The following is a 72,089-nucleotide window of genomic DNA, read 5'->3' on the forward strand; positions in this document are numbered from 1 at the left end:
AACTTTTAACTGAAAATTTTTTTTTATCAATGTGCACACAGTTAAGCGATCACAGGAAGAAAGCCAAAATAGCCTTAAGAGTCTCTGTTCATTGGCTGTTGTTTAATGTTGCTGTTGCTATTTTGTCTTCTCATTTACCCATTATCAATCTATATTGTTTCTCTTAAATATTTGTATAAACAATATACCATACGTAGAACATTCAACAATTTAGAGATCCCAGATCATTGGAGAATACTTTTCAAATGTTTAAAAGATCATTATGCCTATGTCTCATTCTTTATGAGAATTTTTTCATACGAGAAGAATACTTGAAATAACAACACAGGCTTCTTTGTATTTCTCAATTGTTCTAGATAGCAAATACATTTCAACATGGTTCTGTGGCTATTCTATGATGATTCTACACAATTTTAAACTACACTGGAATAAAATATTTGACATTATTATTTTGTTGATAACAAATCAGCCATCACAAGCTTATTTTCAAATGAAGTAAAATGTTTTGCATTACAATAAAACAAACATTCCTACTAATTAATGTAATGTCCTGAGTATGGCATATTTTTAAATACTAAATATGCTACTTAAAATTTCCTCACTCTGGAAGCCATTATGATATTCTTTTTCATTAAAGTCATTCATTAAAAAAAAAATAGAATTAAAAAAATATTTTTTTTGACAAAGCAACATACAAACACAAGCGTTCTTAACATACAAACATTCCATACATGGTGTACAATCAATGGCCCACAATAGCATCACAAAGTTGCATATTAATCACCAAAATCTCTTTTTAGAACATTTGCATCACTACAGAAAATTGAAATAAAAAAGAAAAAGAAAACCTCATGCATGCCATACCTCTTACCCCTCCCTCTTATTAACCACTAGTATTTCCATCTACCCAATATATTTTAACCTTTGTTCCCCTTATCATTTGTTTTTTTTAACCCATATTTTCTACTCATCTGTCCATACCCTAGATAAAGGGAACATCAGACACAAGGTTTTCACAATCACATAAAGTGGTTCATTTTTAACTATAACCATAAAAAATCATAACAGAATATTTGGAGTATAAACAAATTACAGAATGGCTAATATGTCCATCCAGATGATTAATGTAAATGATGTTTTTATGGAAAATAGGACCAAATACACAGTATTTCATAAATTGTTTCTCTTTAATTTAATAATACATTACATATGTATATATATATATATATATATATATATATATTTTTTTTTTTTTTTTTTTTTTTTTTTTTGCTTGGGCAGACACTGGGAATTAAACCTGGGTCTCTGGCATTCAGGCAAAAACTCTGCCTTCTGAGCCACCGTGACCTCACCCTTATGAACTTTTAACTTATATTTTTAAACATATAGGTTATTTTTGGAAACTGCACAAATTATGCTTATTTAGGAAATTCTATAAATTATAGGCCTAGTCTATTTAAGATTTTGTCACTTTCAATAAATGATGATGTTTTAAACACTTTCACAGAAACAAATTTAAGCAGATAAGAACCTTTTTTCTTGTCACATAGTCCTAGCACTTTAATAACTGGGTAAAAAAAATACGGGTGAACAGTTTTCAGAAATATAGAAAAATGTCCCTGTAGAAAAATTAAATCAATTTACACTTTTACTAACAAGCAGTAAATGAGTGCTCATTTTGTTTCCCTTTCATCAAAGCTTGTCTTTATGATATTTTATTTTAATTTGCTAGTACATTGCATTATTTTAATATGCATGCCTTTAGTAATAAGAAAGGCTGGATATTTCTTAGAAGCAAATAGGGTATATTTTTCCCTTGAGTGCAATGAATGCTCAGCTACTTTAGTTAAAGCATAAATTATGCATACAATAACAAAAAGTTGTTATTAATTTCATGTGCAAAATCATCATTAAAATAGTTTATATTGTTAAATGGTGGAGGAGTAAATTACAGTTAAATGTACAGAAAGTGATTATATAACTTAAATAACTAGTTCATTTAAAGAAGAACATTATAGACTTTTTGAGCTAAAAAATTAATAAAATTTAAATAGAAACAAAAGATAGAGATTAGATTAAACAATAAATACAATACGTTTCAGATTTATATATTAGCATTCAAAATCATAATTCATTTCTTAGACAATTCCATTTAAGTTTGATTTTTTCTAAGAAAATCTCATTTCAGAACTCTTTGTAGATTGAAAAGTTAAAAGATAATGTTGCCATGCAATGGAATATTATTCAGCAATTAAAAGAGATGAAAACTATGCTGTGTTGGCTTGAAACTGTTATATACCCTAGAAAGATCATGTTCCTAAATCCAGTCTTGCACGGGCAGCTATGCTTTTTTTTTTTTTAATTAAAGAAAAAAAAGAAATTAACACAACATTTAGAAATCATTCCATTCTACATATGCAATCAGCAATTCTTAACATCATCACATAGATGCATGATCATCATTTCTTAGTACATTTGCGCCGATTTAGGAAAAGAACTAGCAAAACAACAGAAAAAGATATAGAATGTTAATATAGAGAAAAAAATAAAAATAATAATAATAGTAAAAAAAAGACACAAACAAACAAACATACAAACAACAAAAAAAACCTATAGCTCAGATGCAGCTTTATTCAGTGTTTTAACATGATTACTTTACAGTTAGGTATTATTGTGCTGTCCATTTTTGAGTTTTTGTATCTAATCCTGTTGCACAGTCTGTATCCCTTCAGCTCCAATTACCCATTATCTTACCCTGTTTCTAATTCCTGCTGGTCTCTGTTACCAATGACATATTCCAAGTTTATTCTCGAATGTCTGTTCACATCAGTGGGACCATACAGTATTTGTCCTTTAGTTTTTGTCTAGACTCACTCAGCATAATGTTCTACAGGTCCATCCATGTTATTACAGGCTTCATAAGTTTATTCTGTCTTAAAGCTGCATAATATTCCGTCATATGTATATACCACAGTTTGTTTAGCCACTCGTCTGTTGATGGACATTTTGGCTGTTTCCATCTCTTTGCAATTGTAAATAGCGCTGCTATAAACATTGGTGTGCAAATGTCCGTTTGTGTCTTTGCCCTTAAGTCCTTTGAGTAGATTCCCAGCAATGGTATTGCTGGGTTGTATGGCAATTCTATATTCAGTTTTTTGAGGAACCGCCAAACTGCCTTCCACAGTGGTTGCACCATTTGACATTCCCACCAACAGTGGATAAATGTGCCTCTTTCCCCGCATCCTCTCCAGCACTTGTCATTTTCTGTTTTGTTGATAATGGCCTTTCTGGTGGGTGTGAGATGATATCTCATTGTGGTTTTGATTTGCATTTCTCTAATGGCCAGGGACATTGAGCATCTCTTCATGTGCCTTTTGGCCATTTGCATTTCCTCTTCTGAGAGGTGTCTGTTCAAGTCTTTTTCCTATTTTGCAATTGGGTTGGCTGTCTTTTTGTTGTTGAGTTGAACAATCTCTTTATAAATTCTGGATACTAGACCTTTATCTGATATGTCAATTCCAAATATTGTCCCCCATTGTGTAGGCTGTCTTTCTACTTTCTTGATGAAGTTCTTTGATGCACAAAAGTGTTTAATTTTGAGGAGCTCCCATTTATTTATTTCTTTCTTCAGTCCTCTTGCTTTAGGTTTAAGGTCCATAAAACCACCTCTAATTGTAAGTTTCATAAGATATCTCCCTACATTTTCCTCTGTTTTATGGTCTTAGACCTAATGTTTAAATCTTTGATCCATTTTGAGTTAACTTTTGTATAGGGTGTGAGATACGGGTTCTCTTTCATTCTTTTGCATATGGGTATCCAGTTCTCTAGGCACCATTTATTGAAGAGACTGTTCTGTCCCAGGTGAGTTGGCTTGATTGCCTTATCAAAGATCAAATGCCCATAAATGAGAGGGTCTATATCTGAGCACTCTATTCAATTTCATTGGTCGATATATCTATCTTTATGCCAATACCATGCTGTTTTGACCACTGTGGCTTCATAATATGCCTTAAAGTCTGGCAGCATGAAACCTCCAGCTTCGTTTTTTTTCTTCAAGATACTTTTAGCAATTCGGGGCACCCGGTCCTTCCAGATAAATTTGCTTATTGGTTTTTCTATTTCTGAAAAATAAGTTGTTGGGATTTTGCTTGGTATTGCATTGAATCTGTAGATCAATTTAGGTAGGATTGACATCTTAACTATATTTAGTCTTCCAATCCATGAACACGGTATGCCCTTCCATCTATTTAGGTCTTCTGTGATTTCTTTTAACAGTTTTTTGTAGTTTTCTTTGTATAGGTTTTTTGTCTCTTTAGTTAAATTTATTCCTAAGTATTTTATTCTTTTAGTTGCAATTGTAAATGAGATTCGTTTCTTGATTTCCCCCTCAGCTTGTTCATTACTAGTGTATAGAAATGCTACAGATTTTTGAATGCTGATCTTGTGCTACTTTCCTGTACTCATTTATTAGCTTTAGTAGTTTTGTTGTGGATTTTTCTGGATTTTCGACGTATAGTATCATATCGTCTGCAAACAGTTATAGTTTTACTTCTTCCTTTCTAATTTTGATGCCTTGTATTTCTTTTTCTTGTCTAATTGCTCTGGTTAGAACCTCCAACACGATGTTGAATAATAGTGGTGATAATGGATATTCTTGTCTTGTTCCTGATCTTAGGGGGAAAGTTTTCAATTTTTCCCCATTGAAGATGATATTAGCTGTGGGTTTTTCATATATTCCCTCTATCATTTTAAGGTCGTTCCCTTGTATTCCTATCTTTTGAAGTGTTTTCAACAGGAAAGGATGCTGAATCTTGTCAAATGCTTTCTCTGAATCAATTGAGATGATATGGGATTTTTCTGCTTTGATTTGTTGATATGCTGCATTACATTAATTGATTTTCTTATGTTGAACCATCCTTGCATACCTGGGATGAATCCTACTTGGTCATGAGTCATAATTCTTTTAATGTGCTGTTGGATTTGATTTACTAGAATTTTCTTGAGGATTTTTACATCTATATTCATTAGAGAGATTGGCCTATAGTTTTCTTTTTTTGTAATATCTTTGCTTGGTTTTGGTATGAGGGTGATGTTGGCTTCATAGAATGAATTAAGTAGCTTTCCCTCCACTTTGATTTTTTTGAAGAGTTTGAGGAGAGTTGGTACTAATTCTTTCTGGTATGTTTGAGAAAATTCACATGTGAAGCCGTCTGGTCCTGGACTTTTCTTTTTAGGAAGCTTTTGAATGACTGATTCAGTTTCTTTACTTGTGATTGGTTTGTTGAGGTCATCTATTTCTTCTTGAGTCAAAGCTGGTTGTTCAAGCTTTTCTAGGAACTTGTACACTTCATCTAAATTGTTGTATTTATTAGTGTAAAGTTGTTCATAGTATCCTGTTATTACCTCCTTTATTTCTGTGAGGTCAGTGGTTATGTCTCCTCTTCCATTTCTGATCTTATTTATTTGCATCCTCTCTCTTCTTCTTTTTGTCAATCATGCTTAGGTCCCATCAATCTTATTGATTTTCTCATAGATCCAACTTCTGGTCTTATTGATTTTCTCTATTGTTTTCTTGTTTTCAATTTCATTTATTTCTGCTCTAATCTTTGTTATTTCTTTCCTTTTGCTTGCTTTGGGGTTAGTTTTCTTTTCTTTCTTCAGTTCTTTCAAGTGGACCATTAATTCCTGAATTTTTGCCTTTTCTTCTTTTCTGATATAGGCATTTAGGGTAATAAATTTCCCTCTTAGCACTGCCTTTGCTGCGTCCCATAGGTTTTGATATGTTGTGTTTTCATTTTCATTCACCTCGAGGTATTTACTAATTTCTGTTGCAATTTCTTCTTTGAACCACTTGTTGTTTCAGAGTGTGTTGTTGAGCCTCCACATATTTGTGAATTTTCTGGCACTCTGTCTATTATTGATTTCCAACTTCATTCCTTTATGATAAGAGAAAGTGTTGCGTATGATTTCAATCTTTTTAAATTTGTTAAAACTTGCTTTGTGACCCAGCATACGGTCTATCTTTGAGAACGATCCATGAGCACTTGAGAAAAAGGTGTATCCTGCTGTTGTGGGATGTAATGTCCTATAAATGTCTGTTAAGTCTAGCTCATTTAGAGTAATATTCAGATTCTTTATTTCTTTATTGACCCTCTGTCTAGATGTTCTGTCCATTGATGAGAGTGGTGAATTGAAGCCTCTAACTATTATGATATATGTGTCTATTTCCTTTTTCAGTGTTTGCAGTGTATTCCTCACGTATTTTGGGGCATTCTGGTTCGGTGCATAAATATTTATGATTGTTATGTCTTCTTGTTTAATTGTTCCTTTTATTAGTAGATAGTGTCCTTCTTTGTCTCTTTTAACTGTTTTACATTTGAAGTCTAATTTGTTGGATATTAGTATAGCTACTCCTGCTCTTTTCTGGTTGTTATTTGCATGAAATATCTTTTCCCAACCTTTCACTTTCAATCTATTTTTATCTTTGGGTCTAAGATGTGTTTCCTGTAGACAGCATATAGAAGGATCCTGTTTTTTAATCCATTCTGCCAGTCTATGTCTTTAGATTGGGGAATTCAGTCCATTAACATTTAGTGTTATTACTGTTTGGATAATATTTTCCTCTATCATTTTGCCTGTTGTATTATATATATCATACCTGATTTTCCTTCTTTCTACACTCTTCTCCATACCTCTCTCTTCTGTCTTTTCATATCTGACTCTAGTGCTCCCTTTAGTATATCTTGCAGAGCTGGTCTCCTGGTCACAAATTCTCTCAGTGACTTTTTGTCTCAGAATGTTTTAATTTCTCCCTCATTTTTGAAGGACAATTTTGCTGGATATAGAAGTCTTGGCTGGCAATTTTTCTCTTTTAGTAATTTAAATATATCATCCCACTGTCTTCTAGCTTCCATGGTTTTTGCTGAGAAATCTACACAGTCTTATTGGGTTTCCCTTGTATGTGATGGATCGCTTTTCTCTTGCTGCTTTCAAGATCCTCTCTTTCTCTTTGACCTCTGACATTCTAACTAGTAAGTGTCTTGGAGAATGCCTATTTGGGTCTATTCTCTTTGGGGTGTGCTGCACTTCTTGGATCTGTAATTTTAGGTCTTTCATAAGAGTTGGGAAATTTTCAGTGATAATTTCTTCCATTGGTTTTCTCCTTTTCCCTTCTCTTCTCCTTCTGGAATACCCACAACACGTATATTTGTGCGCTTCATATTGTCATTCAGTTCCCTGATCCCCTGTTCAAATTTTTCCATTCTTTTCCCTATATTTTCTGTTTCTTTTTGGAATTCAGATGTTCCATCTTCCAATTCACTAATTCTAGCTTCTGTCTCTTTCAATCTACCATTGTAGGTATCCATTGTTTTTTCCAGCTTTTCTACTTTGTCCTTCACTCCCATAAGTTCTGTGATTTGTTTTTTCTGTTTCTCTATTTCTTCTTTTTTTCAGCCCATGTCTTCTTCATGTCCTCCCTCAGTTTATCGATTTGGTTTTTGAAGAGGTTTTTCATTTCTGTTCGTATATTCAGCATTAGTTGTCTCAGCTCCTGTATCTCATTTGAACTATTGATTTGTTCCTTTGACTGGGCCATATTTTCAATTTTCTGAGCGTCATCCATTATCTTCTGCTGGCATCTGGGCATTTAATCATATTTCCCTGGGTATAAGACCCCGCAGGTTTAAAGATTTTTGTGTGAAATCTCTGAGCTCTGTTTTTCTTATCCTACCCAGTAGGTGGTGCTTGTGGCGTTCATCTGTCTGCGGGTCCCACCAGTAAAAGATGCTGTGGCCCCTTTAACTTTGGAAAACTCTCGCTGTAGTGGGGGGTCGCCAGCTGAAGTGGCTTGGGGGAGTGCCAATCCGAATCTCCCAGCCAACCCGGGGATCTGTGCCCGGGGAGGGTCGCCAGCCTCTGCGGCTTGGGGGAACGCCTGTCCAAATTTCCCAGCCGATCTGGGGTGCCAAGCATGGTGGGGAGGTGCCAGCTGCCGCGGCTTGGGGAAGTGTCTATCCACCGTTCTCAGCCGGACCGGGAAGCCACGTGTTTGGAAGGGACCCCGGTCGGCGTTCTCCATGGCTTGGGGATCTCTGATCCAATTCTCCCAGCTGGTCCGGGGGGCTGCACATGGTGGGGGGGGTGCCAGCTGCTGTGGCTTGAGGGGACCGCCTGTCCAATTCTCCCAGCCGGCCTGGGAAGAAGGGAGGGAGGAACTCTGCCTGCCTGCCACCCCGGCCCAGGGAAGCCCGCGCCCCTTGGAAATCTCACTGGAGCGGGTTCTCCTAGCCAGTCAGCCGTTCCAGAATGGGGTACGCTGTCTTCTTGGTCTCTGTCGTGGCTCCGGAAGCTGTTCTGAATCGCTTCTACTTCTCTAGTAGCTGTTCTGGAGGAGGAACTAAGACCTGCGCATCTTACTAAGCCGCCAGCTTCTCTGGAAGTCCAGCTATGTTTTTTTTAATCTTGACCCAATATGGTACAGTGGGACCTTTTGATTATGTTGTTTCCATGGAGATACAGCATGCCCAATTGTGGGTGTGACATTTTGATTAGACAGAGATGTGACTCCACCCATTCAAGGTGGGTCTAGATTAGTTTACTGGAGTCATTAAAAGAGCCAACACAGAGCTCAGACCCAGACATTTGGAGAAGTAGAAGGAAAACACCAGAAGGACCCACAGGACCTGTGAGAGCTGTTAGAAACAGAAGCCAGGAGAGCAGCCCAGCAGACTTAGCCACAATCCTTCCCAGCTAACAGAGAAATCCAAGCTGCCATTCACCCTTTCTTTGGAGTCAAGATACTTTTCTCTGAATGCCTTAGTTTGGATATTTTTAAGGCTTTAGAACTGTAAGCTTGTAACTTAATAAATCCCCTTTATAAAAGCCATGCTATTTCTGATACATTGCAATTCAGCTGCATAAGCAAACCAAAACATATGCTAAGTGAAAAAGTGTTATGCAAGAACTAGACACTGTATGATTACATGTATGTGAATTGCCTAGTAAATAAAAATATTTAAGGACAGAGAGCAGATCAGTGTTTTCTAGGACTTAGGGTGGAAATGAAGACTGATTGCACAGAGGCACAAGGAAATATTTTTTGGGGATAGGGGCATTGATACAAATGTTCTAAATCTGATAGTGATGATAGTTTCTTGACTTCATAAATTTACTAAAATCATTGGTTTGTTAACTTAGAATGCGTCAATATTATCATATATAAATTATACCTTAGTAAAACTGTTGCATATTATAATGTCAACTGCCATCTCAAAAATTCATCAGGAAACACAACTGTCAAATTATGTGTAATTACAATTGTGATAAACCATCTCTGATTCAGACATGATGGAATAAATAAAAATAGGAAAACAGAAAAAAATCCTGTTGGGGAAAATCTTGGTAAGATGGATACTTGATATCTTTTGTTCTTACCAAATAAAACTTGAGGAAAATGCAGTATTTACAGGTTTTCATTACAAAAAGAGTTCCATACAGTTTAGGGATTTGGAAATTTAAAACATAAATACAACCTAAGAGAAATTTTTGCTAAAGATTGTCATTTTTTGAAGATGAACCGTTTTTCCATTTGTCCAAACTATGTGTCTTGAGTATAAAGTTCCTTCTAGAAAAAATATCATTAATACAGTTTCCTGGATGCTATTTTCCTGTGGACAAATAAGTAATTCTTATTACTAATTGGACCACTTGAAAGTGAGTGTAAATTTAATTATAATTGTGTAATATAATGCTTTCAATCAAGGTTGCAGTCAGAGCTAAATGATTCTTCCTGCACTACAATGTCAAATTTTAGTATTGGATTCATAAAGTTTTAACACTAGTGGTATTTTAGGTAAAATTGTATTTAGACTATGATATCTGCATAAAATAGACATAAAGATTAATGGAACAGGATAGAGATTCTAGAAATAAATCCACTCTATATATTCGTTTGAACTTCAACAAAAGTGCAAAAGTAAATCAATGGGAATGGGTAGCCTTTGAAATAAATTGTACTAGAAAAATTGAACATCCATATGGAGACACGTGAACCCCACACCTTCCCTTATACTATACACAAGAATTATTCTGAAATCAATCAAAGACCTAAACTTGAAATTGAAACTTAAAATTTTGTAAAATAAAGTATAGGAAAATTTTTTGAGGTGTTTGCTTAAACAGTTTTCTAGGGGAGAATACAATCACAAACCAAAACAAAACAAAAGAAATCTATGTTTCATCAAAATTAAAAATTTGAGTATTTTGGAAAACACTGTTAAAAGAATTAAAAGGTAGATTCCAGATAGGCATAAAATTTTTGCACAGCAAATTCTAAAAATGGAATTTTATTTAAAATATAAAAAATGATTTTATGCCTCAATAATAAAATGACAATCAGCACAATTACAAATGGACAAAGATTTGAATAGTCATTTTATAAAAGAGAGGTAGATGGGAAATTAATCAGTGAAATCATTCACAACATCATTAGAGACTACAAAAATACAAAATAAACTAAAACCACAATGACACCATTACTCATTGATTAGAAATATTAAAATTTAAAAAGTCTGACAGTAATAATTGCTGCTGAGGATGTCAAATACTCGGAAATTTCGTATACTGTGGTGGGAAGGGAACATGACTCAGGTCTTTGAAAAGCAGTTTGACAAGTTATTTTTGTAAAGATAAAAGGACAATTATCATATATTTCAGCAACCCCATGCCATTATATGGTATGTGGATATGTAATATAAAATTGCATATAATTGCCTCTTAATGAAGAGGCTATACAGTGAATGATTCTCTTTATATGACATTATAGGAAAGTCACAAAGAAAGGGTATCTGGGGGTAGGAAAAGGAGATTGATCAAATATTGACAAATAACTATTGGATCTGAGAAAATGTTTGCATATTTTGAATAATTTTGTTGTAGTTACATCAGCTCATCAAACTAAGCATCTTATGTATTGGGGAAATTTGCAACAGCTATGTAAAGAGATATGACCTCCACTGTCATTGTGATTTCTAATGAACCGTTCAGTAAAGATACAGATTATTTTCTCTGTGATTTCTAAATGTCTGGCTCTTGACTTCAATTACAATGCAAAACCTCAGAAAATAAGAACTTACTGTAAAACCAAAAATATTCTTTAATAAATTGTATCATAATCAGACTTAATATATCCAGACTTGAGTATATAAAAATGAACATGTAAGTAAATTAAACTCAAGTTATATGAATGCCAACTCGTCCAGGTATACAATCCATTTTTAGGAACTGAAAGATAAAAGATTAGGCAAATAATTTGCAATATATGTTAGTTATTACAACTATTAGTTTTATTATTATTTCATGGACTGCTTCTATACAGTTAGCCCATGTGCTTGTATGTGTCTCACACTGCTACAAATAAAGTGGTTGCACCCTTTTTAGAGATAACTGTTTAAAGTTTGAATTTAAAACCAGTCTTCATCAACTGTTCTTAAAACGTTAAAGTAACTTTAATAACTTTTGTTAAATGACATCCAGCTGTTTACCCTAGGAAGGGAAATGTGCTTACTCATTTGCACACTGCTCCATATCTCAGCCATAAGATATTTCTTCCTTGGGTGACTCTATGGTCTGAAGCATGGTGCAGTCCTTGCACATGAGATAGACTTAACTGAAAACTCAGTCATGTGTATTAACTACTAGGGCTTTTAAATACATCTTTCCTTACTATAATGACCTGAGTTTTATTAACCATTGCATATCCACTCCATTCCAATACTATATGAACAATTTTAGCACTTTATAAATTTAAAAGATCATTGAAATTTGGAAATCTGACTTATTTTCGCACATGTATTGTGTGGTTAAAGATGCTCTAAGAGTAAAATATATGTATTATTTTAATTTTCTAAAATCACTGTATTTCCATTTTATTTGAATCAAGATCCCCAGAGACACTGTCTTTTTATTTATTTCTAAAGAAGCTATTATCAAGAATAATGTTCAAAAACATTATAGAGTACATTAGTAAACAATTCTTTGAAGATATACAACTATGTATACAAATGGATTTAGTACATTCCTTCACATACTTGCTCTTACAATACTTGATATATTATTAAGAGTTGAGATGCATAGCAATCCTTACCTATCAGTCATTCCCTTCTATCGCTCATCTTTCTGTAAACTATTCTCCAAGGATCCCCTGCTTAAGACTTCCAGGAAGCTTTAGCTCACAGGTGCTGCTGATTGTCTGGAGACCAATACAAGGAGAAAAGTCAGGATAGTCCCTCTTTTCTCACTCACATCTCCGGCTTATTTCAGTAATGGCTACTTCTCCAAAATGCCAACTGTTTGCAAGGCAATTGCTCCTTCCATGATCCCTGGTTCCCACAGCCCTTTACCCCACACAATGGCCTCAGCATGTAGGGTCCATTAATGTCTCTTCCTCTGATTCCGAAGGGAGGTAAGTGGCATCTTACTCCTAATAACTCAGCTGCTTCAACACTCTTTATTTGGCTTTGCATGTCTCCCATAAACTGCATATTGTGTTCCCTGTATTAAATTTATTTTCATTAAAATACAGAGAGGCTCCAAGGAGTGGTTTCAGAAAACAGATTCTCAAAGTGGATTGATGGAAACATTGAGACTAACCAGCTTGAGGGTGATCTTCACTGTGATTCCCTGGAATGAAAAATGTGATATTTGAATCTGTTAATACATTGGCAGCATAATTACATGATTTATCATCTACCATTGTAGTTTAACACTATCTGTCAGTTTGGCAAAGCTAGAGTCATATTTATTAGTCAATTCTTTCCTGTCTATTCTTTCATGAATGGAACTTTCTTAGAGCTAAAACAAAGAACTTGGGGAATAATCAAACCACACTGCACAGTTACCGCACCATTTTTACCAGCAGTGAGTAAGTATTCCAATTTCTCCACATCCTCTCCAAACTTGGAGTTTCATTTACTTAATAGAGACCATTTTAGTAGGTGTGAGATGATTACTCATTGGGATTTTCGTTTGTATTTCCCTAATAGCTAATGAGACCAAGAATCTTTTCATGTGTGTTTAAGCTGTCTTTATTTGTTCTCTGGAAAAATGTCTATTCATTTCTTTTGCCCACTTTTTAATTGGTTTGTTTGCTTGTTTGTTGTTGAGTTATAGCCTTTCCTTTTATATTCTGGATAGCAAACCCTTATCAAATATATGATTTCCAAATATTTCTTCCCATTGAGTCCATTGTTTTTTCATCCTTTTACAAAGTCCTTTGAAACAGTGGAGTTTTTTTTATTTTTTATTTTGAACAGTTCTTCATCTAATCTATTTTTTCTTTCATTGTCTGTGCTTTGAGTGTAACGTTAAAGAAACTATTTCCTATCATGAAATATTGAAAATGCTTCCCTAAATTTTCTTCTACCAGTTTCATGGTATTGGTTCTTTTTTATTTTTGTTTGTTTATTTATTTATTTATTTTTGGTACTGATTCTTATATTTAGGTCTTTGATCCATTTTGAGTTAACTTTTGGATATAGTGTGAGATAGGGGTCCTCTTTCATTCTTTGGTTATGGCTATCCAGTTCTCCAAACACCGTTTATTGAAGAGAATGTTTTGTCCCAGTCAACTGAACTTGTGAGCCTTATCAAAAATCAATTGATCATAGATCTGAGGGTATATTTCTGAAATCTCAATTCAATGTCAGTGGTAAATGCATCTATTTTTATGTCAGTACCATGCTGCTTTGACCACTATGGCTTTATATGTTTTAAAGTCAGAAACTGTGGTATTTTCCACTTCATTCTTCTTTTTCAAGATGTTTTGGCTCATTGAGGCCCCTTATTCTTCCAAATAAAAATGATTAGCTTTCCCATTTCTGCAAAGTAGTCTACTGGTATTTTGATTTGTATTGCATTTACTCAGTAGATCGATTTGGGTACACTTGATACAGTAATTACATTTAGCCTTCCAATTAAACATGCCTTTCCATTTATTCAGGACTTCTTTGTTTATTTATCAGTGTTTTATAGTTTTCTATGTATAGGTCCTTTATATCCTTGGTTAGGTTTATTCTTAGGTATTTGCTTTTATTAGGTGCTGCTATAAATAGAATTTTTTTTCTTTATTACTTCCTCGAATAGCTTACTATTCATGTGTATAAACACCAGTGAATTTTACATATTGATCTTCTAGCCTGTCAATTTACTGAACTCATTTATTAGTTCAAGTAGCTTTTCCATCATCTTTTTCTGGGTTTTCTAAGTACAGAATCATGTCATCTGTCAGTAGGGACAATTTTGCTTATTCCTTTTCAATTTGGATGTCTTTCATTTCTCTTTCTTTCTTAATTGCTCTAGCTAGAACTTTATAAAGTAATGTTGAATCACAGTGGTGACAGTGGGCATTCTTATCTTTTTCCCAATCTTAGAGGGAAAGCTCTCACTCTACCACTATTGTGTATAATTTTAATTGTGAGTTTTTCTTATAATCCATTTATCATGTCAATAAAGTTTTCTCTGATTCCTAACTTCTGAAGTGTTTTATAATGAGAGGATGGTGAATTTTCTCATATTCCTTTCCTGCATCAATTCAAGATGATCATTGTTCTAGTTTGCTAGCTGCCATAATGCAAAACACCAGAGATGAATTGGCTTTTAATAAAAGAGAATTTATTTTGTTAGTTCTGCAGAGGAAAGACAGCTAACTTTCATCTGAGGTTCTTTCTTATGTTGGAAGGCACAGGACAATCTCTGTTGGCCTTCTCTCTAGGCCTCTGGGTTCCAACAACTTTCCCTGGGGTGATTTCTTTCTGCATCTCCAAAGGCCTGGGCTGAGCTGTGAGTACTGAGATGAGGTACGCTGAGCTGCTTGGGCTGTGCTATATTGAGCTCTCTCATTTAAGTACCAGCCAATTAAGTCGAGCATCATTCATTGCAGTAGGCATGCCTCTTTGCTGACTGCAGATGTAATCAGCAACAGATAAGGTTCATGTACCATTGGCTCATGTCCACAGCAACAGAACTAGGTGCCTTCACATTGCCAAGTTGGCAACTGAATCTAACTACCACAATCATTATAGTTTTTTTTCCGTTGGATTTGTTAATGTGGTGTATTATATTAATTGATATCCACAGGATGCTAGAGTTGTCTTATGACCCGGTAACCCCATTACTTGTAAGATACCTAGAAAACCTCAAAGCAGAGACAGGAACAGAAATTTGTACACTGTTATACATAGCAGCATCACTCACAAATGCCAAAATATGGAAACAACCAAATTATCCATCAACAGATGAGTGGGTAAACAAAATGTGATATAAACATATGATGGCATATTATTCATCAGTAAGAAGGAATGAATTACTAAAGCATGCAGCAGCATGGATGAACCTTGAGGACATTATGTTAAGTGAAATAAGTCAGACACAAAAGGACAAATATTGTATGATCTCACTGACTGAACTAATTATAATATGTAAACTCAAAAACATAACATATAGAATATTGCTTTCCAGGATATAGATTGATGCTAAAGAACAAGAAGTAGTTGCTTAATATGTGCAGGATGTTTAACTGAGTTGAACTTCAATATTTGGAAATGGACAGGGGTGATGGTAGCCCATTATTTTGAGACTAATTAAAAGTGCTTGATGGTGTGTGAATGTGGCAGAAAGGAAGTTTAGTCATTTATGTCACCAGAAGGAATGATGAAAGTTAAAACCTGGAAATGTATAATACAGTGAAATTTGTGGTGGACAGTGTCAGTGATTAATTGTAAAATTATTTTGAAAAGTTCTTTCATGAATTAGAGCAAATGTATGACACTATTGCAAGGAATCAATTTTAGAGGGGTATATGGGGAAAATATACCTATTGCAACTGTGGACTACAGTTAATGGAGATATTTTAGTCCATTTTCATCAATATTAAATGCACCACACTAATACTATGGTATTAGGGGCTGATGAGTGGTATGGGAGCATTTGTGTTTTCTTTTTTTAAATTTCTTTTCTGGAATAATGAAAATGTTCTAAGTTCAATCATAAGGATGTATGTAAAACTGTGTGATGATACAATGAGCCAGTGATTGTGAATTTTGGATGATTTGTATGGTGCGTGAATACATCTCAATAAAATTGCAGTTAAAAAGGAAATGAGATTTTGAAGCAGTGAGCATATGAAAGTCAAAGTGGACTATATAGTGAAATAAAGACCCAGAGTTACTAGACAGTTCTAGTTTGCCCTTGTCCTTGCTTTCTACACATCCAGGTTTTCTTCCTGAGTGCTCATTGTAATCTTAGGCACACCATCGGACTCAGAGAAACAACCTTCCGTAGATTAATTCATCACCTCCCATCCTTGGTAACTGAATTTTTGTGATTCCAAATTTGCCTGCAAGCTCCAACTCTCCACCTACACAATTGATTCAGATGAGCTGATGAGTAACTTTATCTGATGCTCCAAAACCTCTTTTCAGATAATTGTATAAACTCATTTTATAAACTCTAATTCCTAAAATAAGATCCTTTATAAAATGATTGTGTTTATGTTTCTGTGAATGAACTCTGATAATTTCATTTGTGATTAGAATGAATTGGGAGTTACCTGAAGGAAAAATTAGGAAAATAAGCACTAAAATTAATATGAATGGCAATAATGAAGACTTCCAGGGCTCTGAGTTATACTATTTGTTTCTGCTACCTCTAGAGAGCTTAGAAGAAATAAAATGATCAAGGAAAACGAATGATTACAAAAAATTATAATCTCAAAAGATAAACTATTATTTGAGACAGAATTAAAGAATCAGAATGCATGTTAATCAGGAATTAATTGTGAAGGAATAAGAATTTTGGATTTGAGTTGGGAGTGTGTAACCCTAATCTCTCTGAAACTTTTGTGCTAGCAGAAACATTCCCTCTTCATTTACAACAGGAAATTAACCAACATTTGTTTAAAATATTTTGTAATGAACATATCTGAGAATTTTCTCATGCAATAGGGTCTCTTTTTCTCAAGTCCAATTTCATCTTTTTTCTTTGACCCCAGGACCATAGTTAAAACACACACACACACACACACACACACACGCACACACACACACACGGAGAATGGTGAAGTCTATTTCAAGAGATAGTTGCATGATCTAGTTATATTGCAAAGCCAGGTAACTGCATAATAAATGAGGGAATGGATAGATTCTAAATTTGTCCAATCAAGAATGGAGTATAACAGTAGAATAGGTACATGATTGAAGACACTACAAGGGTTAGCACCTCTGTAAGAAAGTAGAGAAGCCGTTTGCTTTCACTTGACAGACAAAGCAATACCTTCTCAGTCTTCCTCAGTACCACAGAAATTTTCCAGGCTTTTAAAGTAATACAATCAAATGGAAGGATGATTAATGTATGGCAATTTGATATGTGTACAAGTTAGATTCTTTAGAGAAACAGAACCAATAGAAGATAACTGTAAATATGAGACTAAGGAGTCTCACTCAACCTTGGGATTAGAAGAGTCCAAAACCCATAGGGAAGGCTGTGAAGCTGGCAGCACCAATGAAGGGTCTGGATGATCTCCAGAGGAGAGGCTCACTGGCTGAAGAAGCAGTGAAAGAGTCTGTTTTCTCCCTTAAAGAATTTCAACCTATTGGATTATCCCATTGAAAAGAGGCACACAGATGTATTCAGCTACAGAGGCAATTGATTAACTGATGATTAAATAAACCAGACTTTTAGTTTATCAACAAGCCATGAAATAACCTTCCAGCAGTGGACGGGCCAATGCTTGCCTGACCAGACAAGTGGGCATCAGCACTTGGCCCAGTTGACACAAAACCAAACCATCACAGCCAATTTGGCAGCTATACACATCAACTTGAAACATGCTTAATTTCCAAATACCACATGAAACATAGGCCTATATTTCACCTAAGAATACTCAGCTGTACTACGTATAATTGGAAATGTACTACATCACTCCAGATTATGGTGCAATTCCTTAGGTAACATTCACTGTTAAACATCATATCCTATGATTTAATACTATAATATGAGCAATATAACTTATGTTATATGAGAAAAGGGAAATAAGATATTTGCTTATGTATGACTGCAAACATGTAACAAAACAGAGAGGAAATACATATACAATTACAGTCTTCATTTTTGTAAAGGGTCACATGGTCATAGTTTCATATTGATCACTACCTTCTTCTACTGCGCACTCCATGTTCCCTTTACCCTCAACAACTACTTCAGCTGGCCGTAGTTCTTTGTTCATTGCTGAAGTTTTAGGGCTATTGATAGCCCTGCCTGGATTTGGCATTGACTTTAATCACATAACAAGGTAGTTTTCCATTGACTTTAATCACATAACAAGGTAGTTCTAAGAGACACCCTAGGGGATTTCCTGTATTCCAGGGAAACTCTTCTTTACCTCCACTGTGTAGTTGTGGTTCTACTTCCCCTTTATAGTCAGGGTCAATCTCCCAGAGACAACAGCAATCCCCTTTGGTGCCTGTTGATTCATTAGCATGAGAAGCCCAAAGTGGCTAGGTGGTAGTCTTAACTTACAGTTCAGTGAGATCTTTGACTCCTGGTGTGATCACTCTTCCTTTTAGAACTAAGACCTGTGGGCAAGCAGATCTTAAGGTTTCAGAGACAGGAAGCAAAAATTTAACTAGTGAAACACTAAGGGTGATAGTGAATGGTGCCATTCCCATTTCCACCCACTGATTTCTCAATCTGTGAATCCTGGCTATGGGATAAACAGCACTATAGAATGGAAGCTGATTCAGAGAATACACAGCCTCCTGGAAAAATTGCCCTAACCCTGCAAGGTATTTCCACCTAATTGTCACCATATTGAGCCTTCAAAAGGCCATTCCACTGTTTTATCAACTCAGCTGCCTCTGGATGATGGCGAACATGGTAAGATCAGAGAATACCATGAACATGTGCCTATTCCTGCACTTCAGTTACTGTGTAGTGGGTTCCTTGATCTGAAGCAATACTGTGTGGAATACCATGACAGTGGGTAAGGTATTCTATAAGTCCATGGTCAGATGGTAGTTCCTGTGGCAGCATTGCATGCAGGTCAGGCAAATCCATACCAGAGTATGTGTCTATTCCATTTAGAAAAAAAATTCTGCCCGTTCCATAATGGAAGTGGTCCAATGTAATCAACCTGCCACAAGGTAGCAGGTTGATCCTCTTGGGGAATGCTTCCATATTGGTGACTGAGTGTGAGTCACTGCTGCTGGCAGATTGGGCACTCAGTAGTGACCATAGCCTGCTCGGCCTTGGTGAATGGGAGTCTATATTGCTGAGTCCATAGTTCTAGTCTGAAAAAGAGAAAGTAATGTGGCAGAAGTGGAGATCATCATGGGCATTTGGGACACTTCCTCATGTAACATACCTGTGCCTCCAAGCACTATCTTCTGTATGTATTTCCATTTTATGATGGAGTTGCTGTGCATGCCCAGCTTTATGGCTTTGTGGGTCAGACCAAAATCAGCTCATGATAGGCAAGTCAGGTCTCATGGTTACTTGGGTGCCCATTATTCTAGCTTGCAAGCTGCCAGAATGAAATATACCAGAAATAGAATGGCTTTTATAAAGCGGAATTTAATAAGTTGCTAGTTTACTGTTCTAAGACCAAGAAAATGTCCCTGTTAAAGCAAGTCTATAAGAAATGTCCAAATTAAGGCATCCAGGGAAAGATAAGTTGATTCAAGAAGGCCAGTGATGTTCAGAATTTCTCTCTCAACTGGAAAGGCACATGATGAACATGGCAAAATCACCTAACTTCCTTTCTAGGCCTTTTGTTTCATGACGCTTCCCTGGAGGTGTTTTCCTTCTTTAATTCCAAAGTCACTGGCTGGTGAACTCTGCTTTTCATGGCTATATCATTCTCAAGCTTTTTCCAAAGTGCTTCTCCTTTTAAAGGATTCCAGTAAAACCAATTAATGGGTGGAGTCACATTTCCCTTTAATGAAAGATTATACCCACAAGTGGGTAAGTCCCATCTCCATGGAGATAACCTAATCAAGTTTCCTACATACATTGTTGAATAGTAATCAAAAGAAATATTTTCTCTCACAAGATTGATTAGGATTAAAACATGGTTTTTCTAAGGTATGTAAATCCTTTCAAACTATCGCACCCATGGTTAAGCGTTCATTCTCTAGTAAGGCCCAATAGCAGTTTAAAAACTTTCTCAAAAGGAGAGCAGTTATCTGCAGTAAATGGTAAGACTTTGCTCTAAAACCATAAGGTTCTGCATTGTGATTCTTTAATAGGGGCCTGTGAAAGTTTCTGGACAGCATCTCTATTTGCAACTGACACTTCCAGCATTATTGGATCTGCAGGATCATATGTCCCAAGTGACAGAGTAGCTTTCATGGCAGCATGGACATGTTGTAGAGCCTCCTCTTATTCTGGTCCCCACTCAAAACTAGCAGCTTTTCTGGTCACTTGGTAAATGGGCCTGAGTAGCACACCCAAATGAAGAGTAAGTGTGTCCAAAATCTAAAAATGCACACTAGTCATTGTGTTTCTTTTTTAGTTGTAGTAGGGGCATAATGCAATAGATTATCCTTCACCTTAGAAGAGGTACCTCTTTCATTGAAGAGGAAGGCCCTGCATTTTTGTAGGATTTATACCTCATTTCCTGAAATGCAAATGCTTTAACAATAAGTCTAATCTAGTAGCCGTTTCTCGCTCACTAGATCCAATCAACATATTGTTAATATAATGGACCAGTGTGATGTCTTGTGGGAAAGAGAAACAATCAGGTTTCCTGTGGATAAGATTGTGACATAGAACTGAAGAGTTGATATACCACTGAGGCAGGACATTGGAGGCATAGGAATTGCCAGTTGAAAGCAAAATTGTTCTAGTGGTCTTTATTGACAGCTATCGAGAAAAAGCATTTGCCAGATCAATAGCTGAACACCAGGTACCAAGTGATGTGCTGATTTGCTCATGCAATCATACCACTTCTGAAGTAGCAACTTCAATTGGAGTTGCCACCTGGTTAAGTTTATGATAATGCACTGTCATCCTTCAAGATACATCTGTTTTCTGTCAAGGCCAAACAGGAAAGCTGAATAGGGATATGTTTTTAATCACCACCCCAGCATCTTTTAAGTCCTTAAGAGTCACACTAATCTCTACCATCCCTCCAGGAATATGGTATTGATCTGATTCACTACTGTACTAAGCAGGGGCAGTTCTAATGCCTTCCACTTGGCCTTTCCTACAAAATAGCCCTCATTCCACAAGTCAGAGAACCAATGTGGGGATTTTGCCAGTTGCTGAGTATGTCGATTCTAATTATGCATTCTGGAACTGGGGAAATGACCACAGAATGGGTCCAGGGACCAACTGGACCCACTGTGAGATGGATCTGAGGTAAAACTCTATCAATCACCTGACATCCATAAGCCGCCACACTGGCTGGTGGATCAGAGTGAGGTTTTGGGTCTCCTAGAGTTAGTGTTAATTCTGAGCACTGTCTAATAATCCCCCAAATGTCTTATCATTTCCTTTTCCCAAATGCACAGTTACCCTGGTGAAAGGCCATAGGTATCCTTGGGGGAGGCTGGGAGAAGATTAAAGGTGTAAATTTTGGGCAGAGTAGAAAGATCCTTCCCTATGGGTACCCTGCCCTCCCCTCATTTAAGGGGCATGGGTCTGTGAACTGTCTCAAGTCTGGGAATTGACTAAGAAGCCATAACTGTCTCTTCTTGTAATTCAAACTAGATTTCTGTTCACTTTACCTAGAGTTCTTCTGCCTATACAGCTTAAAAAAGAATTTAGTAATCTGTCCATATATTTTACTACTAGGTACACTTTGTAGCCAATGCTGCAAGTCTCTGCGAGTCAGATTACTTTGACTGCTGCGTTGAGTCAGCTGTCCATTATGATCACAATGCCCACATTGTCTATGGTGATTAACTGTCACCACATGGAGTCTGCCAACTTGGGATGCTATCATCCCCATTGTGTTAAAGGATTCCAGCTCAATGATAGCAGTTTCCACAGTGCTATCTGACCTTAAGTGAAGTGTTGCTACAGAGCTCTTCAGGGATGATGGAGCTAATCTCACAATTTTTTTCTCAAGGTTCTGGTGAACGATGTGTCCTCTAGACATTCTTGGGTTATGTGAGCAGGTCTTCAATAACAAATTCACTCTAGCATTCCAATCTCTTAGGCCTCAATCCCCTAATCTACATTATATCAGAGCAGTTCTGGTATTTCTACCTCAGGCGATGTTGTCCACCTTTTGATATATATTTCAGCCAACCAAATAAACAAACTCTTAATTCCCTATCTAATCCCTTGAGCTACAACATTGAATGCAGAATCTCTGATTAGTGGGCCCATATTGATAAATTCAGCTTGATTCAAATTTTTATTCCTTTCACCACACCTTAATATCTATTTCTACACACATTCTCCTGATTTCTGTCTATATGGATTGGAAAATTCATGCAGGTCTTTTGGAGTGTAGCATGCCTCCTCATGGGTCATACTTTGTACCTCATCTATCAGGACTGTTGGGACTTTAGTTTAGTTATAGGTCTTAATGAAATAAGAGGTGGGGAGGGTCATGAAAAGTAATAGAAGTGTCAAACCAATTACCTCAGGGCCTTTCATTGCAGTTTCATCTGTTGAAAAAGGATTAGTCACTCCAGACAGAGGTAAGAGGGCTATTTCCCCAGGGGAGATGGTTACAGGTTTAGAAGGCACTGAAGGTTAATCTTTTTAGGTAGAGATTGGATGACAGACTCCTTTGGGTAGACTGGAGGTCTGGAAGCTGTTCTTTCAAAGCAGGCTGGAGGCAGAGAAACTCTTTCCTCAGGGCAGTCCATTACAAGTCTATCTAGCAATGGCTCAGCGGATTCTAGATATTTCATATCCCAACACCATCATTATCAAGCTAATCTCAATCCCATGTTTCAGGATCCCATTCTTTTCCAATAAAATCCCTTATTGTAACATCAGATGCTCTGCAAAATTGAGATTTTAGTTTATATTGTAAATCTGATACACGCACAATGAGTCTCTGTACCTGATTTTCAGACATCTCAAGTCTGCAACCACAAGAAATAAGATTTTCTTTCAGGGCAAATATGGAAACTTTTACACCATTCATACAGTGCTTAAGATGCAAATTTGAAGCCTTCAGCTAATCACTTTCCCTCTTCACGGCATCTAGCTTATCTAAGAACAGCCAGCCAACATCATTATACCTCTTAATTGCACAAAACTCCATAAAGGTGACAGAAAAACTCACACCCAGAGCCTTGCCTCATGTACATGTACAATAGGCAGAATCTAATGGTGTTATTTTGTGTGTCTCTCATCCCAACTCATCCCATGGACTATCAGTGCCATCTTGATTATTGAAAACAGAAACATTACTGCTTCTAACTCTAATCACAGTAGAAAACCAATTGTAAAAGCCCATTTCTAAGATTTTGTTTCTCAAGAACCACTCTGGGACAAAGCTGTATAAGGCAGTGTTCTCTAGAGAAACAGAACCAACAAGAGATAATTTTAAATATGTGGTTTAAAAGGTGTCTCATGCAACTGTGTGAATGGAATTGCCCAAAATCCATAGGGCACACTGTAAAACTGGCTGCTCTGATGAAGGGTATGGATGAATTTCATAAGAGAGTCTTATTGAGTGAAGAAGAAATGAAAAAAAAAATACTCCCTCCCTTAAATTTCTTCAATTGATTGAATGATCTCTTGAGTGGGAGGTACCCTTACTTGATTTTGCTCACAGATGTTATCAGCCTGAGATGCAATCAACTGTCTGATGATTTAATACCTCAGCCTTCCAGTTTACCAACCAGCCATGAAATATCCTTGCAGCAACAGTCAGGACAGTTCTACCCTGACTAGAAAACTAGACTTCATCATTTGACCAAGTTGACAGCAGAACCTAACAATCACAACATTGTAAGCATATTACTGGAGCTGATTCCACTTTTCTTACAGGAATAACGAAGAGAAAGCCTATCTCAGAAGTATATACTGAAAGAGACATAAATGATATCATATAAATCATTTTTCATCTTTCTCATATAGCAAGTAGGCATAAACAAACACATATCTCCCATGCATATCCTATTTTAGCTTAAATTGTCCCCTAATATACCTTTAAGAATTATGTATAAACAACCCCAAATATGTTTAAAATATTTAAAATAATGCATAATTCCATTTTGTGAAGTACATTAAAGGCCAGGAATTAGAGGATAAAGTAGAATAAATAAAGGTGATCTCTGATTAGGTGAAACATCCCAACAGAACAAATTAAGGAGAAGATATTTCATATAGACCATTACTGCTCATCTGTTGGCACAGATACAAGATGCCAGTAGCTCAGAAGAGGGGTTTCCTGGAATGAATTATAACTGTTAGAGTGGAATATCATTTTTGAGCTTTATTGAAAAAACATATACCAGAATCTACTCAAAAGATGATCAAGCAGCAACCAAGAGGCTTGTATTGGAATACAGATTGTGGGAAAATGGTAGAGTAGGGAGTACTAGGACTCAGTCCTTCCACCAGAACATATATTAAACAGGCATGAACTGTCTGAAGCAACTATTTTTAAAGAACAGAGACCAGAAGACACTATACAGTATCCAGAAAATAGAGGAAGAGTTTGTTAAATTTTGGTAAAAGTTGATAAATTACTTTCTCCAGGTGGTGGTTATTGGCACTTACCTTCTGCACTCTCAGGAAGGCTGCTATGAGGTTCAGCCCCTAGTTAGCTTGCTGTATCAGAAAATAAAAAAATATTTTCCTCACGATGAGGAGTGAGCATGGGCAATCACTGATCACAGTTTTTGATTAGTAACTTCAAATTATTGGTGTTTCTGCTCTGAAGGCAACCATTGTTTCAACACACCCAGGGCAAAAGGCAGTGGTGGACATTGTTTCCACCTTTTTTGAAGAACGGCCTTGGCTAAGGAGACAGAAAAATGCTATACTTCCTTATGACTGTGGAAGACATGTAGTTGATGGGCTGCATTTGCTAGGAAGGCCAAGAAAGCTCAGATTTGGGGAGTGTCAGAGAAACTATTGGCACCCTTCCCCAGGGCACTTTGCAGCTTATCTGCATCCTATTTGTGGGTCCCTTTACTCTGTTTTGTCTAAGAAAGACTGACTTGGTTAGTTCTCTCTGGGTGACTCTTATCTCATAATTTGCCTTGCAGGCAAAAGCAGTGTGAGACAAAAAAAAAAAGCTGTTAAATACTGTAGATACAGACAATGTGGAGCAAAGCCTTGCCATCTTTACATGCCCAGGTGAAGGAAGCCTGTTTCCTGAGAAGCAAAGGGAGCAACCAAACTCCTGTAAATTAGAAAACTGAAACATAGGCAACAAGCAAAAGCCCAGGATAAAACACAGGTGCAGGAAGACAGAGAAAACCCTGAACACTGAATTGACTTTGGGCAGACCTTCATGCTCAGAAGGCTGAAGCTCAAGAAAATCTTTGTCTCATTACATGCTGGATACAAAAGCAGGAAAAAGACATCTCAGAAAATAAATCCCAGAGTTAACATTTTAAAATGTTAAAATGTAGAGGGTACAACAAAAGAGTAAATACAAACAAAGATATAGGAAATGATGACCCATTCAAGGGAAAAGCATAAAAATTCAGCAAAGCCCAGTGAAGACCAGAATGTGGATATACTGTACAAAGCATTCAAAATGTTCAAGGAGATGAAGGAAAATACAGAGAAAGAACTAAAGGATATCAGGAAAAAATGAATGAGGAAAATAAGAATTTTTTAAAGAGATAGAAAAAAAATTTAAAGGAACCAGACAGAACTACTGGGTTTGATGACCATGATAACTGAAATAAAAGAATACCTAGAGGATTTCAGGGCTTAGAGCTTGAAGAAAGAAGAATTATTGAACTCAAAGACCGGACACTTGTAATGAGTCTGACTGAGGAGTATAAAGTAAAAAGAATTATAAAATATGAAAATAGCCTAAGACAATTAAGCTATTCAATGGTTAAGTTCAAGTATCAACTTGGCCAGGTGATGGTGACCAGTTGTTTATTTAAGCAAGCACTGGCCTGATTGTTATTCTGTGGACATTTCACTGACTTAAGAAATCATTGGTAAGTACATCACATCTATTGCTGATTTTATCTTCAATCAACTGAGGAGATTGCCTACAAGATTGAGAGAAATCCTGTTCAATCAGTTGGAGGCTTTAAAAGGAGAAGTGATTATTTCAGCAATCGGAAAGGAAAATTTGCATCTGTACTTCAGCCAGCCATTTTCTCCTGGCGAATTCACCATAAACCTTCATCAGCGTTCCCAGCTTACAACATCACCTATGCAATTTGGACTTGTGCATCTATAGTCATGTGAGGTAACTTTTACAAAAAAAGTCTCATAATATTTATAGATATCTCTTTTCAATTCATTTTGCCTAGAGAACCTAGACCAATAGAGACATCATCAAACATACCAATATACACATTATGGGAGTCTCAGAAAGAGAAGAGTGAAACGACCAAAGAGAATATTCAAAGAAATAGTTACAACTTCGCAAAAATTAGCAAAATCCATGGATGTACAAAATCAAGAAATCCAGAAACCACCAAACAGGATAATCATGAAGAAAAACACACACCATCATTTACCGATTACACTATCAAATGCAAAGGACAAGGAGAGTGTTCTGAAAGCTGCATGAGAAAAGCAACATATTATGCACAGGGTCCCAGTTGGATTGAATGTTGATTTCTCATCAGAAAGCATGGATGCAAAAAGGCAGTGGGTTGACATACTTAAAGTGCTGAAGGAAAATAACTGCTAGCATAGAAGGTTATATCTGATGAAACTTACTTTCAAAAATGAGAGAGAAATAAAGACATTCTCAGGTAAACAAAAGCTAAAGGAGTTCATCACCATTAGACCTGTCTTACAAGCAATGCTAAAAAAAGTTCTTTTGACTAAAAGGAAAGGACCTTAGACCGTTATTCAAAGTGACATAAAGAAATAAAGACCTGTAGTAAAGTGATCAGTTGAGTCATTGTAAATGCCAGTATTTTGTGGTGTATTATAGTATGTAATTCCACTTTTTAGTTATATATGTGCTAAAATGAAAATGCATAAAAAGTAATGATAAATCTATGGTTTTGGACATGCATTGTATAAAGATATAAATGGTAACAAAGTACAAGAAAAGGAGAGAGACAGAGGGGTATAAGAAAAGTGTACTTGCATGCAATTGGAGTTAAATTGGAATCAAACCAAATATGATTGTTTTATATTTAAGATGTTAAATTGTAACCCAATATAAACACAAGAAAAATAGATGAAAAACATATCAAGGTAGAAAATAGAAGGCACTAAATACGATACAGTACACACACACACACACACACACAGAAACAAACAGAAAAAAGATGAAAATAGGCATTAACAAAAGAACTGAAGGTTAAAATTTATGATATAAAAGGCTAAATAGTAAAGTTCCAGAAGAAAGTCCAGCATTTCAGTAACAATTTAAATGTAAATGGATTATACTCTCCAGTCAAAAGGAAGAGATTGGCAGAATGGATAAAACAGTGTGACTCAAGTATCTGCTGTCTGCAAGAGACTCACCTTAAATTCAAAGTTACAAGTAGGTTGAAGGTGAAAGAATGGAAAAAGTATTCCAGGTAATTAGTAACCACGAGAGAGTTAGGGTAACTATTCTAATATCAGATAAAATAAATTTTAGTAAAAAACAATTATAAGGGGCAAAGATGGACATTATACATTTATAAGGTGGCAGTTTAACAAGGAGATGTAACAATTTTAAATATTTACGCACCCTACAACAGAACCCCAAAATATATAAGGCAAAGACTGACAAATTTCTAAGGGGAAACTTATGGGTCTACATTAATACAAAGAGACTTTTTAATGTACCATTTTCAATAATGGGTAGAATATCTAATCAGAAGATCATTAAGTAAATACTATACTTAAATGAAACTCCAAACCAACTAGACCTAACATACATATGAAAAACTTCACTCAACAAAAACAGAATACACATTCTTCTCATGTACATGGGTCATTCTCTAGAATAGCCATGCATTAAGTCACAAAACAATTGTCAATAAATTCTAAAACACTGAAATCATATTACATATAATTTCTGACCATAGCAGAATGAACCCAGAAATCAACAACAGAGGGAGAAATGGAAAATTCACGTATCTTAAACAACCAATGGGCTAAAGAAAAAATCACAAGCAAAATTAAGAAATATCTTGAGGCAAATGAAAATAAAAGTACAACATCCCAAAACTAATGGGATGCAGTAAAGGCAGTGTTGAGAGAGAAATTCAGAGTTCTAGACGCTTGCATTAAAAAAGAAAGACTTCAGATCAGAGAACCAACATCAAAACGTGAAGAACTAGAAGGAGAACAAACTAAAACCAAATTGACAAGAAGGAAGGAAATAAAAAAGATAGTAATGGACATAAAATGAACTAGAAAACAACACAACAATAAAGAGATCAACAAAAACAAAGGTTGTTTCTTTGTAAATTTTAATAAAATTGAAAAATCTGTAATTAAATTGACAAAGAAAAAAGAGAGGATGCAAATAATGAAAATAAAAAGCACTATAAGAGGATACTATGTAAATCTATATGCCAATAAATTGCAAATACATAGCAATTACAACATTCTTTTGCTCTGAAATTGAGCAAAACTGAGTAAAAATTATAAAATCAAATAAACATAAAATTATTGAAAAGGAAAGAGATGTACTAAGTATAAAATTTTTGCTTACCCTAGGATTATTCTAAATGCTCCCTTAGTTACTGAAGTAGGCTAAATGATGGACTCCCAAAAGACATGTTGTTCTGGACCTGGGGATGTGACTTCCTTTAGAAAAAAAAATTCTTGGCAGATACAATTAACAATCTTCAGACGAAAGCATTCTTGGTTAGAGTGGGCTTTAAATCCAGTAATAAATACCTCTGTAAGAAGAGGAAAGGAAGACACAGAGCAAAGAAAGTTCAGGTGAAGAGGGTGGCAGAGATTGGAGCTGTGCTTCCAAAATCCAGGAAATGCCTGGCCCACCAGAACTGTAAGAGACCAAACTACATTCCTCCATGGAGTTTTGGTGGAATACAGCCTGCTGATACTTTGATTTTAGACTTGTGGCCTTGAGACCAAAGAGAAAATGCATTTCTGTAGTTGTAAACCACCAAGTTTGTGGTGGCTCCTAGAGCACTAATATAGATTCTATCTGTTAAAAATGGTAATGGAGAAGAATGATCTAATTTTTCTTTTGAGAGCTCATATTGTTTATGTTGTTTAAGGCAAATCGATCGAACTTTGTAATCAGTCTGTTGAATTTTTTAAGTTATATTATACATACAGCATAATGTCAACAAGATACAGAAAGTTTGAAGAAGAATAATAAATTTAAATCTCTGTACCCAGGCGATAGAATGGTACCAAATCTTTAGAGATCCGTAGAAGGCCAAATAATGTGCCTTTCATCTTTTTCATCTTCTATCATCCAAAATCTGACTGCTACCCTGAATTCTTCTTTTGTTCTTTTTCTTTTTTTCTTTAACATATTAACACATATGTAGTTATTCTTTAAACATTTGTTTGGTTTTACCTGATTTTGAATTTTTATACCATGATGTAAGGCGTTATATTTTTTTCTGTGGTTTGTTCTTTTGCTCAACTGTACATTGAAATTAGCCAAGTTCAGTTGTTAATCATTCATTTTCATGAATCTGTGGTTTTTTATTACATTAATATACCATGGTTTATTTTTTAAATCTACTTTTGATTGCCATTTGTCTACTTTCCAGATTTTAGGTATTACAAGACTGCCACAACCTTTTATTGCATGACTCCAGATGCACATGTGTAAGAGATACTCTAGGGAAGTGGTTCTCAATTGGGGGTCATTTTGCTTCCCCCTACTTCTTACAGGGGATTTTTGGCAATATTGGAAATATGGGGGTTGTCACACTTGGGGGATGGAATTGTTACTGGCATCCAGATCCTGGTCAAAATTTTATGTCTAATTTTTTATTCCCAACCGTAGACAATTACACGGACTTTACCTGGCAGGCCTCATGAGCGAAGGTTGCCATGTCCACACAGACTTGGTGCACAGCCAACACATTGGGGTTTTTGAAGGGAATTGCAGTCAAGGGCACAGGCTCTCCTGGAAGTCATTCTCTTGTGAATATCTGCATTCCTAATCTAGGCACCTCTGCTGAAAACTCTTAAGGTGGGGTTGGAGGACTGGTAGGGGGTGAGACTTCAAAGATACTTTTCACCACTCTGATTCAGCATGCAGTACTTTTCCATTCCTAGATACTCTGACTTCTAGCCTCTAGGTCCTTTATAATTGCAGAAGACCTTTCTTTGGGGATTCCCTAGGCAGTGAGATAATAAAGGGTTAAAGACTTCACTGTTATTTCCAGTTTGGTTTTAACTGTTTTAATTGGTTATCTTAGCACTTTGTGGTTCAACTCATCTGTCAACTCAACTCCCAACTTAGCTCAAGCTCTTGGCTGTAAGTATAGGCATCTAGTGTTACTGTTACAATGCATCCTGCAACGCATAGAGCAACCCTTTTCCCCTTTCCACAAACATGCATACACACATTAAAGAATTATCCAGTTCAATATGTCAATAATGTCACTGTTGAGAAAAAAATATATATATATATATTTTTTTACACTTTAACTTACCACTAGCATTGGTCGAGAGTTCCAATTATTTCATGTCCTCACCAATTTTGGTATTATCAACTTGACAATCTGGTGGTTGTGAAGGTCTATCACATTTTTGCTGAAATTTGGTTTTCCTTGTTGATAAATGATGTGAGACATCCTTTCTCAGGTATAGTGGTCACTTACCTATAGATGTAAAGTTTATAGATGTAAAGTTTTCACATCTATAAACTTTCTCTTCAATTTTCTTTTCCATTTTATACTAAAATTTATTCCTTTTTCTAATTAATTCCTAGAAATATTTACAAATATTGAAGTAAAATTATTTTTCTTCATATTTGCAAGTTCAATTTTTTTTGAGAATCCTGTCTTACCATGTCACCAAGATGTTCTCTTTCTTCTCCTTTCAATAAACAAATAAGTAATTTTGCCTTTTGCACTTAAATGTTTAATCCACTTAAAGCTTTTAATTGGTTTATGACGTATTCTTATATATTTTTCTTAGATACGTGTCTCATGCATAATGGAAAGCTTAAATAGCTTGAGCACATCCAGAAGATAGTTACTCTAATCTGGAGTGAGAAGTGATAATTGTGTTAAAATTATGGTAGCTGTGATTGAGATAGTTAGGTTATAGAACATTTTAGAAGCAGTTCTGTCAGGACTTAACAACTCTTTGAATGTGGGAATTTATTAGAGTGAGTCATTAAAGATCACATCTAGGCTTTTGACTAGAGCCACTTGGATCAACATGGTGTCTCTTAATGAGATGGAAATAGAGAAGAAGGAACAACTTTAGTGGGATCATGAAGGCAAATATTTTTATTGTTTATAAGTATATAGTTTGGATTCTGAAAGAAAAGGTATGGGTAGACATAGAATTTATTAGGTATTCTTCTTGAGAAATCATTGCAATTTAAACCTCCCAATTACTCAGCCAAAGTTAAGGATTTATACCCGTGGTGGTTTGAAGCAGTATGTACCCCCAGAAAAGTGTGTTCTTAAATTTAATGCATTCTTGTGTGTGTAAACCCATTGTAAGTAGGACCTTTTGATGGATTACTACAGTTAAGGTGTGTCCAACCTCAACCAGGGTGGGTCTTAAGCCTATTGCAGGAATCCTTTGTAAGAGAATAAATTCAGAGAGAAAGCTATAAGCAGAAGGAGTCTAGACATACACAGAACCTGGAAGAGAAGGGAGAGAACAGGAGACCCTGCCATGTGACAGAGGAGACAAGGATCACCAGCAGCCAGTCCCAGAATACTAGTCTTCAGGAACAAAGCATCACCTTGATTCCTTGATTTGGACTTTCTATTAGCCTTAAAACCATAAGCTAATAAATTCTCATTGTTGAACATAACCAGTTTTATGGTATTTGCTAAAGCATCTAGAAAACTAAAGCAATACCTAACTTATTTTACTTCTCATATCAGACATTCATGATCCAAAAATATCTTTTAACTCTTTCTTCAAAATATATTGAGAATCTCACTATTTCATAAGTTGATTTTTTTAAGCAGAAGCTAGAGGATTATTAAATATCTTTTATAAAACTGCCATGATATTCCACCTTACTCATAATTATAGCCAAAATGTTAAAAATTTCCTAGAATGTTAGTTCCCTTATGCCTCTTACTATTAGGTCTTTGATGTCATTTATTTTATTAATGCCCCTGCTTTCTAAGTCTAATCTAATCACACCAGCTCCCATGTTGTTCTAACCTTCCATTAGTACTTTGGACATGCCATACCTATATACCACATATATCAAAATGTTTGAACTTTACTATTATTTATTTACATACTGTTATTTGTCTGCTTATTCATATAGAATATATGCTGTATGGAGCCAGAAATTTTTGGGTTTTTTCCTTTCTGTTTGATTCACTGACATATACCAGAGACCTGCAAAGATACCTCATACATTAAAGGAGTTCAATGAATGTTTCTGAGTAAATGAAAACTTTTTGAATATCTGACTTTTCAATTAAACAATGGTATAGAAAAAGAGTTTAGTAAATTGCTTTCTTCAAAAGCGACTTCACTGTTAAACTTAATAAGATTATCTATTTTTTCCTCAAAGATTCCTGATTTTTGTTACAATTATTAATATTCTCTAAATAGCAATGGCTTAAAATAAGGAAGATTAAAGTGTTGCTCGCAGTGTGTGTCCAAATAGGACTAGGATGGTGTGGGGATGGGGGAAGGTATCAGAGTAAATCAATGTTCTTTCTCTTGGATTCTGGCTGTTGGAGCTTCCACCAACTGGAACATGATCAAAGCAGGGAGAAGGAAAGGCAATCTTGTGTAGGTACCTGAAAGAGCTTCAGATTGGAAGTGATATTTTCAAAGGCTAAAAGAATCAAATAAATAGAAGGGAATGGAGAAAAAAAAAAACAATCCTATCATATGACTGTGAAGTGAATGTACATTTGAGGACTTTGGAATGATCATGAAAAATATTTGCTTGGTAGATGCAGTAACAGAAAAGCTTTTTAATGGGCAAGGTTTTGACAGATTGTGTGAGAAGTGTAATTCTTCACAGCATGCAACATTCCAGTGGCTCTAGTGTGAGAGATCATTCTAAAGGGAAAATGAGCAAAGGAAACTCTGCGGAAGACGGGGAAGAGGTAAGGGTGGGATACACATCTGGATGCCATCACAAAATCAATCAACTAATATCAGACAAAATAGACTTTAAATGTAAAGACATTATAAGAGACAAAAAAGGACACTGCATATTAATAAAAGGGACATTTCAACAAGAGGAAATAACAATCATGAATGTGTGTGCTCCTAATCAAGAAGCTCCACAGTACCTGAGGTACACATTGGAAAAACTGAACAGAGATATAAATACATCAACAGTAATAGGGGGAGGTTTCAATACACCATTCTCCATTATAGATAGAACAACCAGAGTATCAAGAAGGAAACTGAGAACCTAAGCAAAAAGATAAATTAATTAGATCTAATAGACATACATAATGTGGGGATCATTAATCCCCACAACACCAGGATATACATTCTTCTCTAGCACACATGAAATGTTCACCAGGATAGATCACACGGTGGGACACAAACTGAGTCTTTATAAATTTAATGAGATTGAAGTTATTCAAAGCTCTCTCTGATCACAATGGAATAAAGCAGGAAAAGAATAATCACCAAAGAAGAGGAGCTTTCACAAATATATGGAGATTAAACAATACACTTCTAAATAATCAGTAGGTCAAGGAAGAAAATGCTAGGGAAAGCAGTAAATATCTGGAGTCAAGTATAATGAGAATATAATATGTGAAAACTTATGTTTTCACAATAAAGGCAGTACTGAGACTGAAATTTATTGCTGTAAATATCTATATTAAAAAAACAAGATCAAGCCAAACTTGAGGACTTAACTGCTCACCTGGAGAATTTAGAGAAAGAAGAGCAGACTAACTCCTATGCAAATAAAAGAAGAAAAATAATAAAGATCAAAGCAAAAATTTAAAAAAAAACTACAGAACATTAAAAACAAAAAAAATTCACAAGACTGAAATTTGTTATTTGATAAAATCAATAAAATTGATGGACCCCCTAACTATAATAACAATGAAAAGAATACAAGGGAAGCAAATCAAGAAAATCAGAAGTGAGAAAAGGACATTACCACAGATCATGAATAAATTTAAAGTATCATAAAATAATTTTATGAACAACTGCATGCCAACAAAATAGGCAATGTAGATGAAATGGACAAATTCCTAGAAACACACAAATTACCTATACTAAGATATAGACGATCTCAAAACCATTACAAGAAAGAGATTCAATTAGTCTTTAAAAATCTCCCCACAAAGAAAAGCCCAGGACCAGGCAGCTACACAGGGGAATTTTATCAGACATTCCCAAAAGAACTAATACAATCCTGCTCAAACTGTTCCTAAACATTGAGGAATAAAGGAACACCACCTAACTCATTTTATGAAGCTAACTTTAATACAAAAGTCAGATAAAGACAATACAGGAAAAGAGCACTACAAACCAATATCCCTAATGAACATAGATGTGAAAATTCTTAATGAAATACTAGCAAACTGAATCCAATAACAATGTTGATATTTGTAATAACTTTCTACCTGATATTTTGAGAACATTCAGTTTTGACAGCTAATCAAATGGTATTTAAGTTGTGTTTAATATTTAGAATGTAAGAAACTCTGCAAAAAAAAAGGCAAAGGATAAAACTTGGGACTAATTAATGGGTCCTGGCTGCTATGAAGAACTAAGCAAAACATGGGACCAATGCACAGGAACCCTCTTTAGCTTATTTGTATAGCAGACTGGAAGAATCCTATTGGTGAAATGTAATTTACTAAAATATTCCATTTGGGTTTTGCTTCCTTATAACACTTCTTGCCATTGTCATTAAACTTAAGCTTAGATAAAAGGAATAAATAGATATTAAAAAATAAAATACCTATTGTGCTTGCATTAAAGTCTTCTACACTAATAGCAGTTGCTAGGTCAAAGAATTTGTCCAATAATTATCATTTCACTATAACAAGACACATGGATTTTACATCAAAATGTTCGGATAATATGGAATTTAAAATGTGAAATGATTAATTGAAATAAATCAAAATCACCAATAACTTAAGTTGTATCTAAACAAAATGTTGCTGCTTCTACAGAATACAAGAAAATAATAAAATATCAAAATCTGAAATAAGTACTTTGAAACATAACACAAAACCTTGAGAAACATTTAGATTTATTGAAAAAAGAGAGCAATTTATATATTTTGTTTAGGTTGTATGTGTGGAGGTAAATATATTATTTGAAATAGGTACTAGAATTTTAAGCTATGCATCTAACCGGTGTGTAAAACTAATGTTCAGTTTGTCCTTGTTGTTAATAATTAAGAGAGTGACCTTTTTACTAAGCACTGGAAAGTTTATTGAGTTTAAACTTTTTTTTGCTAACATTTTTACTGAAGCAAAGCCAAGTCTAGGGATTATTGAAAAAGGATAATATTTGATATGGAAAAGTTTCTGAATTCAAAATCATACTTGATGTTTTTAAAAATAGCTCAATGTGTACATAAGGATAGATAAAACAGAAGTGCCCTTGACAATTTCTCTATTTTCCTTCCTTTTTGCCTATTACTTGTTGGGAAAAAAATTACTATTTCCAATGACTTTACAAACAGCTGGACTGTGAAAGAGATGTTGGGCTCCAGCTGTGCTGAGAAGAAAGGAAATTAAAAGATAGTAAAGGATAATCTACTTATTCCTGTGTCAAATATTTTAAACAATTTTTCTCTTCTGCTGTTATATTCATTGGTGATACTGATGAACTTATTTAGTAATTGGGCATTGGTCAGACAATTCAGATCTAATCAGAGTATAGCATGTGCACACTCAATAAAAGAAGGCATTCATGAACCTTTAATTCACAAATATGAAATGACCAGAAAATTACAAGTTGAAAACTTATCTTGTGATAACTGTCATGAGGAAACCTATCTTGTTATATTGAACACAGAAGCCAATGCAATTCTACTCCCCCAAAATAAAAGATTCATTGTTCATATCTTCTCCTTATAATAATCATCTGTGACAGTCTTTACTTCTTGGACTTTTCTGCTGTATTTGAGACATGACTTCTCACTACATTAAATGATTCCCTTGGCTTAGTTGATGCTACTCTCCCCTGATTTTTATCTCCCTCTGACCTTTTTTTCTGTTATCTTTAACAGGTCTCTCCATTTCTCTCTATACCTAGCATGCTATCCCTGGGTATTCTCTTTAACTCTTTGGATTTCAAATGCCTGTATATATATATGAGAATGATCCCCAACACCTCTCTCCAATCCTAGCTATTATCTTAAGGTTTGGGTTTGTACCCAACATATATATATATATGTGTGTGTATATATTTTTTCTGAGCATTTACACTCTGTTATAACCTTAGGATTCCAAATTTTTTAACTCCCGCGTATATCATGGAACATATTGTTGCTTCCCCTGCCAATTAGAAAATACGGAAGAAGACATACGGTTGATTTCTTCAAAAGTCATAACTAAATAAAATTAAATAATAAATGAACTCTCTCTCCAGGTATTCTTCTCTATTGAATACACATGAGTGCACATGCATACTTCTGCTTAAACCTTTTAATGAATTTCAGTTCCTTAGAGTATACAACCTAAGCCCCTTATAATGCAACAAAATGTCCTCCATGTCCTAGTTCTTACCTAACAACCATTCTAGACTCATCTCTATTCAAGGTACATGTGGTAGATAATTATTATAATCATCCATAACAAATCATGTCTCCACATGCCCAAGTCCTTCTCCATGAAGTTTGGGCATTCCAAAATCAGCAAACATGACCTCACAAGGGCTATAAAGTTCTTGCACCTGAGGACCTGACCTCTCTTAACACCAGGAATTCTTGTAACCATGTGCTAAATCTCTGACTGACCTTCTAGAGAATAAGCGAGTACATTAATAGAGGCTCCATTGCAGACCATGTTCAAACCCATAAGAGACCCCAGCTGTCACCTGGTGGAGAAGCAAGCCAACCCCACTGTTCCTGGTCCAAACTGAATCACAGTACTGTGAAGAAATAAATGACTTTTGTCTTTCGCTACAGGATTTGGAGGTGATTTGTTATGTAATAGATGTTCAAACATAATAAAAATTTTTAGTTCATTCGTAAGATCATTCCACTGCCTCAAACATATTCTTTTCCCCCTGAGTAATTCCTATTTGACTTTCAGTGATCAACATAAGCATTAGCTTCAAAAAGATTTTCATGATCACCAAGGTTAGGGCTAATTTTCCTCTTCCATGCTCCCATCGAAATCTCAGTATATAGCTATTTAATTGTTTCTCATGTTATGGTAAGAAGTTAATAAATGATAAGGATGCTGAAATTCAGTGCTACACTTGAAAATTTTAAACTTAGAAAAGTATAATTTTTTAAATATTGGCATGAATTATCCAAAAATGGATTTCTAATACTCTTGTTGTATTCAAGTCAGGAATAATGAACGGCTAGATATTTGCATAGTATGTCATGTTGTGTTCCTCTTGTTGTCAAGACAACTCTGCCCTAATACCTCTGTTTTACCTCTTGTGGTTTGTTATGCCCCAGTATAAAACAAGGTTCTCTAGTATTTTTTTTTTTAATGTGAAATCATCAGTGTATAACATAAAAATTTTTAGGATGTTTGAGAGAAGGTTATTATTTTCAAATGCCTGTAAAGAAAAATGAAGAGAAAAATGAAAGGAAAGAATAGAGTAGAAAACTCATGTCTACTGTACTATTATTGGAAAACTATTTTTATGGCCCATATAAGCCTTTCTGCTAAAAAGTAGTTGTCCCATTGTGCCCTGCTGATATCAGTTTAATAACCTAGTTTCCACAGTTTTCAATGAGAGTTTTTTATATTGTTTCTTCATTCTTTAGGACCCTAAAAGACTATAACCACTGAGAAGATTGTCCTGGTGGCAATAAGAGAAATTATCTGCCCAAGTTGTATCCTTCTGTTTAAGAGGATATGATGCCAAGAGATTAGCATTTACTCATCTTGTAAAGCTTGTGCTCACACCAGTGCTAAGAAATAAGCCCAGCTGCATTGAGTGAAGAAAGCTTTTCACTGAAGTGCGTGTGGTCCTTCTCTACTATTTCTCAGAGAGGCTTCAAAATCAGTGTTCACCCTGTGAAATTCCAGTTCTGTTTTCCTTTTCTCTTCTGTGTTTATTTTAGAAATGAAGAAGTTGATTATGTATTTATACATCTATTGCTACCACTAAGAAGAAGCAGATTATTCAGTCTAGTGAAACATTTCATGGACTCTTAAAGTTGATGAGATGGAAATATTCCTGCCATGTAAGATCAACCTCTGAAACCTTTTAGTTAATTCTTCTCTCAATAAACTATACTTCACAATCAGAGGATGTGCTTCTAAATGTATCTATTCTGTGCTTGAAATAAAAAAAATAGTAAATAAATGTATTAATTATCCTCAAGCACTTGGGAATTGGGCATAAAATATGAATCATAAAATATGAATAATAATAATCATAAAATATGAATACAATGCCCTTGTATTGTCTTCTCCCATAACTGAGATATAGTAACTGAAATAAGTTATCCACACTAAATGGTTATATCATAAGTTTATTCTGAAACTAAAACGTGTCCTTTAGAATTTCTTTATGAAACTAAATGTGTGCATTTAGTGTATGATTGTTTTATCATTATTACATTATGAAATAATCATGCTAGCTTGAAATTAAATTTTCATTGTTAATTCTATATGCATGAAGTTGTAGTAAGATTTGAAATCTAATTTTCCAAAGTAATCTAGTTATTTTGTATTAATTATTAATGTAAACATATAGCCTTCAGTGTTTTTACTTGGAGGTGTAATCATAAATAAATCCTGTCCATATAGTAGTGGACTAATTGACCTGAATAGACTCATAGTATGAAGTGGTAAATATGGCTGATGGTGGGAAAAAGTCTTTGTAATATGGGAATTATGAAAGACTAATCAGTATCATTCCTGTTCTTCAGGTTCTTGAGATAACTTAGGGAAAGCTACAAGAAATCTGTACTAGTATACAGAAAGCAATTACGTATGAAATACTAAGTATTAAGTATGAAATACTAGATATTTGCATAGTATGTTATGTTGTGTTCCTCTTGTTGTCAAGACAACTCTGTCCTAATACCTCTGCTTTACCTCTTGTGTTTCTTTATGCCCCAGTATAAAAAAAGGTTCTCTGGTATTTTTTTTAATGTGAAATCATCAGTATATAACATAAAAATTTTTAGAATGTTTGAGATAAGGTTATTTTTCTCAAATGCCTGTAAAGAAAAATGAAGAGAAAAATAAAAGGAAAGGAAAGAATAGAGCAGAAAACTCTCATCTACTGTACTATTATTGGAAAACTATTTTTATGGACCATATAAGCCTTTTTAGGGTAATTTGGGAATAGTAGGAGGTAGAATAAAGGGAGAGAGGTGAAGGCATGCCAGACTATACCAAGACAGCTATGGAGAAAGTAAAGGTTCATGATGCCTTCACCTCTCCGATGAGTCCAGTAGTCAAAGAATTAGACATTTAGGATGAAGTATTTGGAAAAGTTTATTCTGTCATGAGATGGTGTTAAAGAATGGAGGGTGAGGAGTAAAACAGGGTTTCCACTCAAGAAAGTTATACCCCCCTGTCATGGTCAGGTTCATGTGTCAACTTGGCCACGTGGTGGTTGGGCAAGTGCTGGCTTGTCTGTTGCGATGAGGACGTTTCATAGAATTAAATCATGATCATGTCAGCTGCATCCACAGCTGATTCTATTTGTACTCAGCCAAAGGGGCATGTCTTCTGCAATAAGTGATGCTTAATCTGATCACTGAAAGCCTTATAAGGAGGATTCAGAAGACACAGGCTCTTCCTGTTTCGGCTGGTGAGCCTCTACTGTGGAGTTTGTCCAGCCCTCCAACGGAGTCGTCAGCTTCATAGCCTACTCTGCGAATCTTGGACTCTGTGTTCCCGTGGTCACATGAGGCACTTTTATAAATTTTATATTTGCAAGTGTTCCCTGTTGATTCTGTTTCTCTAGAGAACCCTAACTAAAACACCCCTCTTTGCATCCCTTCACATAACATGACTTGCTGTAGAGAGGTTGCCATGAATAAGACTGAAGACTGAGAAAAATTCCTCAGCCTAATCTAGCTTTGAGCACTATTGGACTCTCACACATTTGTACTCATTGAGTGGATATTCTTGATGTGGAAATCACTTTTGGTTCCTCTTACTACATTGCTGCTCCTGTGCTAGGATACACTTCCCTAATCATTACCATAGCTATTTCTCTTTGTTTACCTCCATTACTAGATCCTACAACTTAAAAATAGGTAGAATCCTCCTATTCCAATATGGAGAATTAAACACTCACCTATCAGGAAAAGGTACAATTCCTTAGTTCGTTTCTGGTCCAGATGATAAAGCACATCATATATACCACAATTCAATTCTTATTTCCAGCATAATTTCTACCTGCAACTGGATCATCTTGTTAAGTGAAAGTTTATTTTACAATCTGGTCATTTAAATTCAAGAGAGAGGAAGAAAGAAACCCCAATTAAGTCTCTTTGACTTTTTTGTATTCTCCAACTCAATATTTGACAAAGTTCTTCACTGAATGACATTATATATTTACATATATATATGAAAGATATGATGCTTTATACCCTTATATAATTTACTGAGTAAGGAACCTCAGATTGACTAAAGGGAGGTAGAGTAAAATAGCAACAACAACAAAAATGATAATTATAAATTCTATTAACTAGATGAGGTGAGGTCTGCTTTGCATCCTATGTTATACTTCCTGTATATTACTGATAATGAATATGTATCATATTTATATTCAAATAAATGGACATATTACTAATAGGAATTTTGCTCATGCATTCTAAAGGAATAGTAATATTTCTTTTCACATTAATAACTAGCTGAAACATTTTAGCAAGGAGGAATATAAACGTGCATAATTCTGAATGTTCTTTAATGGATGTTTTAGTTTCTGAGGTTGCTCAAAGCGATATAAATGGTTCAGTTTAAGCAATGGGAAATTATTTGCTTATGGTTAGAGTCTGGGCAAATGTGTAAATGAAGGCAATGCTTTCTTCCTCAAGACCATCTGCCAGGGATCCTTGTCTCCTCTGCCGCATGGCAGGCCCATGATGGTGTCTGCTGGTGTGCCTTGTCTTCTGGGATTTGCTGATTTCAGCGTCATGCTTCCACAGCTCTCTCTCTCTATCTGAATTTCATTCTTTTATAAAGGACTTCAGTAAGAAGATTAGGACCCATTCAGATTCAGGTGGGTCACACTTGAACTGAAGTAGTTTCATCAAAAGATCCCACCCTCAATGGATTCACATCCACAGGAACAGTTTAAAAGCAAAAACATGTTTTTTGTGGTGTATACCACAATGAACATTCAGTTTTTCTCAAATATTACCTTTCAAGATGCTTCTAAATAATAAAATTACATTTAGAGAGGATGTGGTTGTGTGTCCAAATTAAGAAAAGTTTTGAATGACAAATGAAAAAGTCAGTTAAGCTTCTCTATTTTATTTTCTTTATAACTCAGCACATTAGTACTCTAATCTTTATAATCATCCATTTATTTTAAATTCTTATATCTCTGTCATAATATTTTTAGTAGCAATGAAAAGCTTATCACCTATCTTACTGAGGAAACCTGTTCTTTAAGTACAGTGGGGATCACCTTGTTGCAGTCTCACTGACTTTTTCAGATAATTCTTGAATAAGGTATATTAATTATTTTATGACTTGGATTTGTTAGTTTTCTATTATAAGCTTCTTCCTCTAAAATGTAATCCTACTTTACTCCTTGAACTTTAGCTAAATAAGACGAAGACATTATAATCATTGCTCAAGTTCATCTAACATTTCGTAACTTTCTTTGTAATTCTGATAGCCCTACCCCTTGTATTTAATTTATGCCCAGGTATGGCAAAATATTCAGATACTTTGCTACTCTACTGAATTTGACTCTTAGTCTTCTCTTGGTTAACTAGGTACCACACTTAGCCTGTAATCTTTCAGTTTTAATACATCTTCGATTGTATCCTTTGTTAGTTTCCACTTCCGTTAAGAAAGTTTATATGATTTAATATCTCTACTTACCATCCTAGTGTTATATATATTAGACTAAGGATTCAACACAATCTGATAAAAAACACCTTTGATATTATAATCATGTTCCAGTCCAATTTAATAGTCCTATGTCTTTTTAAAATTATCCTCACCTTCATGATTTCTACTTCCTGCTTCTAGTAATGAAAAACGAGTGTAAAGTCAATCAAACAGCCCCGGAGGAAACATCTAGACAATCTAGGGAAAATGTGTTTGACGGGATCAGAAAGCTACCACAATAAGTAGTGGTGATTTGAAGGGATGAAATCTCAAAGATATGGAAAACAGGGAGGTGACACTGACAGCTGTTGACCCATTTCCCTTCACAACATGTAATGAATCTACAACAATAGATGTTAGGCAAAGAAGCTGAATAGAGCTTCTACCAGTATCATGAAGAAGCAAAATTAACAACATTGAAAAGAAAAAAGAATGAACTTTGATTATTCTTAAGTGAGTGAACTCAAATTCTTAATCTTGACCTCCATTCCTGTGGGTCTGAACACTTTGCAAATAAGAATTTATGAAGTTATTTTTAGTTGAGGCGTGGCAAACTGAACTAGAATGTGCTTTAATCTATATTACTGAGGGCTTTATTATGAGAACTGAAAAGTTATAGAGTGACAAAGGAGAGGATATTACCATGTGACAAGAGGTGGAAATCTTCATATCTTGATTTTGGACTTCTTTTAGCCTTGAAATTATGAGCTGATAAATACTTGGTATTTAAGCCAACCCATTTTGTCATAACAGCTTGGAACAAATTGTATGACTTCCTTTGTATAATAAAATCCACATAATCTATTATAATTAATACTATAATAAAATTTTAGAATAGAATATTTTAGCAGATCATTTACTACTAGTTAATTGTGCATTTTGCAACATTCCGTGTAGACATATATATGGCTACAAAAATCACTGTATTCTTATATACCTGGAAAAAAACAATAAAATATTTTTATTTCTCGTTTTTTCTTCTCGACCATTCTGTATTTCCAATTATCTTTATGACAGACAAATTGCTGTCATTCTATAGGCCATTGACTTATTATCATTTTTCCAGTATTTTTGTCTGTCTTTGACACAACTTGGCAAAGCTTCTATTGACCTCATAACTATATCAGTGACCATTTCTTCTGCCATCTCCAATCCCTGGTAAAACTCATCCAAGGATGTTTTTCATTTCAAACATCGTATTTTCAGCTTCAGTATTTTCATTTAGTTCTTTCATATAATATTTATTTCTCTGCCAAGTTTCCCTAATTGTTCACTCATTATGTTTTCTTTCTCAAAACTTTTAAAGATATTTATAATAGAAATTTTAACACACTTATTTACTAATTCAGGGGTGGGCAATGGTGGCTTAGTGGCAGAGTTATCACCTGTCATGCTGAAGACACAGGTTCGATTCCCGGTGCATGCCCATGAAAAAAAAAAATTACTTATTTAGTAATTCAAGTGCTTTATCACTGAGTCTGTTTCATTAACTTGCTGCAATTGACTGGTCACATTATCCTCCTCCTTCAGATATCTAATATTTTTATTGTGTACAAGAAAGTGTGGATGATAGAATGTTGAAAACCTGATTTTTTTTTCCCTTTAAAGATTGTGTCTTATTCTGACATGTAGTTATGTTGATAGATTAGTTAAATTTTTGCTTAACCTTTGTTTTACTCTTTTAGGTTGAGTCTTGAGTAGCTCTTCTTATAGGGAAGTATTTCTCAGTCTCAGCACTATTTACATTTTGGTCTGGTTGATTCTTTGTTGTGGGGTCTATATGATGCATTGTAGAATGTGTAGCAGCTTTCCTGGCCTCTAGGCATTAGATGCAAATATGTCTTCACCAAGTTGTGATAACCTAATAACTTTTACAAACATTGACAAATGTTCCCTGGGGGATATTATGCCCCCTTTTGAGAACAATCTTTCTAGGATTAGAATAGGCTTAATCCTAAAAAATGGTCTTTCTTTGTCTCAACTGAATTCTTATGTGTTTGTTGAGGTCTGGCTGTTCAAACCTTTAGTTTTCCCAGCAGTGTTCATTCTCTTGCCTCTCCATTCATATCACAGAGAGAATAGCTGTTGTCATCTAGACCACATAGGCCTGTGCATGCACAGTTTACCATTCAGCCAAAGAGCTCAGGAAAAATTCATCCCAATATATTAATATAGGAATTGCAAGGTAAATTGGAAAAAAAGTTTCGGTTTTACCTGTTGCTAATAGGGAAAGTGATCTTTGCCTCTCTCTCCTTTCTTTTAGCATTTAATTGAGAAAACTTGTCATCATAAATTCTTTTTCTGTCCCTTTGATATTTATATAAATATTTCTAAAGTAAAGTAAGCCATTTGTTAGTTTAGCAACCCAAGAACCATGTCTTTGAAATGTAAAATAAAGGTGATAGGACCCCATTTGCCTGTCACTGTACAAGTTTATCCTAGTGTTTGACTTCACCTTGTATCTAACTGGTGGGAGATTGAAGAAGTTTTCATTTTCCTTTGGATAAAGACCATTAACTAGCACAAATGGCCACCCCAATTACTAGGTGACATTAGGATGGATAGCAAATGGTGCTGTCAAATCTTCTCACATGAGGACAAGTGATCATTTATCTTGAAAATATTCTTGTGATGTATTATAGCTGCCTGGCTATTCCAAAGGGTAAGAGTTCTTTGTCTTTGCAATCCCAATAGAGGATTGATTGTGATGTTTATAGCAGTATCATTTACTATTCAATGAGACCGTTTCCTTTCTTTTCTATATGCCGAGAATTTTCTGAAAGGGCAGGGACAAAGAATATTTATATATAGGGAGAGATGCATGCACAATAAGACATATTAGCCCCTTTTATAACAATTTTGACTGATCTAGGAAGTATAAGCTAACAGATTTGAAAATGAAATGCAGTTACTTGTCAGTAAGAAAACTATCCAGTGGGAGTGACAGATATTGACTATCTCATTCAATAGTCTTTATTCACACCACACACATACTAAATACAGACTAGTATATAACAGCCTAAATTGTACAGTCTAAAATAAATTATGCAAAAAATAAATAAATAAAATAAAAATAAATGATCTAACTAATGTATGTACAACCTGGTAAGTTATCTATAAAAATAAACAATAATATTTACAATGATATTGATAATTTTATTAATGGCATATAATTTGTGCCAGTATCTACAGGACAATGATATATGTGGTAGATAAAGACAACATGTTGTTATAGGGATATGTGAGTGTATGTGTACATATATATGTATTTTACATTCATATGAATTTATGATATTTTTTACATCTCCTCACAAAAATTATATGCTGATTGTCATTTTAACTATTATTCTCACATTGTTATTTATGCTTACAATTTAAAGTATAATTATACATGCATATACTTATATATACATACATATAAGCATATACATTTATATGTACAAACACAACTAAAAAAAACAACAAAAAAACAAAACATTTATTTCAGTTTAAGTGACCTATACTGAACTTAGGAGATTTAAGTTAGTAAAAATTAGAACAGTGATAAATAACTGTAGAAGGCAAAAGCAATAGATCAGCAATTTCTCACATTATTGAATTTAAATTATTAAAACAGTTATAATGTTAAAATAATATACATATCACACCATATATAATATACAAAAAGTACAGAAAACACCAAACATTAAAGACCACATTCACTGTATGCAATTTACAATTACAAAGCTATTTAAGCCTTATATTACTCACATTTTCAAATGTAACAATCTAATAATATTAAGACAGATATTTTGCCAATATTCAAGCCATGTATTTTACTTTGAGGATATTTGCAAAATGCTATATATTTCAATCAATGCTTTAAATAAATTCACTAGAAAAACAAATGAATTGTTAAGAGATGCTTAATCTTGAATCAGGTCATTTCAAGTTATTCCATCTAGAAGTTATTCAACCCTGATGGGGAATTATGGCTTATTTTAATGAAGCAATATATACACTTCAAAACAAAAAGTTCATTTGAACCAATATGCTATGGCAATATTATTACATGTATGCTGTCAACAAATTATACCTATTGATAAAATGATTTATTTTTCTCTTTTTCACAAACAACATACAAATAAGGTAATAGTGGGAGTGAGATTATATAAACTAGCACTCAGCTTCCTCTTTCCTTCATCATTTTACAAATTTACACGGTGCAGTAACTGGTTTACTCTGCCTATATTGGTGAATTTCATATTTCAGTGAACAGTCTTGAGTTTGCCTAAACAGTAACTCCATTTAAATCCCCAAAGAAGGCTCACATTTTATAAACCCCAAAAGATATGGTCTTGATTTTGCCCAACCCACACATCAACATTTGTAACTTGGAGTATTACTTACTGCCTAAGTAATTCCCTTATGCCCGCTCTTCAATTCATTTTGTAAAAAAATGTCCTATAAGAATCATCTAATTTGTCCCATCCTTACTTTTTGTGTAACATCAGATTTACATTTTTCCCTTGTTTACACCATGTGTTCTAGTTTGCTAGCTGCTGGAATGCAATATACCAGACATGGGATGGCTTTGAAAAAGGGGAATTTAGTAAATTGCTAGTTTGCAGTTCTAAGGCCGAGATAATGTCCCAATTAAAACAAGTCTATAGAAATGTCCAATCAAATGCATCCATGGAAAGATACCTTGATTCAAGAAGGCCGATGAGGGTGGGCCATGGTGGCTCAGCAGGCAAGTATGCTTGCCTGCCATGACAGAGGACCTGCCCGTGTTAAAAAAAAAAAAAAAAAAAAAAAAAAGAAGGCCGATGAAGTTCAGGGTTCCTCTCTCAAGTGGAAGGGCACATGGCGAAAACAGTCACAGTTTCTCTCTCTTGCATCTGGAAAGGCACCTGGTAAACATGGTCAGGGTTCTTCTCTCATCTGGAAGGGCACATGGAGGACATGGCATCATCTGCTAGCTTCTTCTCCTGGCTTCCTGTTTCATGAAGCTCCCTGGGAGTCATTTCCTTTCTTCATCTCCAAAGGTTGCTGGCTGGTAGACTCTGCTTCGCAGTGTTACAGCATTCTCTGCTCTCTCTGAATCTCTTTCATTCTCCAAAATGTTTTCTCTTCTATAGGACTTCAGAAATTTATCAAGACTCACCCAAATGAGTGGAGACACACCTCTACCTAATCCAGTTTAACAACCACTCTTGATTCAATCACATATCCAGGGAGATTATCTAATTACAGTTTCAAAGATACAGTATGAAATAGGGATTAGAAGAAATGGCTGCCTTTACAAAATGGAATTAGGATTAAAACATGGCTTTTCTAGGGTCCATACATCATTTCAAATCAGCACACCATGTGTCTGTCACAGCAGTTTTCTTCTTTTGTTCTGAAATATACAAAGATCCTCGGTACCTAAAGTCCTTTGAATTTGTTTCTTCTTCCTAGAACTTTCTGCCCCAAGATCTGTAATATTCCACCCCAGTTAATATCCATGATTTACAGTCACATGAGTAAATATTTGTGTACATGACTTTCAGTCCAAATTGGATCTTCCTCAGTGCTGAAGCAGAAGAAATGGATTTTATGACTAGTGTTCCTTATACACGTAGCAAAATTGCTGCTGTTTGAAGGCAGAGTTTTATTTTCCACTTGCTTCATGCTAAATGAAGTTCTTGGACTAGTTTATTAGCTTATTTTTTCTATACTCTGGCAAGTAACGAGACTCAAATAGCTATGTAAATTCATTAATCTTATAAAGCCATTAGTGTAAAATCCAATGACTGTTAAATTATTTCAAAATGAATTAGTTACAACATAACATTTAATTTTCATGATAACCCTCATTTATTTACACAATATGATAATTTTAATTAAATAAATGAAAAGATGTAATATATTAAACAGAGCAGCCAAAAGCTTGTTCGTCTTTTGTAAAAGTGACTTCTATGACCTGTGGTTAAGTGAATTAATGTATATAAGACATTTAGTATACTCTCTGGCAGATAGTCAGCAACCAAGAAATGTTCATTCCTGCTTCTTTTACCCACTCTAGCACAGGAAGCCCGCTTGTTAAAAATGAAGGTTAAATCCATTCCAGTGAGTTCTGGAGAGGTCTCATTTCATTAAACTCTTGATAGTAAAAGCATTCATGAAATCCCTCTACCGTTTCTCTTTCTAACTTTACAAACTGCTTCCTTTTTGTAAAATTTGTACCCACTAGGATTGAAAATTATGTTGTGGGGTCGGAGGTAAGTAGCCACATTTGAATGAGATCTAGCAATAATATGCAATTTTTAAAAAATAGTCTGAAACGATCTTGAATGTCTTTAATCAATCAAAATATTTATTAAGCATTTCTATTCCGCTGTGAATTAACAAGATTATAGTATAGTACCTTACACTGCAGACGGATAATAATAATTTAAAGTTGATTTCAAAATTATAAACATTTACTGGGAAGAATTAGGTTTAAGTTTTGGCTCTATCACTTAACCAAGTAATGTACCTCTTTGAAGTCTTTAATTTCCTTTTTGATAATATAAATTATGATGAAATGATGGTAATGATGATGACACTATTATAATTTATGTAGTAGTTGTAATTCATAGCTTACATGATTATTCTAGCTGGCTAGCTGCCAGAATGCATTATACCAGAAATGGAATTGCTTTTAAAATGGGGAATTTAATAAGTTACTAGTTTACAGTTCTAAGGCCATGGAAATGTCCCAATTAAAGCAAGTCTATAGAAATGTACAATCTAAGGCATCCAGGGAAAGATACCTTGATTCAAGAAGGCCAATGAAGTTCAGGGTTTCTCACTCATGTAGAAAGGCACATGAAAAACACTGTCAGTGCTCCTCTCTCAGCTGGAAGGGCACATGGCAAACATGGAGTCACCTGCTAGCTTTCTCTCTTGCTTCCTGTTTCATGAAGCTCTCTGGGAGGCATTTTCCTTCTTCATCTCCAAAGGTCACTGGCTGGTGGACTCTGCTTCTTGTGGCTATGTCATTATTTTCTGCTCTCTCTGAAATCTCCCTCATTCTCCAAAATGTTTCCTCTTTTATAGGATTCCAGTAAACTAACCAAGACCTACCCATCCAGTTTAACAACCACTCTTGATTGAGTCATATCTCCAGGGAGATGATCTAATTACAGTTTCAGACATACACTACTGAATGGGGTTTAGAAGAAATGGCTGCTTTTACAAAATGGGATTAGGATTAAAACATGGATAAATAAGAACTAATCTGAAAAATATTTTTTAGATGAGATTTGAGTTTTGAAAAGGCTGCATTGTTTTGGTGGTTTGGGTTTTGATGTTTGGGTAGAAATAGTGGATGGTAGAATAGATAAGAGACAAAATTCCAATTATGAAATACTTTTGTAAGTTTCTATTAAAATGCATATTTCAAATACTATAGTTATAAAAATGCAATATTTACAAATTATACTTCAGTTTTCAGCCATGATGAAGTAGTATATCAGTGTTAGTCTTCTGTAAACAACTACTAAAGTGAACTATATATATATATATAGTAACCATTTTTGGATATTGGAAAATACTCAGCACAAGACTATGATTCTTGAGAGAAGGGAAATATATCAAATGGACTCTGCATTAATCCCAACTTTCTGCCTGGGCACTGTACAAACCACAGAGCAAGGAAATGCAAGTCAATTAGAGTGCAGAAGTATTGCTTTGAGGAGGAAGCAGAGATAGGGCTGTTGAGGAAGCTGACATTTGCAGGACAGTGCACTTGTAGAGAAATGTAGTTCTATAGTGAAACTGTAGAAAGGGCTGCAAAATGAAAGATCTCAAGGAATCCACCTAGGGACTTCCTTGACTCTTTGGACCCATAGTAGTCATTTTACATTGTTCATCAATATTTTCTCATTATTTTTCTTCTAGACACAGAGAAAATTGCCCTTCTCCTTCTTAAACCTAGGCACAGTCATATCTCTTGTCTTGGCCAGTTTACTATGGGTGGAAGTCTTTATGGACCAGTGTATGATTTACTACCTTTCCTCCCCTGCATTTCAGCCGGCTGATATCCAGATGCTGGGGGCTTCGCTGAGTTTTCATGCCAGGAGAAAAATGCAAGTGTCATAACTCCTAGTCAATACAAGTTCAACATGTAGTATGAGAAAGAAATGAACCTTTGTGGTTTAAAGCCATTGAAACATTGAGAACAATCTTTGGTGTAATCTGGCTGAGTATAACTGGTATGAAGCATGCAAGTTTATTTGCATGTAAAATGCCTATTTAACAGAAGACAGTTAAACCATTTGCCAGTTTCTTTGACCACATATCAATTTCCACTATTCTAATTAACTGTAGTGCCACCACAAGGCGATAATGTGGCAAAATAGAGTTTTATATTGTGCAGGCTCTATTTATACGTGTGTTTACTGTGTGTGTGTAGAATTTCAAGTTAACAGTAATTTTTACCTACATTCTTTAATCTTAAGCCCTTCTGATTTAGGATCTATTACTTTCACTGGTGAATCTGCAGCCAAATGTAGCACACTGCTTGGATAGCATCTTGATCATTTAAAAACAAACAAAAAAGCAAAGGGCATATTGATAAATAGTTCCAAAAACTAACAGTTCAGTCCAGTAAGGTATTTATATGTAGAGAAAGGAAGAATAAATGGTAGAACAAGAAACATTTTAAAACTCCCCAAATAACAATATTTCTGAAAAAATTACTCAAACAGGAGAATTAGATAAAGAAAATATAGAAAAGTAGAAAATAAAATAAACCATATAATGTTAGTGAATCATAGTGTAAGTGTTAAAGCATTATTGAACTTTAATGGCATAGGGGAAGGATAACTATAGGTATTAATTTGGAACTAAAATTTCAAATTATTTAAAGTAAAGGAGACATAGGGGTGGGCAATGGTGCTCAGAGGCAGAATTCTCGCCTGTTGTGCCAGAGACCCAGGTTCGATTCCTGGTGCCTGCTCATGCAAAAAAAAATAATAAAAAATTAAAAAAAGGAGACATAGAAAAGATCAAAGAAACAAAAAAGAAAAAAGAGACTAAAATTTAAATTCATAATCATAGGAATAATTTTTCTCATTTTCAATAAAATGTACTTCCATTTTTTAAAAAAAATCTTAGTAAAATAGGATAAGAAGCTAAACTGAGAATATATATTATGTAACAAAATCTAATTGTAAATATTTTACATAATTTAACAATAAATACATCACCCTCAAATTGAGGGGCAAACAATGCATATAGAATACAAACCAGACTTTCAGTATATGGTTTATAAAAATAAATTATTCATAATTATTTGTAAATGAAAATTAATTCATTCTTGTGTTTTATTTATTTTTATTTAGTGATTTTACAGGCTTAAGAATCACAAAGAAGTCAAGAAGAGTTAAATGAAAAAAATTTAAAATATTACAAATTTAAGTACTTTCAAAGGTGGTTGAATAAAAGGCAATCATGCAAAAAAATCTATTTTGCTATTTTGACCTGGGAAGATCTCCCCTTGCTAAACAACAATAGTTAAAACAATGTCAATAAGGATAATTTTTTAAGATAATTTTTAAGACATTTTAAATAATTCTACAAAATACCACATTAATCAGTAAGAAAAAAAATAACCCATGATATTTAAAACAATGACTTTGTGACTATTAGCAGCAGGCAATTCTCCATGGCATTTCTATATCTATTGTGGCAGTGTTTGTTCTTAACTTTTATATTGATATCTGTAGACAAAGAAATTTGTGAGTTGGAGATAGTATTTCCTAACTAGATTAGTAAAGATTTTGCTTGCCACCAGGAGAAAAGTTGGGCAGGCTTACTAACAGCCCCTTTATAACACTGGGGCTTTTCAAACTTCTCTGTTCCTTGCCTATTCACACACCCACATTGATTGTGCAGGAAACACTGCTCCTCATAGCATTACCCTGTGAAAATCAGGTTCAGGGATCCCATGCCAAGATCCTGTGATATTTGTTGTACTTCATAAATTGCCTAAATTGATTTGGGCAACTTTTTCCCTTACTAATTGAATTTGTGGAAGTATGACAGGACAACCACCATTACATAGCTGCTTAGAAATTGTTTGTCCGGTTGGCAGTCACAGTAGCTTAATAGTAAAAGAAAATGAGCACAGATGGCATGAAAAAGGAGAAACAAACTTGAATAGCTAAACAAACATGGTAAAATCTTAAAATTAATGTTTACATAGTTTCCTTTGGTTTGTTTTTCATACAGTTGTTTAAGGATATTAGAAGCTAAGAGCTGAAAGTAAGAGAAGCTCACAGAGAAAAGCCCCAACAAATCTAGGATAGTACCCACAGGAAAGCAGAAGAAGTCACTGAAGCCAGAAGGGAGAGAAGGACCAACAGATGCTGGCCATGTGATTTTCCATTTGACAGAGGTGTCCTGAATGCTGGCAGCCTGCCTTCAGAGTCCAGGTATCCTCTGCTGATGCCTTGAGTTGGCCATTATTGTGGATGTGAAATGTAGGTTGTAAGTAAATAAATCCTCATTGTTCAAGCCAACCCACTTCTGGCATATTACGTTTTGGCAGTGTTAGCAAACTGAAACACTATCCCTCCATTTCAAACTTCACATATGTACCCTAAAGAGTAGATCAGATAGGAAAAAAATTAATATTCTTATTGCAGAAACTTAACATACAAACATATATTCTTGACATATAAATATTCTATACAAGGAGTACAATCCATGGCTCACAATATCATCACATAGTTGTATATTCATCACCATGATCATTTTTTTAACATTTGCATCTCTCCAGCAAAGCAAATAAAAAGAGAAAAGAAAGAACTCAAACATACCATACTCCTCACCCCTCCCTCTCATTGACCACTAGCATTTACCCTTTGTCCCCCGTATTTATTTATTTATTTTTATCCATATTTTTTACTCATCTGTCCATACGCTGGATATAAGGAGCATCAGACATAAAGCTCTCACAATCAATCACACAGTCACATTATAAATGTTAAATATTTATACGATTGTCTTCAAGAATCTAGGCTACTGGAACACTGCTCAACATTTTCAGGTACTTCCCTCTAGCCCCACTCCAATACACCATAAGCTAAAATGGGTTACCTATATAGGGCATAAAATAAGCTCCAGGATAACCTCTCAACTCTGTTTGAAATCCCTCAGCCACCAAAACTTTATTTTGTTTCATTTCTCTCTTCCCCCTTTTGGTTAAAAAGTCTTCCTCAATCTCTTGTCACCAGGTCCTGGCTTATCCCAGGCTTTCTGTTCCATGTCAGGCAAAAAAAATTGAGGCTTTATAGTATTCCGCTTGTAGCAAAAGTTCATTTAAAAACCTTTTTACATATTTTCTTCACTAGGATATAAGCTAGAAGAAAGCAGGGATTTTTTTAAATTTTTTAATTTGTTCACAAAATCATCCCTATACAAAATCATCCTTATAAGTTAAAACAATTTCTGGCACATAATATATTATAATAGCCATTTGTTTCGTAAATTGTTGAATTTATGATTGAATACAATGATGGTGGAAATGCAAACTGGTATAACTTATTGAGATGTTAACTATCCCATGCAAATAAAATTTTCTTCAATCATTTCCATTTCTTTGGTAAACAATTGTGTTCAACAAATATGTCTGTGTATACAAATACATACATAAGAATATTCATATATATATGTTATTCCTGATAGCAAAAACTTGAAAAAATGAAAAGTTCAATTGTGTACCAATTTAAAAAACTGTATGTTCACAAAATTGAACATTATATAGCCAACAGAAATATGGTAGAATATGAGTATATGTAAAAAATAAATGTTTAATATGATTTCAGAAAACATTTTAAATGTAAGTAAATATAATATATGCATAGGGAAAATGATGAGAGAGCTTACTTAGGCTATATAACAAAATGTACTATTGGAATTATTAGTGATCATTTTTCTCTTTTCTATTGCTTTCCTATAATTTTCAATTTGGAAAGAACATTTTAAACTGAAATGGTGAAGGTATAGGATCAAAGCTGCATAATGAAATCTCATGATACCAGCTAATTTTATCTTTCAAAGGCATAGGAATACACAATACAAGTTAGAGTGAACTCTGAAAAGAAATCATGAAGACCATAAAAATAGTCATCTATACACTGATTTCTCAAAGTTCACTAAATTATCCTAATTTTCATAAAAATCTCCCCAATTATTTTATGACAACTCTTCTACAGTACTCTTCTGAACTGAATAAAATTCTTTCTCTGTATTTGATTTGTTGTGGCAAACTAAATTTGGAATTCTCAAGGAGTTAAGAAAAGATTAACTCTCAAAATATGCATTGGAAATTAAATTTAATCTGAGTTTATATTTGTTGGTTTATTTAATTAAATTGTTTTCTAGAAATCTTCCCACATTCTATTTTATTATTTGCATTATAAGCAGAAAATATCCTAATTGTTTATAGGATAGATGAAACAAGTTTTTAATGTAAAATATTGTTTCCTCCCAAAATAAATTTCCTAGAAAGTATGTTGTTCACATAACTATGCATACTAGGTATTTTATCCAGGAAGAAAGTGTTGACTTTGTGCTGTCACAGACTCTAAATTATCAGTTCATCCCATAAGAATTTATATAAGAACATAATGCCAACACATGCTAGAAAATGAGTTCTCAGTACTTAGTTGAAGTGATGTTTAATAATATAGTGCAAGAATGAATCTTCAATACTGGCAGTGCATAAGATTTTGCAAGCTTTGCTGGAATCCCAGGTCTGGAAATATATTTAGACAAGATGTGTGTAGTGTAGCTGACAGTATATCCATTAAGTGTGTCCACAGAAAAAAACACAATGGCACTTGTGCTATCTTATGGTTTCATTTTTCTGGGCATGGTGCCCATCTGTTTCAGCACACAAGTAAAAAGTCTGTGAGATCTCTTAATGAAACTATACCTCCTGGTCCACTAAAATTCTACCCTGTTTTCCTTCTCACCCATGAAGTTAAAATATTGTTATGTGTAGTCTAAAAATGTTGCCCACTTCTCCTCCCTTCTAGACCCATGTTTTCTACAGGAATATTAAATGCCAGAAAAATATTTTCCTCTTCCCCTCTTTTGTTAGGAGTTAGTATTTAAAGGCTAAATTTACAATTAGATATCAGACAGAACTGGTATCTTGCATTAGAGCCATTCCTTTAAATAAAAAGGCATGAAGCCAGTTGACAATTTGTCTATTCTCTCTACTCCTTCCTTCTCTTTGGATAGTTCCTTGTTTCCCTTCTTTGGATGGTTTTAATGATGCTAATGTCCACCCACAGACATTTTCATTTTTTAAATAGTAGACCCTGGAATTCTTACTATCCCCATTTGAAATGTTGCACATGCAATATTTGAATATGTCCTTTTCCTAATCATACTGAATAATAGGGCAGGCACATCTGTTCTCTAAGCTATATACTTTAGTGCCTGATATGAGGGTAAATGTCTATTGGTGGATTGTCTAATGCTAAACCTCAGGAGTAATGCATTACGATTCAAGAGTCTACCTGAAGTAAAATATTCAGTGAACGTTTTTTCTTAATAGAAAGTAAAAACCCAATTTGAGGTTTCCTCATTCTTTGTCTCTTAAATAATAAACCCATCACTATTCATTAAGTGATGTGGATTTTTATGGTGATAGGAGACGCATGAACTAGGAGTTTTCTAAATAAGTTAATTAATGTAAAGAAGAGGCAGAAAAGAGATATATTCAAAATTTAAAATTTGTCAAAATTTACTATAAACATGGATTATGATTTTGTATTGCATGAATTATGGCACAAACTTGGGACTGAGGACTACTGCTTTCTTTAAATGCCTAAGGCTAAGCTGACTTTGTTCTTATTTCATTACAGGGCAATCTTGGGGAGAGTACAGCTCCAGCAAGAGGGAACCAAGGGAAGAAAGGGGAGGAGTATGTCCCAGAAATAGTTATTCTACTTATTGCTGTTTGGCTTTTTTGTGCTCTTAAACCTGAACTGGTCTCTATAGTGAAAATGAAAATTCCTGTAATATCTAAATATCTACAAGTCAGTTTTCAGAAAGTAGCAGTGAAAGAACAAAAGCGCATATCTAATTGACGGCATGTAATTTCTGCTGTAGCACAAATACCAATTACTCTTATTTTTTGTATGCTGTGTGGTGGGGGTCACATTTCCTTATTTTTCCATGTGAGTATCCCATTAGTGCAGCATCATTTGTTGAATTTTTGTTTGTTTATGTGTAGTTTGTTTTGCTTGTTTGTTTGTTTTGAGGAAGTGCGTGGACTGGGAATACAATCTCGGTTTCTGGCGTGGCAGGTGAGAATTCTACCATTGCACCTCCACCCACCCCCACAATTACTCTTTTTATCTCTTTTTTCTTCATCATAGTTGTCAAAGATTTGTCTCCCAATCTTTCACAACAAATGCTAAGTCATTCCCTGTCATTAACATTTTAATTATTATTATTATTTGTGTATGTGTGTAGCCTCAGGGAATCGAATCCAAGTCTTCAGCATGGCAGGAAAGGATTCTGCCAGGGAGCCACCATTGCACCGCCCTCTGTCATTAACTTTTCTTTTTTTTTTCTTTTTTGCATGGGCAGACACTGGGAATCGAACCCCGGTCTCCAGCACAGCAGGTGAGATCTCTACCTGCTGAGCCACTGTGGCCCACCCACTGTCATTAACTTTTAATTGTCGTCTCTTGGACCCTTGGGTAAAAATTTTCCTCAAGTTGGTGTGTTAAGACAGCTCAAGATAATTCAAAGATCCTTCTGAACAAGTACTGTTGTTGCTAGACTGTCTATGCTCAAGGTCACCAGATTTCCACTGGAAAGGCTCCAGCGGTCACTAAAATTGTCTTGTGACAGGAACCATATGTGTGCGCTGTCTAGAAGCAAAGATGGAGAGTGCTGGGCTATTTCTGGAATCCTTTGGCTCCTGATCATGCTTACAACCTTACTTCTCACAGCCTTGCATTGCAGGTCCTGGGGAATCAGTGCTTGGCAATTTGACATGACAAATTATGCATTTCAAGGTTGCAAGTTGTTTAAAGAGTCACTTGAAGGAGTTATTTTACATACAAAACTTTCTTTCACGTGGGATTAAGTCTACCTTGAAGCATTTAAAAATAAATAAGTTTATTAAGAATTTTAAAAATTGTCTATGTTACGAAGAGAACAATAGAATTAAACAAGTAAACAAACAATATTGAAATACAAAGTATTAAGCACTTATGTTGCATTGATTGTGGGTAACGATGTTAATGGATTCTTATAAAAGATTTGGTTTGGCTTCTAGAGGAAAAAGTAATGTTCCCAACTATTATATATTGAAATCTACATGTTCTGTGTGTGTGTGTGTGTGTGTGTACATGCATATGTGTATATGTAAAATAAATAAAATGGACTGTTTTTAGTTATTTTGTTTCAAGTTCTTGACTATGGCTCTTGGACATACAAATTAATGAAGATATGTTAAATCAAACTATGTAACACCTTACATTGAATTTCAAGAACCATATTAAAATAGTAATCTTGTAAAAGTATTCATTCACTTAAACATTTAATATTCATCCTGTTACATTCTTTCACATGTATTTAACTTATATTATTTTATTTTATTCTCATAAGCATCCCTTGAAATTTTAATTATTAATCATCAAAATAGAGAGGAAAAAACTGTGATTTAAGAAAAGTGAAGTAAATTGCCCATGGCCACACAATTAATAAATGGTAGTGCTTTCTAATTCCAAGTCTCATGACGATTTTAATTTACATCATTCCATGAATAAGATTGGTATATGTTTTTTTTTTTTTAATTTACGGATATAATTAAAGGTTAAAAATCTCTGACTACTAAGTCAAGGACAAGAAAATGCTTATATAAAAATCAATGGATAGGTCTAAGAGGTAGCAGTAACTCAATATTTCTTTTTGTTAATTAAAGTAAAATATAGGACAATGAAATTCAGCACTCAATGGGGATAATTCTTACTTAGCTTTAATATTTGGGAGCAGAGGGGATTCTAGTGCTTGTTTTGCTAAGATAATTATAGCTGATGGTGCATCAGTTCTCACTGATTGACATGCACTATCTTTGACAGTTGAACAATTTAAGGACAAAGTCAATCGTTGATTAGCTGTCACCTCATCTCTTTGTCCTATGAAAGAGGGACTCAAGTTTGCCTTTCAAATGAGTTCATTTTAGTCAAAGGAATCACATAATAAAAAGACTTTTAAAACATATAAAGGGACAGGCCATGGTGGCTCAGCAAACAGAGTTCTCGCCTGCCATGACAGAGACCAGGATTCAATTCTCGGTGCCTGCCCAAGCAAAAAAAGAGAGAGCGAGCGAGCGAGCAAGCAAGCAAGAGAGAGACAGAGAGAGAGACAGAGAGAGAGAGAGAGAGAGAGATAAAACCATCAGTAATAAAGCCCATTGATCTATTAGTAAAAGAGAAAATTTTAATTAAATTATAACTTTTAAACAATCAATCTTACAAACACAAATAGTGGATATTTGTGGGCTCACACAAAACACAAGTATATCTGGTTAGATTAAGCAATTATCCTTGTCAAATTACAGCACAAATGAAATTGAGAGAAAATAAAGTATTTCCCATAGATTAAATATTCAATTAAGATTTGATTTCCATAATTTCAAGTGAAAAATATATTTGTTAGGATGGACAATTTTCTTATGAAATAAAGGTAAGAAGTAATGATAAAAACATAAAAGGACATGCATTTTACATATGGAATTCACTAAATTATGTGTTCTTAATTCAAAATCATTAATTCTCACTTTTAATATTCTAAAACTTAATAATATGTTGACATTTACTGATGTATTACACCAATAATTATATTTGAAAATGTATTTCATCCATTTTTTTGGACGCTGTATTGTGGAGGTCACATTTCATTCTTTTTCCACATGTTATCTATCTTATTACTGTAGTACCATTTGTTGAACTTCTTTTTTTTTAAACATGGGCAGGCGCTGGGAATCGAAACTGGGTCTCCAACATGGGCAGGTGAGAACTCTGCCTGCTGAGCCACTATGGCCTGAATTTCATTCATTTTTAAAAGCAGATATTTTGAAAATATTTCCTAAAATATATAACAAAGATGGGTTGCTTCCCAGAATTCTTGTTAATTTAAACCACTTGAATCCTATTAGTCATGGTTTAGATAGCATTTAATGAAAAGAGACTGTTATTCATGAGTTCTACTTTAAGCCATTCTTAATTTTACCATTCCATGATGTCTTAAGTTGGATTCACCAAAATCTGATCCAAAAATGAAGAGTTATGTAGGAAATCTTAGGAACTTTTCCATTAAGGAACTGATAAGATGGGGTAGGAAGCAGGACAGGAAAGAATTTAAAACAGTGCAAATCCATGCAAATTTCCATTACAACTTGATGCCATGATTGTAAGGAACTGGTGTATGGGATGAAGCTCTGGAACTCAATTTAAATCTCAAATCTTGGCCAATCTTAACAAAAGAGAGGTGTGTTTTTTTTTTTTTAAATCAACATTTATTGTTTATTGCTATGCCAGGCAGATATTATTGCTATCTGAGCGTATGGTATATGAAGATTACATTTTCTCTCTCTCTCTTGCTTTCACACACACACAAAGACACATTTCTCCCCCCACGTAGCTCTCCTTGTACCCATCCCGGATGGATTTCACACCATCAGGTAGTCCAGCAGTCTCTCAGGTTTCTGTGAGGTCATTGAGTAGTCTGTCTGTTTCATTATTTCTCCCTCTTGGGCACGTGCATCTTGGAGACCTTCTCTCTTTTCTGCACTAGATGCTTTCTAGGCCTGCTACATAATCTTGGACTTCCTTTTACTGTCATCCTTTTCTGTTGACTTCCTTGTTTGCTGGATCTCATGTCACCTTTCTTGGTTTACTCCTTAGTTTTGGTGGAGCACAACCTCTGCTTTCTTTATGAGGTAGAAGTGGCAGCACAGAAGCAGGGGGCGTGGCGGGGACCTCTTTCGCTTATCTGTCTCTGAATCACTTGGCTGTACTCTGGACCAGCTCCGCTCAGAACTTGGAGCTGGCTTTTGTCTTTTTTTATTTATTTTTTTATTAATTAAAGAAAAAAAAAGAAATTAACTCAACATTTAGAAATCATTCCACTCTACATATGCAATCAGTAATTCTTAATTCATCACATAGATGCCTGATCATCATTTCTTAGTACATTTGCATCGATTTAGAAGAAGAACTAGCAAAACAACAGAAAAAGATATAGAATGTTAATGCAGAGAAAAAAATAAAAATAATAATAATAGTACAAAAAAAAAGACAAACAAACAAAGAGACAGACAAAAAAAAAACCTACACCTCAGATGCAGCTTCATTCAGTGTTTTAACATGATTACTTTACAATTAGGTATTATTGTGCTGTCCATTTTTGAGTTTTTGTATCTAGTCCTGTTGTACAGTCTGTATCCCTTCAGCTCCAATCACCCATTATCTTACCCTGTTTCTAACTCCTGCTGGACTCTGTTACCAATGACATATTCCAAGTTTATTCTCGAATGTCGGTTCACATCAGTGGGACCATACAGTATTTCTCCTTTAGTTTTTGGCTAGACTCACTCAGCATAATATTCTCTCGGTCCATCCATGTTATTACATGCTTCATAAATTTATTCTGTCTTAAAGCTGCATAATATTCCATCGTATGTATATACCACAGTTTGTTTAGCCACTCATCTGTTGATGGACATTTTGGCTGTTTCCATCTCTTTGCAATTGTAAATAATGCTGCTATAAACATTGGTGTGCAAATGTCCATTTGTGTCTTTGCTCTTAAGTCCTTTGAGTAGATACCCAGCAATGGTATTGCTGGGACATATGGCAATTCTGTACTCAGCTTTTTGAGGAACCGCCAAACTGCTTCTACAGTGGTTGCACCATTTGACATTCCCACCAACAGTGGATAAGTGTGCCTCTTTCTCCACATCCTCTTCAGCACTTGTCATTTTCTGTTTTGTTGATAATGGCCATTCTGGTGGGTGTGAGATGATATCTCATTGTGGTTTTGATTTGCATTTCTGTAATGGCCAGGGACATTGAGCATCTCTTCATGTGCCTTTTGGCCATTTGTATTTCCTCTTCTGAGAGGTGTCTGCTCAAGTCTTTTTCCCATTTTGTAATTGGGCTGGCTGTCTTTTTGTTGTTGAGTTGGACAATCTCTTTATAAATTCTGGATAGTAGACCTTTATCTGATATGTCATTTCCAAATATTGTCCCCCGTTGTGTAGGCTGTCTTTCTACTTTCTTGATGAAGTTCTTTGATGCACAGAAGTGTTTAATTTTGAGGAGCTCCCATTTATTTATTTCCTTCTTCAGTGCTCTTGCTTTAGGTTTAAGGTCCATAAAACCACCTCCAATTGTAAGTTTCATAAGATATCTCCCTACATTTTCCTCTAACTGTTTTATGGTCTTAGACCTAATGTTTAGATCTTTGATCCATTTTGAGTTAACTTTTGTATAGGGTGTGAGATACGGGTATTCTTTCATTCTTTTGCATATGAATATACAGTTCTCTAGGCACCATTTATTGAAGAGACTGTTCTGTCCCAGGTGAGTTGGCTTGACTACCTTATCAAAGATCAAATGCCCATAGATGAGAGGGTCTATATCTGAACACTCTATTCGATTCCATTGGTCTATATAGCTATCTTTATGCCAATACCCTGCCGTTTTGACCACTGTGGCTTCATAATATGCCTTAAACTCAGGCAGCGCGAGACCTCCAGTTTCGTTTTTTTCCTCAAGATGTTTTTAGCAATTCGGGGCACCCTGCCCTTCCAGATAAATTTGCTTATTGGTTTTTTTATTTCTGAAAAATAAGTTGTTGGGATTTTGATTGGTATTGCATTGAATCTGTAAATCAATTTAGGTAGGATTGACATCTTAACTATATTTAGTCTTCCAATTCATGAACACGGTATGCCATTCCATCTATTTAGGTCTTCTGTGATCTCTTTTAGCAGTTTTTTGTAGTTTTCTTTATATAGGTTTTTTGTCTCTTTAGTTAAATTTATTCCTAGGTATTTTATTCTTTTAGTTGCAATTGTAAATTGGATTCATATCTTGATTTCCCCCTCAGCTTGTTCATTACTAGTGTATAGAAATGATGCAGATTTTTGAATGTTGATCTTGTAACCTGCTACATTGCTGTACTCATTTATTAGCTTTAGTAGTTTTGTTGTGGATTTTTCCAGGTTTTCGACGTATAGTATCATATCGTCTGCAAACAGTGATAGTTTTATTTCTTCCTTTCCAATTTTGATGCCTTGTATTTCTTTTTCTTGTCTGATTGCTCTGGCTAGAACCTCCAACACAATGTTGAATAATAGTGGTGATAATGGACATCCTTGTCTTGTTCTGATCTTAGGGGGAAAGTTTTCAATTTTTCCCCATTGAGGATGATATTAGCTGTGGGTTTTTCATATATTCCCTCTATCATTTTAAGGATGTTCCCTTGTATTCCTATCTTTTGAAGTGTTTTCAACAGGAAAGGATGTTGAATCTTGTCAAATGCCTTCTCTGCATCAATTGAGATGATCATGTGATTTTTCTGCTTTGATTTGTTGATATGGTGTATTACATTAATTGATTTTCTTATGTTGAACCATCCTTGCATACCTGGATGAATCCTACTTGGTCATGATGTATAATTCTTTTAATGTGTTGTTGGATATGATTTGCTAGAATTTTATTGAGGATTTTTGCATCTATGTTCATTAGAGAGATTGGTCTGAGTTTTCTTTTTTTGTAATATCTTCGCCTGGTTTTGGTATGAGGGTGATGTTGACTTCATAGAATGAATTAGGTAGTTTTCCCTCCACTTCGATTTTTTTGAAGAGTTTGAGGAGAGTTGGTAATAATTCTTTCTGGAATGTTTGATAGAATTCACATGTGAAGCTGTCTGGTCTTGGACTTTTCTTTTTAGGAAGCTTTTGAATGACTGATTCAATTTCTTTACTTGTGATTGGTTTGTTGAGGTCATCTGTATCTTCTTGAGTCAAAGTTGGTTGTTCATGTCTTTCCAGGAACCCGTCCATTTAATCTAAATTGTTGTATTTATTAGCGTAAAGTTGTTCATAGTATCCTGTTATTACCTCCTTTATTTCTGTGAGGTCAGTGGTTATGTCTCCTCTTCCATTTCTGATCTTATTTATTTGCATCCTCTCTTTTCTTCTTTTTGTCAATCTTGCTAAGGGCCCATCAATCTTATTGATTTTCTCATAGAACCAACTTCTGGTCTTATTGATTTTCTCTATTGTTTTCATGTTCTCAATTTCATTTATTTCTGCTCTAATCTTTGTTATTTCTTTCCTTTTGCTTGCTTTGGGATTCATTTGCTGTTCTTTCTCCAGTTCTTCCAAGTGGACAGTTAATTCCTGAATTTTGCCTTTTTTTCTTTTCTGATATAGGCATTTAGGGCAATAAATTTCCCTCTTAGCACTGCCTTTGCTGTGTCCCATAAGTTTTGATATGTTGTGTTTTCGTTTTCATTCGCCTCGAGGTAATTACTAATTTCTCTTGCAATTTCTTCTTTGACCCACTCGTTGTTTCAGAGTGTGTTGTTGAGCCTCCACGTATTTTTGAATTTTCTGGCACTCTGCCTATCATTGATTTCTAACTTCATTCCTTTATGATCCAAGAAAGTGTTGTGTATGATTTCAATCTTTTTAAATTTGCTAAGACTTGCTTTGTGACCCAGCATATGGTCTATCTTTGAGAATGATCCATGAGCACTTGAGAAAAAGGTGTATCCTGCTGTTGTGGGATGTAATGTCCTATAAATGTCTATTAAGTCTAGCTCATTTATAGTAATATTCAGATTCTTTATTTCTTTATTGACCCTCTGTCTAGATGTTCTGTCCATTGATGAGAGTGGTGAATTGAAGTCTCCAACTATTATGGTATATGTATCTATTTCCCTTTTCAGTGTTTGCAGTGTATTCCTCATGTATTTTGTGGCATTCTGGTTTGGTGCATAAATATTTATGATTGTTATGTCTTCTTGTTTAATTGTTCCTTTTATTAGTAGATAGTTTCCTTCTTTGTCTCTTTCAACTGTTTTAAATTTGAAGTCTAATTTGTTGGATATTAGTATAGCTACTCCTACTCTTTTCTGGTTGTTATTTGCATGAAATATCTTTTCCCAACCTTTCACTTTCAATCTATGTTTATCTTTGGGTCTAAGATATGTTTCCTGTAGACAGCATATAGAAGGATCCTGTTTTTTAATCCATTCTGCCAGTCTATGTCTTTTGATTGGGGAATTCAGTCCATTAACATTTAGTGTTATTACTGTTTGGATAATATTTTCTTCTACCATTTTGCCTTTGTAATATATATATATCATATCTCACTTTCCTTCTTTCTACACTCTTCTCCATACCTCTCTCTTTTGTCTTTTTGTATCTGACTCTAGTGCTCCCTTTAGTATTTCTTGCAGAGCTGGTCTCTTGGTCACAAATACTCTCAGTGACTTTTTGTCTGAGAATGTTTTAATTTCTCCCTCATTTTTGAAGGACAATTTTGCTGGATATAGAAGTCTTCGTTGGCAGTTTTTCTCTATTAGTAATTTAAATACATCATCCCACTGTCTTCTAGCTTCCATGGTTTCTGCTGAGAAATCTACACATAGTCTTATTGGGTTTCCCTTGTATGTGATGGATTGTTTTTCTCTTGCTGCTTTTAAGATCCTCTCTTTCTCTTTGACCTCTGACATTCTAACTAGTAAGTGTCTTGGAGAACGCCTATTTGGGTCTATTCTCTTTGGGGTGTGCTACACTTCTTGGATCTGTAATTTTAGGTCTTTCATAAGAGTTGGGAAATTTTCAGTGACAATTTCTTCCATTAATTTTTCTCCTCCTTTTCCCTTCTCTTCTCCTTCTGGGATACCCACAACACGTATATTTGTGCACTTCATATTGTCCTTCGGTTCTCTGATCCCCTGTTCAAATTTTTCCATTCTTTTCCCTATAGTTTCTGTTTCTTTTTGGAATTCAGATGTTCCATCCTCCAAATCACTAATTCTATCTTCTGTCTGTTTAAATCTATCATTGTAGGTATCCATTGTTTTTTCCATCTTTTCTAATTTATCCTTCACTTCCATAAGCTCTGTGATTTGTTTTTTCAGTTTTTCTATTTCTTCTTTTTGTTCAGCCCATGTCTTCTTCATGTCCTCCCTCAATTTGTCGATTTGGTTTTTGAAGAGGTTTTCCATTTCTGTTCATATATTCAGCATTATTTGTCTCAGCTCCTGTATCTCATCTGAACTATTGGTTTGTTTTTTTGACTGGGGCATATTTTCAATTTTCTGAGTGTGATCCATTATCTTCTGCTGGTCTGGGCATTTAGTCAGATTTCCCTGGGTGTTGGACGCAACAGGTTGAAAGATTTTTCTGTGTAATATCTGGGTTCTGTTTTTCTTATCCTGCCCAGTAGGTGGCACTCGTTGCACACGTTTGTCTGCAGGTCCCACCAGTAAAAGGTGCTGTGGGTCCTTTAACTTTGGAAAACTCTCGCCCTGGGGGAGGTTCGCCAACCGAAGCGGCTTGGAAGAGTGCCAGCTGGCCCAGGGATCCACACGTGGGGTGGGTCGCCTGCCTCCGCATCCCGGGAGAGCTCCCGTCTGAATCTCCTAGTCAGCCCGGGGCGCCAAGCGTGGCGGGAGGGTGCCAGCCGCTGCGGCCTGGGAGAGTGCACCGTTCCCAGCCGGACTGGGAAGTCACATGTTTGGAAGGGACCCCGGTCACTGTTCTCCGTGGCCTGGGAATCTCCGATCCATTTCTCCCAGTTGGTCCGGGGGGCCACGCGTGGGGGGGTGCCAGCTGCCACGGCTTGAGGGGACCGCCTGTCCAATTGTCCCAACTCTCCCGGGAAGGAGGAAGGGAGGGACTCCGGCTGCTTGCCACCCCGGCCCGGGGAAGCCCGCGTCCCTCGCCGATCTCACCGGAGCGGGTTCTCTCAGCCAGTCAGCTGTTCCAGGATGGAGTATGCTGTCTTTTTGATCTCTGTTGTGGCTCTGGGAGCTGTTCTGTATCGTTTCTACTCCCCTAGTAGCTGTTCTGGAGGAGGAACTAAGATCCGCGCGTCTTACTAAGCCGCCGTCTTCTCCGGAAGTAAAAGAGAGAATTGCAAATGGCCAAGATATCCAAGAGTTGAACTGTCTCCCTGGTGGATCCTGTGGGGACAAAGCTCCATTTTCTGTGTGAAAGCAGCACCAGCTTCTTGGGAACTGAACTGCAGGACATTTCTGGGACAAATTGAGTCATCATGGGTTGTGGAAGTGGGTTTGGATGCCTGCTGGAGAATGCACTACTTCCTCTCCATCTGGATGAATCTCTGAAGTTGAGAGGTGTGTTTTTATACCAAATCAGTCATTGCGTACGAGTAGACACTGTAGAATGTTAAATCCCAGGTAAGATCAGTCCTTTGGGCAGGCAAGCTCAAGGATAATCTTTGGAAGAATATTGTGGAAGTGAGTGAGAAATAAAGCACAATGAAGATGGGAATTAGTGCACAGTGATCCAAGGGGTCTGGGTATAAAGTCTGTAAAGTCAGTATCCACTACACATGGCATCACCCAAATTCGAGTCTAATAGGCATATTATTTGCCCTATATTGCAGTACCAAAAGAATTTCTATCAATAATATTGGAAATATGATTTATCATTCTGGCATTTGGTTCTGGTGTTATCTATTTGAAGGCATCTAGGAAAACATTGGAATCTTATTCTGTTATTATGAGCCTGTTGTATAATTTTAAGTTCAGTCAGAAATACTAAGCGAAACAACTAGGAGAATAGAGAGAGAGATATGTATATATATATATATATATATAAATTTATGGATAAATAGGTTTTTATAAGGATTGAATTTTGTGCAAATATGGCAGCTGGTTAAACAGTGGATATAGAGTAGTTACTTTTGTATCTGGTACTGGGACCTAGTTAGCAAGCCAAGTGGTGGAGAAAGGAAGACTTGGTGGGAGAAAGAGCAAGGAAAAGCTGAGCGTGAACTGGAAACCATTTTGATCTCTTTCTTCTTCCAGTCCTTCAAATTCATGGATATGTGTAACCTAAGGAAAGAACTGTCTCCATTTCTCATGAAGCTAAACCTGCCCTAGGATTCAAAGGAAAAAATACATTACCATAGAACATAACTCTGCACTGAAATTTGTGGTGCATAAACATTATTTCTCTTGTTTTAGTGTCACCTTTCAAATCTTATGTGGAACATTTCTTTGGCCATGCTAACAGAAGAAAAGAATTCTATAAAATGTAGTTCCTGTATGACTGAATTGATACAGTACAAGCTCACAACAACCATTCTAAGATAATATGCAAGCCTAACATTAGGAAAATAATAATTGATTTGATAGTCTCATGCATTTGGGATATAATTTCTCAAATTCTAGGATTTAAGAAAAAGACCTTATGCACAGTAATAATGAAATTGTTTATTTATTGATTCAAGAAATATGAACACATGTTGGCACTGGAAAAGTAGTGGATACCACTGAAAGTAAAAATCAGATATGTTCCAGTGGGTTAGAGATTATAATTTAATAATTGAAAACAGAAGCATTATTTCCTTTACCATAAATCAATTAATTCACGTCATTCCTATATTCTTATTTATACAATATTCATCTACATTTTTCTTGTTTATAATTGTATCTGTGTATGTAATTTTGTGACCATTTTTCGTGGAGAATTTTTCCCCACAAGCCTCAAGTCCCTAGAGACCAACTGTGGAAAGCAACCTTGAGAATAGAAACTTTGCAGAATTAATCAGGAAAAGATGGATTTAAAAGATAGAAATAATAGTGCTTTTGAAGTCAGGAATATGTTTACTAATATTCCCAACAAAGATGTGTAGTGCTAACATGGCAGGTTTTGTTGTTGTAGTTTTAACAAAAATCATAAGATTTGCTGGGCATTGGTTGAGATATTTATTATTTATATCCTTGGCAACACACTATTTAATTTAACTTGTATATGGTCAGCTTATTTGAACACCATAATTATGTGAACAATGAAAAGGGAGCAAAATCTTTGGTTGGTACAGATATTTTGATCTTATACACTGATACATTCCATAAGAAGCTGTGCAGAAGAGTAAAAAGTATTTGCAAAGTCCCTGTGAGTAACTGGGGGAAAAGATGAAAATATTACATGTCCCCACCTGGGGAAGATATTCTCACAAGCATTAGGGACCACCAATTTGATGGAACAAGTCCTCAGTTGAGGCTTGACCTTATGAAAATTGTTCCTACAAGGGAGAAGCTAAGCCTACTTATGATCATGCCTAAAAGTCACCCAAACAACCTCTTCTGTTGATAAGACCCGGTCTTTCCCTAAAGCTCAAATCTGCAGGTGAACTCACTGCCATCCTCCCTTGTGGGACCTGGCTCCTGGAGTGTGACTCTTCCTGGTAATATGGGACAGAACTCCAGGGGTGAGCTTGGCCCTGACATTGTGGGAGTAAGAAAGCTTTCTCGACCAGAAAGGGAAGGAGAAATGAAACGAAATAAAGTTTTAGTGGCTAAGAGATTTCAAATAGAGTCAAGAGGTCTTTATGGAGGTCACATTCTTATAGTGTATGTAGATATCCCTTTTCAGTTTTTAGTTTATTGGATAGCTAGAGGAAAATGCCTGAAACTGTTGATCTGTAATCCAATAGCTTTGATTCTTGAAGATGATTGAATAGCTATAGAGGTTTTAAGGTGTGAATGTGCAAGTGTGAAACTGACACTCCCTTTATCCAGTGTATAGATGGATGAGTAAGAAAAAAAAAAAAGACATAAAATATAAACCATAGGGGGTTTTTGGTGGTATGGGATGTTTTGAATATTTTTTTCTACTTTTATTGTTATTGTTTTAGGAGTTGTGAAAATGTTCAAAAATAATTTGCAGTCATGAATGCACAATTTATGATGATGTGGTGAATCAATGAATGTAGACTTTAAGTGATTTAAATCTCAATTAAAAAATCATTGAAAAAATTTCTCAAAAAATAAAACATTTCTCATGCTCTAATGTGTTTTGCTAGAACACTACACTCTCAGCTGCCATTAAATAATTCTTTTTGCATTTGAATTATCAATAAATCAAAATATAACACAGGTATCATCATTTATCAAAGGTTCATCAAAACCCAGTAGGTTTCCCAGGGCTACCACATTAAATCTACAGTAACTCATATTTCTCTGATAGAAAATAAGTAGATTGAACTGGAAGGTGCTTACTATACATAATCTTGGCAGTGCTTATATTAACCCACATGCTACAGAGTGGATTTTAGAATTAGGAACATGGATTCTGCATGATTCTGAAGTATGCTGAACTTGGCAAGTTATTCAAATGTCTGTGAGTGCTGATTCATAAGTCTTAAAATGCAATTAATATAGAGAGGTGATGAAATAAACATGTGTTCAATTATATTATTATTAACAAATTATCTCATTTAGCCCTTTTAGTAATATTAAAATGGAAGTGTTGCTAGGTCAACTTTGAAATTTGGAAAGATTATCTAATTTACCAATTTATTAGAAGGTCTATTATTAAATTGACCTCTCTGGCTCCAAAAGAATTCTTTGACAAGTATCCATGATCCCTTACTCACCAAATAGGATTAAATACAGCGAAAATACTTTAGAACTGTAACCTGCAATTCCATCATGAAAACAGATATTTTATACATAGAAAAAAGGAATCCATGGTACTAAGTTGATATTTAATAATGCAATGTTTTCTGTTCTCATTTTTCTGATAAAATAATTTTAGATTTCCTAAATAATTAAGAGATAATATAATTCATTGAGGTTTTCCATAACACCAATGTATTCTGCATATTGAAGTAAGAGGCTAAAAACAAAAGACCATATGACATGTTACAAACATCTTTCTACTTATAAAGTTTGTACAAGATTACACGTCAGAAATAAGTCAGAAGGTATGATACTTTAAAAGTAGAAATATGCATTCTATGAATATGACTTCAACTTCCAAATGCTGCAATAAGGAATCACAATTTTGGTATTTTAAACTGTGTTCACATAATGTGCATTGTAAATGTCGCATACTGTTAGAGATGTGACAGTGAATGAAATGATCAAGTAGTATAAATGAAAAATATCAGCCTTGAATCAGCAGTAGTAAGTAACCAATCTGGAACAACAGATGGAGAATTAACTGCAATTCAATTATCTATATTAAAATGACTCCTAGGTGCAATTGAAAAAGACACAACATAAAGAAAGAGAAATTGACCATATGTAGCTGGTAAAAAAAGATTTGTCTATGAAAAATGAATGATTGTTGTACATAAGGCATTTGTTTTGTCATGGGAGATATTTACGAGTATGATTCTACTCAATTTCTAAAGCTCCTATGAAAAAGACTTTGTACTGTGCTGGAAAATTTGTGATTCATTCTTTCCTAATTCGAACAGTTTTCAAGTAAGAAAAAGTTACTTTAGTACTAAAGAAATTTTGTTTCCATTCATATTCCACTTGAATACACTAATGAATGAACAGAATTCGAAATAGAGTTAACAGAAAAAGCAATAAATACTATATACATATGATGGAAATATTTCGAGTCATAGTAATCAGAAAATTCAAGTTAAAGCAGCAAAGACATGTTTTATTGCCTATCAGATATGTAGAAATTAATTAAATTGGTAGTGTCCAATTGCAGTGTAGGTGTGGGGAAAACTTGTAGTGGTAATATTGAAGGCAATTAATGGAAATATGCATTTGAATAGAATGTCCAAAGGCAGATGGAACATAATGATCAAATTTTAAATATTCACTTATTTTGGGTCAGCAATTGAGAGTTTTAGAAGCTTTCTGTCACAATATACTTAATTGTTCACCTTGATAAATGTACAGAGGTGTTAATTATAACACTGTGATGTGTAAAGATTAGAAAAGTCTGGGCTATTTCCCTGCAGTGGGGGAATGTTTTAAAATAAAAACTAACAGAAAATAACACTTGACAAGAAAATGGAACAATGCAAAACATAGCAAACATTCTTAAAACCATAAGTGCCCCAAATTTGTAGTATTCTATCCTCCAAAATGTGTGGAGGTTGCATAATAAATTGTTTAGTTATGAACTATTTAAATAATTTGTACAATTATGAATGCAAAACACTTTTATGTAGAAATGTAAGGACAAGATATTTTGCAAACAACTGTAAATGATATTTAATTCACTGTTTTGATGATCAGCATTATTTTTTATCAGTAATTGTTTTGAAGATTATGTGCACGTATTTTCAAAAGATAAAACCTAATCACACAATATTAATAAATCCATGAATATCTTCTTCCTTAATTATTTATTCTCACTTTTCATTTCACTAAATGCTCTGCAAAATATTCTATTTAGTAGTTACATACCAATGAGATTACATACTATTGTACCTAATATATATTTTGTGTTTCTAATTTAAAGATATATAGGCAAATTTTGTAATGACAGTGTGCAAATACTATACCTCTTTCCATGATATAGATTTTTTT

General features: G+C 34.9%; 2 long non-coding RNA genes across 2 annotated transcripts; one reads left to right on the plus strand and one right to left on the minus strand.

Annotated features, from left to right (window-relative positions):
* Positions 1 to 12,587: 12,587 nt before the first annotated feature.
* On the minus strand, positions 12,588 to 37,103 carry LOC143678917 (uncharacterized). The gene is made up of 4 exons (XR_013173475.1): positions 36,996 to 37,103; positions 30,771 to 30,938; positions 18,574 to 18,629; positions 12,588 to 12,681 (listed from the first exon to the last, which is right to left on the minus strand). It is a non-coding gene; the product is annotated as an uncharacterized LOC143678917 (long non-coding RNA).
* A 50-nt stretch (positions 37,104 to 37,153) lies between these two features.
* Positions 37,154 to 52,973, plus strand: LOC143678918 (uncharacterized). Its single transcript, XR_013173476.1, has 5 exons — positions 37,154 to 37,405; positions 38,216 to 38,410; positions 38,516 to 38,638; positions 50,523 to 50,704; positions 52,725 to 52,973. It is a non-coding gene; the product is annotated as an uncharacterized LOC143678918 (long non-coding RNA).
* The last annotated feature ends 19,116 nt before the right edge of the window (positions 52,974 to 72,089 follow it).

This window comes from Tamandua tetradactyla, chromosome 4 (assembly GCF_023851605.1).
Source record: "Tamandua tetradactyla isolate mTamTet1 chromosome 4, mTamTet1.pri, whole genome shotgun sequence".
NCBI lineage: Eukaryota > Metazoa > Chordata > Mammalia > Pilosa > Myrmecophagidae > Tamandua > Tamandua tetradactyla.